At 38.7% G+C, this 67,566-nt stretch overlaps 1 long non-coding RNA gene across 1 annotated transcript; it reads right to left on the bottom strand.

Annotated features, from left to right (window-relative positions):
* Positions 1-19,102: 19,102 nt before the first annotated feature.
* Positions 19,103-27,339, bottom strand: LOC131925331 (uncharacterized). Its single transcript, XR_009383221.1, has 3 exons — positions 27,253-27,339; positions 19,673-19,767; positions 19,103-19,167 (listed from the first exon to the last, which is right to left on the bottom strand). It is a non-coding gene; the product is annotated as an uncharacterized LOC131925331 (long non-coding RNA).
* Positions 27,340-67,566: the final 40,227 nt, after the last annotated feature.

Raw genomic sequence — 67,566 nt, 5'->3', positions numbered from 1 at the left:
AGGACAAGCATTTGATTACCAGTCTCTATTTGGGTGGCTCACACTCTAGCTTCAGAAATCTGGTGCCCTCTTTAGGCCTCTGTAGGCAACTACATACACATACACATAACACACAAACTCAGACACATACATACACAGACCAGGAAGGATTTTTGAAGACCTAAATATAAACTATTAAGCTTCTATTCTTCATAGCATAAGTGATAAATCTGACCACACCAAAGAGAGTTCTACTTGCAGTTCCTCAAAGGATTGATCACTATTTCCATCATCACTCTTATAGATTGTTTGAAATTGCATTTTACATCTTTTATTGCCATAGTAATATCCCTATTAAGAGGCTTCAGTGCAATGATTCACTTTTGTCACAGACATTATAACTATAGTTAGGAACAGGATAATGATGGTTTTCCAACATGTCAGATATTGAAGATCACAGCAAGAAATCACTGAATACAAACTGAAATGTCAGAAGTTCCAGAAAATGGAACACGCACATTTGCATGACTCCAGGCTGACAAGGACTGGATGGAAAGAACCAGGAAGGAGATTAAAATGAACAGAGTTATTAAGAAAGATGTGGTGGCCTTAAATGTTAGGAAACTACATTAGAGAACTGTTCAATTTGGGCAAGTGTTACTCAAGATTTTTTGGAATAAGCTGACATTGAAAGTATGTATAAGCATCTCTCCATATACAATACAAAACTAAGCAGAAGTACCCAATCAGGGTGCTTCCACAGGGTAGTTCTCTGTACTGGAAAAAGTAAAGCATTAACTTTTTTGGTCAAATATACATTTTTATTATCTTTATATAATGTATTGAATCCGGGTACAGAGCCATCCCATGGAGGAGCATGGCTAACCTAACAGCGTCCACATTCCTGTAGAAAACAGACTCCCCCTTTCTAGAAGCCATCACCTGTCAAAAATTCCTTAGCTATTGCACACATGTGCCAAACACACACATACACACACACACACACACACACACACACACACACACAAAATCAATCAATCAATCAATCAATGTGAAATCTTTTAAAAAGAAACAGAAGCTGGAAAGACTATCAAAACACAAGCATGTTTTGATGTCAAATGTGGGCTCTTATTACTATTCTTTACATTTTGGCTTGCAGAAAAGCAACAGGCACAAAGTGAACAGAAAGGTTTCCTTCTACAGCTCTGGACAAGACCTGGATTTGTTTCCCGCAGTTACAAGTCTGCTTACCTGTAGGGAATGTAAAACTCAGATCTTGTGTTGCTTGTACTTTACTCCTCCCCTTCCTTCACTGCTCAGTTAATCAGGACAGAGTTTCCATTCCATTTCTTTGCACTATAACATTGTGTTTTACAAACATATTGATCTCTTTCTATTGTTTGTTTCTCCTTGGCACCTGACATTTTATGGATAGTGTAATCTTTTATAAAACAACACAATGCAGACATTTCCATGGTACAACAAGGTAATTCTGAATTATGATGTGTATGCATTTTTGTATGTTTGTGTGGGGGGTGGGGTGGGGAGTACACTGTGTAAATATGCAAGTGGAAGCAGCAAGTCAATCTCTGCTAATGTTCCTTAGTTACTTTCCACCTTTCTTTTTGATATAGGCTTTGTCATTGATTGGAACTTACAAGTAAGCTAGGCATGAACCATAAAGGACCATGGACATACTCCTGCCTCACACTCCCTGATACTGAGATTATAAGCACACACTATCATGGCCAGTTTTATTTTTTTAAAACATAGATTTAAAAAAATCACTTCACCAGCTCCATGGCTAGGTGTTCTGTTTTTCAGAATAGTAAATCTGTACCCAGTAACTCATGAGAGATATTTCACATAGATCTCCACTGCTCAATGAATGTAAATACTCATAATAATGTTCTATTGATTTAGATCATAGGCCATATACTATACTACACAATTTTTATTTTTAACAGAAGGTAAAACTTATTGGCCACTGAGCTCTATCAATAGCTTAAGGCAGGGTGACTTTGAAGGGAAATGTGCCAGCATTTGTCTACCAGAAAATGTTGACAAACTCCAGAGGCTCCGGTTGAAGAGAGACAGGAATAGTGTGACTTACATATTTATGTAAATTTATTTTTTTTGAAATTCAGTTTGTGCTGCTCTAATGACTTTTCAAATTATCTTAATGCTTAATATATTTCAAATATATTTCTCTCCTAAACTGCTCTGTTACATTCAAGTACAAGTACATTGGATAATAGAGTCCACAGAAAGAGAGTAAGGAGCTGGTTCAGTGGATAATGTGCCTACTGCACAAGAGCAAGACCCTGAGTTCAGATCACCAGTATCTATGTAAAAGCCAGGTTTTTTTGATGTACACTTGTGAGGAGAAAACAGGGGCATCAAAGGTTCAATGGCTAGTCAGTCTAGCTGAAGTGACTAGCTCCAGACTCTAGAGATGCTCTCTCAAAACCACAAAAGATGGCAGGCAATTGGGGAAGACACCAATGTTAAACTTTGGCTCCATGTCTACACGCCAAGTGCAGCTACATACATGAATGCATATACCATAGACACAGGGAAAATTGTGTGTGTGTGTGTGTGTGTGTGTGTGTGTGTGTGTATGTGTGTATGTGTGTGTGTGTGTGTGCGTGCATGTGTGTATGATTTTAGAGACAGTAAAAGTTTTGGGAATACTATAAATTCTGGATCTGTTTTTTTTTTTAACTACAAATGCTTTATAGCATTTCAGAAATGATGCTTAATAAATAAGATGTTTGGACCACTTGTCTAATATCAGATTACTGCAATTCTAGCATTCTGTAGAAATTTCTTTATTAAAAATATTTTAATTGAATTTGTTATATGACAATTTTATTAATGTATAAAGTGTATTATGAATACCTTATCCTCTCACCTTCACTAATCCCCCTCCTACCCTTCTTGACACCTCTCTTTCCTACTATTCTCTTTCAAATGTTCATTTTTTTAGATCCATTAAGATTAAACAGAATTATCTATGTGACCATGAGTTTTGAACTATCAATTGGAGACTGGTGGCATGCTGTAGGGTGCGCAACTGAAGACAATAATTGCTCTTCAGCCAGAATCCATTAGCAGCTAATGCTTTAGCAGGGAGGGATAAGACGACTCTATTTGTAATTCAATATTGATGGTCCCAGTTATGAGTTAGAAAAAAAATTGCACATATAGAGTGTGTGTGTGTGTGTGTGTGTGTGTGTGAGAGAGAGAGAGAGAGAGAGAGAGAGAGAGAGAGAGAGAGAGAGAGAGAGAGAGAAGAGAGGTGCTGATACCTATTACTTCAACTTGTTCCTACTAAGTTTGCAAAAGGTGCAGAGCTGAAAGGCATTTCTTCCTTTTCCCATATTGTCAGAAGGAAAGAATAGCTTTGCCATCTTATGAAATAGACAAATGATAAGATTAATCTCTGTCTTCCTGTTCTTAAATATCCTGGCTCAAATGAAGCCCAAGGTTTGAATAAGCTACTTAGCTTCTATGGTTTTAAATTTTATTATTTTTAAGTTTATTTTGTTAGCAAAGCTGAGGAAACATTTAAGGGTTGCATTGCCAAGTACTTCTCAGAGATGTACTTGAGTCTGACAGTGCCTTAGTTAGGGTTTCCTATTGCTGTGAAGAGTCATCATGACTATGGCAACTCTTATAAGAAAACATTTAATTGGATTGGCTTGCTTACAGTTTTAGAGGTTCATTCCAATATCATCATGTTGGGAAGCATGATGGCCTGCAGGCAGACACAGCACTGTCTACAACTTGGCTTGCAGGCAACAGGAAGTCAGCTAAGACACTGAGTGGTACCCTGAGCATAGGAGTCCTCAAAGTCTGTCTCCACAGTGAGACATTTCCTCCAACAAGGTTATACCCACTCCAGCAAAGCCGCACCTCCTAATAGTTCCATTTCCTATGATATCATGGGGGCCAATTACATTCAAACTACCACATTCCACTTCCTGGCCCCCATAAGCTTGTAACAATATCATATACAAAGTGCATTTAGTCCAACTTCAAAAGTTTCCATAGTCTGTCACAGTCTCAACAATGTTTAAAAGTCCAAAATTCAAAGTCTCTTCTGAGATTCATACTGTCTCTTAACTGTAATCCCCTATAAAATAAAAAGACAGATCACATACTTCCAACATATAATGGCACAGGACACGCATTTCCATCCCAAAATGTAGGGAAGGGAGTAGAGTGAGAAAATACTGGACCAAAGCAAGACCACACACAAGCTGGACAAACTCTTTATCTCCATATCTGATGTCAAAATGCTCTTCAGATTTCCAACTTCATTTATATCTGTTGACTGCAACATACTTCTTTATTTTGGGATGGTTCCGTTCCCTGTTAGCAGCTCTCCTTGGCAGCTATCCCAAAACTCAGGCATCTCTAACATCTTCAACTTAACAGTTTCATGCAATGGCCTGTCGACTTGGACTCCATTCAGGGACACCCCTGACTCCTGCCTGGCTTCAGCAGCTTTCTTTAGGCATGAAGGCAAAATCCATAACCCATTTATTCTTTCCTTAACTTAAATCAGAACCATGTGGCCAAAGCTGCCATGTTCTGCTGCTTAGTGGGGCTGAAACATGGCTCCCTCTTTCAATTACATCTTCACCAGCTTTCTGCCTTTCATTGCCCAAGCTTGGCTGTCCTAAAACTTGTTCTGTAGACCAGGGTGACTTCAAACTTAGAGATAAACCAGCGTCTGCCTTCCCAGTGCTGGGATCCAAGGTGTGCCCCACAATACCAGGCTCTAAAGTTTTATTTAGTTTCTTTCCACAAGTTGGAGACTTAGCTCACTGTGATCTTGGCCAAAGGTCACCACTCCCTATATTCCATTTCTTAATCTGTTTATCTCCTTGAACACAAAATTTAGCTCTACTCTACTTGCTGATGATCTTTTTCTCTCTAAAAATTTCATTTTGTAATTTATGCTGCTCAGTTTGCTCCTTTCCTTCCTTCCTTTCTTCTTTCTCTCTTTCTCTTTCTCTCCTTCTCTCTTCCTCTCTTCCTCTCTTTCTTTCTCCCTCCCTCTCTCTCTCTCTCTCTCTCTCTCTCTCTTTCTTTCTGTCTGTCTTCCTTTCTTCTTCAAGATAGGGTTTCTCTGTGTAGCTTTGGAGCCTGTACTGGAACTTGCTTTGTAGACCAGGCTGATCTCAAACTCACAGAGATCTGCCTGCCTCTACCTTCTAAGTGCTGTGATTAAAGGCATGCACCACTACCGCCCAGCCAAGTTTGCTCCTTTTCATTATAAACCTTCAATAGGGTTACCACTAGACACCGTATGACAGCACCTACACTAGGCTGTTTTGAGACTTCTTCTGCCATTGGAATTAATCCAAAACTGTTCACTTTAGCCTTAGTCAGACTCTTTGGAGAAGGGCAAAAGACAACCACTTTCTTCACCAAAATATCACAAGAATGATCTCTAGGCAACAAACTAAAATTCTTTTTCTCTGAAACTTCTTGAGGTAGCCCCCCTACACACACATTTCATCAAATCACACTCAGTACCACTGTCTTCCATGTTCCTACTAATATGCCCCATTAAGTGCTTAAAGCATTCCACTGCTTTCCTAAGCCAAAGCACTAAAGTCCAAATTCCTACAAACAAACACACACTCTGACCTATCACAGCAATATCCCACTCCTGGTACCTATCTTAAGGTTTCCCATTTCTGTGAAGAGACACCATGGCAACTCTTGGAAAACACAATATCACCACAGGCATCTTTGTTTATAATCAAATCCATCTCCTTACTCATTCTCCACTGCTTATAATTATACTTCTTTAGGTAAAAATGCTCTTCATAATTTCTTAAAATATAATGTAATGATTTATTTATTTAACTTGGGCATTTTTCTCCCTTGACGTTTTGCTTAAGTCAATTGTACATACCAGAGGCATATTTTCCCTCAAACACTTTTGTTTTCTTTTTATGCTTCTTAACGGAAAAAGAATGCAATCATCAGTGCACTAACAAAAACAGATTTAGGCCGTGACTGTAACAGTGCTAGAACATTTGCCTAGTATACCGGAGGCCATAGGTTCATTCCCCTGTACTGCCAAGATAAACAGATTTACAACATATGTGTTCTAAGAGGCATATTGAAACAGTAACACAAATTTTAAAAAATAATATGAAGATACTCCAGGAGCTTTAAAAATGACTATAAAAGATTTGGAACGTCATAGTGTGGAACTGATAGTAGGTGGGATTCTCCTCAGTTTCTCCTAACTCATGTCACTCACTGTCGGTTGATTTTCTGCAAAAGTGGTTGAGGAGGTTGCAATGAGTCAGTTAACTCAAGAGTCAATTCTAATTTCCTCGCTGCTGCTGTGATGAAACGCTCTGACCAACAGCAACTTAGAGGAGGAAAGCTTTTATTGCTCTTACACTTCCAGGTCACAGTCCATCACTGAACAAAGTCAGGGCAGGAATTTAAAGCAGGAAATCAAAACCAGGCATGTGTGTTATTACAGGCAGGACTGCATCTGACAAAATTCACTCATAGCCAAGTAAATAAATGAGAAACTGTGGAAGAAGGACGATGTTGCTGGCTCACCCACAGGCTTGCCTGTAACTTGCTTTCATCTACAGGATCACTTCCCTAGAAATAATACCACTCACACTGGGGTGGGCCTTCCTGCATCAATTAATAATCAAGACAAGTCCCCTCTCAGACATGCCTACCGTTCAACCCGAATTACGAAATTCCTCAATCAAGATTTTTCTCTCATATAACTTTAGGCTAGATAAAGTTGACAAAGCTAACTCAGACAGAGTAACTGGTAATGGTGATTGACGGTGATGATGATTATGAGAGAGCTAAGTGATAATGATAATGATGCTTGTAATGGTTGGAAAGAAAATGGCCACCAAAGGGAGTAGCAACATTAGGAGATATCACTTTGTTGGAGCAGGTGTGGTCTTGTTGGAGGAAGTGTGTCACTGTCGAGGCAGGCTTTAAGGTACCATATGTGCTCAAGCCATGCCCAGTGAGACAGTCTAATTCCTGTTGTCTGCATATCAACATGTAACTGTTTCTTCTCCAGCACATATCTTCCCGCATACTGCCATGCTCCCCACCATGATAATGGATTAAACCTCTGAACTATAAGCTGACACTGCAATTAAATTCTGTCCTTTATAAGAATTGCTATTGTCACAGTGTCTCTTCACAACCATAGAAACTTTAACTAAGACAACGATGATGATGATGATGATGATGATGATGATGATGATGATACAAAGTACTCAAGATGGCAATATCTAAGTTATTTTATTTCAGAATGGAAATGTGATTGTATTCATTATGGAGAAAACATCAAATATCATAAAGGATTATTGTATTGCGTTCTAGAGCTGAACAAATAAGCTTCAGTTTTATTAAAGAATATTATAGAGTATAAAATGGACTAAAAAGTCTTGAGAAAGAGATGAAAAAGAAAAAGGAACAAAAAGAAATTTCAAAAACTTGTGACAAGTATTTTCCCTTTAATGAACGTTCATTGTCCTCTTCAAGACCAATTCAGAATTGTTCAAAATAAAAAAAAATCCTAAAATAGACTGTGTGAAAGTCATATGAAAAAATCAAACAATCAGAAAGGTAATCATGAAAATAGGAAGAGAAAATGACATCACATATATGGAATCCCTGTAAGAGTCATCGACTAAGAAGCCATTTAGGCCCTACGGGAAATGCCCTACTTTGGTTAAGCATTGATGAAAAATACTATTTACAAAGAACTCTTCCCTGAGAAAAGCAGAGTGCAGGAATGGGGAAAGTAGGGATTTTCCAGATATGCATAGCATCAGAGTACCCATGGCCATCAGACCCTCCCAGGGAGAGACTCTGGGATAAAGGCAGAGGGGACACAGGACAGCAGCTTCAGCCATAGGAAGATGCAAAGTAAATTACAGAAGATGACTACATGGACTTATAAAAGGCAGAAAACACTTTTATATAAATCCCTACTATTGATTATAGATAACAGTTGCATAATCACTAATTATAAAGTAGTATTGGTTGTGTGTAGTATTATATATATTCATATATACATACATATATGTATATGTATATATATATATATATATATATATATATGATAGCGCTGGAAGCAAACATACAGAGGAGAGAGATGTGATGGAGGGATAGAGGGATTTTTGTGTGTGTGTGTACTACTGAAGTAGATATTTAATATATTTAATATAACACATATATTTTAGAAAATAATATAGAAATAGGATCTGGAGAGGTAATCTCAGCAGTTAAGAGCACTGACTGCTCTTCCGGAGGGACCGTGTTATTATTGGATTCCCGGCAATGACAAGTCTGTAACTCCTGTTTCAGGGGAGCTGCTGTTGTTCTCTTCTGACGCCATAAACACTGCACACAGGTGATACACAGACATACATGCAAGAGCAACACACACACACATATTCTTTTTTAATTAAACTACAGACATTAACAAATAAGAAATCTGAATTTCTAATACATAAAGAAACAATAAAAATATATATACACTAGTTTAAAATAGGCAAATAATTTGAACACAGAGATCTGCAAAAAAAGTGTGGAACCAGCTAACAGACATCTAAGATCTGCAAGTTTTTTAGTAAATTATAGAAATAGAAATTGAAATTTTTTTCATTTACCCATACTCAAGAAAATAAAAAAAAAAATCTTAAGTGGAAATTTCCAGAAATAGGAAAGTACTGAATTTAAAAGTCTGTTTTTTTCCATTTTACATAACAAGGAAACATCTCATACTACACTTTTCCATCCCATGAGAGATGTCACTCATCCTCTGTGAAATTTATCCATGCTGTGCATTTATCCATGCTGTGTACCCACTGTTACTCTTATCAGATATCTTGCTTATAAGACTGACTGTTCAAATGTCTAGATGCTTGGCATTGAGGTGTGAATGAGAAAGGTCCCTCATAGCCTTGTGTATTTGATTATCTGGTCTCTACTTATTGTGGCTGTTTGGGAAGGTTAGGGAAAGTAGAATCTTGTTGGGAAAAGTGGGTCACTTGTGGCAGATATTGAGGGAATGTAGAGTAGTCCCAATTTCTGTTCTCCTATTTCCTGGATGTGGTGGTTTGAAAGAAAATGGCCCCCAAAAGGAGTGGCACTATTAAGAGGTGTGGCCTTATTAGAGTGGGTGTGGTCTTGTTGGAGGAAGTGGGTCCCTATAGAGGTGGGTTTGAGGTCTCATATATGCTCAAGCCACGCCCAGTGAGACAGACCACTTCCTGTAGCCTGTGAGTCAAGATGTAGAACTCTCAGCTACCTCTCTAGCGCCATGTCCCTCTGTAAACTGCCATACTCCCCGCCACGATGATAATGGACTAAACCTCTGAACTGTAAGGGAGCCACCACAATGAAATGTTTACCTTTATAAGAGTTGCTGTGGTCATGGTGTCTTTTCACAGCAATAGAAACCCTAACTAAGACACTATGTAAGTATAAAATGCTACCAGCCAGCTTCTTTCTGTTGCCATGCTTCTCTGACTCTATGCGTTTGAAACCATAGCCCAAATAAACCTTTTCTTTCTGAAGTTGCTTTCCCCAAGGTATTTTATGACAACAATAGCAAAGTAATAATTATACCTGACTTCAGGTAACTCTAATTTTATCTAATAAAGGTCTCATTGCTGAACAGCCGTGATGCAGGCCACTGAATATATTTGAAGGTAGCTATAAAAGTGCTATTTTTAGACAAAAAGCAAGAATTTTCAGTTCATTAAGGGAAAGACTCACATGTTGAGTTGCTTAGAACTAAAGGAAGGATCAACTTTCTGTCTAAGATGCTATGATGCAGGAATGTGGGCTAATGTGCTGCCAAACCCTACATTGCAGAAGCCATAGGCAGAGCAGGGCAAATGTGTGGCATCTGTGGGCAGAAGATGTGAACTGAAAGTACATTCCATTGCTTCAAAGCAGAGACAACTCTGTAGCCTATACTGGCCAAAACCCCACTAAGCAGCCCAGGCTGAACACTCAGTGACAGGCATGGGCATCTGTACCAGGCTAAATCTCAATGTTAAACTAAATGATTTGTTTCAGATCAACACAGGGAAATGGGAAAGGGACATGGAGTGAAGATGAACAGTAATAAATATTACAGAGTGGTGGGAGAGGGGTAGTGTTCATGACTGTGTGTGTTTGTGTATATCTGTGGTTGTGAGAATGAAAGAGAGATAGAGAGAAAAAAGACAGAAAAAAGAGAAAAAAGAGACAGAGAGACAGACAGACAGAGTTAGATACAGAGAAATTGAGATAGAAAGAGATCACACACAAAACTCAATGTTATTTGGAAAGAAATACTCGTGGCATGGGTAGTAGAGATTGAGACATTTAAATTAGGATAAAAATGCAATTTGGTCAAATTAAGGCAACTGAAGTAATTACAACCACACATTGCTCTTTCTCTCTTAAATGTGTGTGGTCATATTTTCCTGATTAGATGGTGCTAAAACACATAGTTCTAATATTAACACCTGCAAGTAGATCTACATCTGTCTATCTATCAATTAATCCATCTATCTATCTATCTATCTATCTATCTATCTGTCTGTCTGTCTGTCTATCTATCTATCATCTATAGTCTGTCTGTCACCTATTGATCCTCTAGGTAGCTAATATTGATCTACCTAACCAATGTGGGCATGTGTATGTGCGTGTGCGTGTGCGTGTGCGTGTGCGTGTGCGTGTGTGTGTGTGTGTGTAATTCAAGCACATTTTCTGATGTTTTTAAAATTATTTATGGCAATTTAATTTTTAAAAACAACAACAACAAATAACCAATCAAACAAAAACTCACAACATTTCCTTGGCTGATGAAGAGATGACTCAGTGGCTAAGAGCACTGGCTGCTCTTTCAGAGGCCATGAGTTCAATTCCCAGCACCTACATGGTGGCTAACAATTGTATATAACTCCAGTTTCAGGGAGTTTGTCTTCCTCAGGTAATGCAGAGACATACTTCCTGACAAAATGCTTATACACATTAAACAAAAATTAAGTCTTAAAAACAAATTCTTTTCCTTATGTTATAAACTCTTAAAAGTGGGAACTAAGTGTGCTACAGTTCCCTCAGTGTTCTTGAATGATAGCGCTCAGTGCTAGGCATATAGAGGGCTTCATTCGTGTAATTGTGTATTAAAAAGAACAAAAACAATAATAAATAATAAAAACTAAAATACCAAAAAACATTTCTTTTATATCTTAGACTTTTTAAAAATGACTTTGAAAGCAGAGCAGTGGTGTCACACACCTTTAATCCCAGTACTTGGGAGGCAGAGGAGGTGGATGAGTCTAGCCTGGTCTACAAAGTGACAGTCAGAACTATACAAGAAAACTCTGTCTCCAAAAAACACAAACAAACAAACAAGACTTTGAAAGAGATTTGGGGTGTGTTAAAAATGACACTGGATAAGAAGTCAAGCTATTTTTTCCCTTCCTCTCAGAGCTGCTCTAGATGTCTGTTTTTCTAAGCCTCAATTTCTTTATAAACAGTAGCGGGAGCCGAGAAAGCTTTGTGACAGTATGATGGACTGCTATTATCAATCTGTTCTTGCCAAAATCCAGAGCCTCCTTGAACTCATGTGTCTCACAAGCAGAGTCAATATTAATTTACTATGTTTCCACTATGCTGTCAAAATGTATGTGTTTTTTGCACTAGGAGGTTTCAGAATCTACCCTCCCCGACCCCACACAGGGTTCTGCATCACTTAGCTGCAGAGGTTGAACATTCCCAAGGGCCAAAAGAGAGGGAGAGGTCACATGACCAGCTTCAGAACTCTCAATTGTCTCTTGAAAATGTATTTTGTTTGCCTAAATCACCATAAATGAATATAAAATTGGATATGTGACTGCATAATTAATATCAGCTTTTAATTTCATTTTATTAAAATTATTGTTTTTCATCTTTCTTTCGGAAACAGGATCTCATTCTGTATGTCAGGCTGACCTAGAACTTATTCTACTTTTCCTTTCTCAGGGTCTTGAGTCCTGGATTACAGGTGCAAGTGATCATGTTCATATATTACCATTATCTTACTTAGTAGAGGGACTACACATATATACTATTACACAATTATTCTACATGAATATTATGCAAAGACTAAATCAAGACACATAACATAATTTTAAGCCAACTTATCTGTTAGTCTTGGCAGTAAGACATTAGAAATATATTCTCCATACTTCCAAAATACACATTATCATTAACTGTGGTCACCCAACTGTGCAATAAATCTAAAAACTTACTTTCCTGTCTAACTCAAACTTCCTCCAATGAACATTCTTTAAAAGTTTTAATTAGCTTTCCATGACTTGGAGTTAGTCATATGTGAAATTATTCAGAAGTGAAATGAAAGGCTGAACCAGCCATCAGATGGCCAAAGGTGTCTAAATACAGCATCAAATTGCTCCAAATTGACTGGCTGTGGCTACATATTGGAATGCTGGCTTTTCAGGAGGTCAATATCCAAAGCAACGGCAGATTCTGACTCATGTCCGTCCAGCTCTTACCTGATGTACACCTTCAGCCTCAGATGGACCAAAGGAAGACCTACACAAAGGCAGTTGTTGGAAGTCTAAGTATTACTGCATGTCTCCAGGATGACATTGAGAAGAAGGAGTCCTAAGCTCTCATTTAAATGTTTAAGCAGGTCATGTCTAATAAAGGAAAATGACATTCATTCCAACCTCTTGTTTTGATCAAAGGAAGATGTTCAAATATATTTATTTGCTGGGTTTATTAGTAACAATGGACACTATTAATAATTCTTTCATTTAAAATGTATTTATTATTATTATTATTATTATTATTATCATTATTATTGTATGAGAGAGAGAGAGATGTACATTGGGGTGACTGTGACATAGCATCTGTGTCGAGGACAGAAGACAGTTCTGTGAAGTCAGTTCTCCTTTCCATTTTACACAGGTCCTAAGGACAGAACTCAGGTTTGCATTCTTGCATGCAAGTCTTTGCCAGATGACTCATCTTATCTGCCCTTGAGAATAACTCCAACTGCATTGTCCTGATGAGTGATACCTTCACAGAATCTACCCACTAGGTTATTCTTAATGATAATTTAGGGTGGAATATTTGGATATATTTTAGCCCCATTCTCCTCACAGGGAGACATTTGTGTATAACTCAGACCAAGCTATAACATACTGTCCTTGAAACACATGAAGTTTTAAAATAAAAATCAGTGTGTGCACAAGATGTGTACGGAGAGAAACAAAACTTCCAAAACTGATTTTTCCAATTTTATGTTCATCATTCTGAAAACTGTATCATAATTCATTTTGTATTCACAATGACACAGCAAAGAAAACAACAAAGAACATCATAACCATTATGAAATTTTATAAGCCAAGAGCCTTAATGTAGACTGATCTCATTTATATGCGCCAAAAAGATACACACTCACTAGATTTAGTTTGTGTTTCTATTTTTGTAATAGTCAATAGACAGTTGAACCAAGTCTGTCTAGCTACAATTTTTCTTGGAATACATTCTCTTCCAACATATGATGTTATTTCAGATTGAGATTAATTTTAATGAGTTTATTTAAACATGTATTTTAAGATTTATTTTCATTGTTTTAATTATGTACTCATATGTGTGTCTGTAGTTGGGTATTTATACACAAGTACTAGTATTCACAGAGGCCAGAGGTATTATATTCCCTGAAGCTGAAGTTACAGAGGGTTGTAAGCCACCAGATATGGGTGCTGGGAAATAAACCTGGGTCCTCTGGAAGAGCAGCAAGTGCTCTAAATCACTGATCTGTCCCTCTAGCCCCTTTAAAATATGTTTTGAAAGGTTAAAATGTATACACTCTTATCTTTTGGTTATTACTTTCTATAGTAGTACCCCTCTTCATACTTAGGTACATGAAACTTGGATATATATTTCCAAGCCCCTTTTAATTTCTGGAAATGATTTGACAGAATGACATACAGCTTTTGTTTGTTTGTTTGTTTGTCCAAGACTACTGCCAATGCTCACATTATCAATAATAAAAGGATCACAGCCAACACATAGGTGATGTTTGTGATGTGGCTCTTTGTGATCTTTTGTATGAATTAGTTCTGGCTCTAAAAATAACACTTATAAATGATTAGACTGGTTAGGAACAGTTTGGGAGCTAAAACTTTTTAATCCTAATATTTAGGGAATGGTAAGTTTTCAGGACTCTTCTTCCTTAGAAGTTCACCTACCTCAATTCACAAAGAATGTCGTGGGACCATTAATTTATGGAAATAATGTATTTTTGACAGCTATGCCCAATATTATTCTGACTCCGATTCTTCAACCCACCATTACACACCTTAAAATAACCAGTAATCATATTTAAGATATGTTTAAAGTATGGAAGGAAAAAGTGGTATCAAATTGTCTTAATTTTCAAAGAAAATCAAGAGCTAGACATGCTATGGGTGTGACGTACTCTTGCTGCTCTTGTTGGGTTCCCAACACAAACTTCTGGCAGCTCACAACCACCTATGACTCTAGCTCCAGGGGATCTAATGGTCTCTTCTGAGCTCCATGAACAATGAACACTCATGGCATGCACATAGACACAGGAATAAAAGTAAAGAAAAGCTTTCAAAAACTAGATAACTTGCCATATTTTATGTAACATGTTTTCTAAGCCTCAGACTATTCTGCTATACACTGAAAATAATATTTATCAATAAAGTTTCTCAAATGGTTTGCTACTGTTTTATTAGAAGCCTTTCCAGTTATAAATATTATCATGATTATTTACAACTACTAGTAAAATATTTCTCATTACACGAAGAAATTACCTCTTAGTTCTGATAAATTCTTTTTAATACAATGACTTTGCTAAATCAAAATATTAACCTAATAGAACTGCAAAAACAGAATTGTCCTTAACAATACTATCTTGGTGTTGGAAGGAAATGGTTTAAAAAAGTCTTTTGAAATTATGTCTAGGTACCTTGCTTTTTGTTTCTTCTCTCTCAAGTTTTGGTTAACTAGTTGCAGATAAACATCATTTTCCTTTCTCTTAACTTTTACTTTCTTTCTTCTCTCCATTGCATTCTAATCCTGCTGTGAATCATAAACTATTGAACTAGATTGTGTCACATATGAATTTAAGGAGCCTATGCATCATATACAAATAGTAATTACAACAGTTCCTAAATGTTGCTGTGCTAAGATTTACAGGTAAATGAGGAGAATACAAATAGACATAAGAATTTTAAAAGAAAAAGTCACAAGCATAGTTAAACTGCATTAATTAGCACATAGAGGATATATTAATGAGTTGAGATGGAATATTATGTACTAATTAACTAGCACATAAAATATAAATTAATGAGGTTAGACGGAATACTATGTACTAATTAGTTATCACATGGAGGATATAATAACAAAATGAGATGGAATACTATGCAGTAATTGATTAGCACATGTAGCAAATATTAATAAAGTGAGATGGAATAGGGTGCACTAATTAATTATCACATGAAGGATGTATTAATGAGGTGAGATGAAATATTATGCACTAACAACACAAGACTTGGATGATAGAATGATAAATTCAGCAGTTTTTTCTTGATATTTTAAGGATCCTAAAAAAATAACTGATAAATTATAAAGGAAATAAAAACAATTTGTGATCAAAATAAATATTTCATTTATCTAAACTAGGTAACACAACTAGCAGTAATCAGTCACACACAAGAATATTCCCACACTGGAGCTGGAAACCTAACCTTACAAATTTAACTGGGTGACAACAAGCTCCTTCCAAAGGTTACCTACAGGGAAAGAAAACCCTAAAATGTGTATGATCTTTGCTCCCTAGAGGAATGCTGCAGAAAATCAACCACACTGACTTCACTTTGGACTTCATGATCATACTCTTACCGTGACCAATCCCCTCTTTTTCTTACTATCTTATCCTATGGAGAGCTTTCTTTCCACTATTATACAATTTCTCAATGGTTCTTGTACCTTCTCTCATGTCCCTGTGGACCAGTGGTCCTTCACCTAGTGAAAAAATGCTAAAGCCTGCCCTATGTTGCTTTCTACAATCTTTCATGAAGGTTGACATTATCTTTCCAAAGGAGGTGCATTCTCTTAGACAGTAGGCAATCTCTCTTATATAATTTTTCTCCCCCTTGAGTACTATGAAGAGTGGGATCCACAGCAATTATTCATAGATAAGTAGGAACTGATTTATTATCTTAAAGCAAAGGTGTCATTATTCTCTCTTATTTACTAACTTTATTGTACTTTTATTATTTTTGTGTATAGGTTTGTGAGTGTTCATATATGTGTGGATGTTAGATATGTGGAGGTCAGAAGATCACTTGTATGAGTAAGTTCTCTCCTAACACCATGTGGGGCCCAGCAGGGATGAAACACAGGTCTTCATGCTCTGTGTGTGCTGCCAACCACTTCATTGTTCTTAATACTCAATTATTTACACACACACACACACACACACACACACACACATATTTATAATTGTTGGTTACTTAATGGCTTTCTCTTCATGGCTACTTCAGCCTCCTCTCCTTAAAAAAAAAAGTTTATCTTATATGTAGGTGTTTTGTCTACATGCATGTATGCTGAAGAATCAAGTACAGCCTAGTGCATACTACAAGGACATCAGATCCACTGTAACTGGAGTTACACAGTTGGAGTCACCACATAGATGATTGAAACAAAACCCAGTTCCTCTGGGAGATCACTCAATGCTCTTAACCACTAAGCCTCCTTTAGTATATAATCCAGTACCACCCTGTGGTAGTTTAAATGTAATCGACCCTCATAATCTCATAAGGAGTGACACTATTAGGAGGGGTGGCCTTGTTGGTAGGTGTGTTCTTTTTGGAGGAAGTGTGTCACTGGGAAGGCGAGCTTTGAGGTCTCATTTATGCACAAGATATCACCCAGTCTGTCAGTCCACTTGCTGTTGCCCTCTGATAAAGATGTAGCTAGCACTATGTCTGCCTGCGTGCCATGCTCCCCACCATGATGATAATGGACTATACCTCTGAAACTGTAAGCTGCCACCTCAATTAAATGTTTTCCTTTATAAGAATTGCTGGGGTCATGGTGTCTCTTCGCAGCAATGGAAACCCTAACTAAGCCACACCCATAATGGGCTGGCCCCTCCCACATCAAACATCAATCAAAATGTTTGACAAGCCCACAGGCCAATCTGATGGTGCTGGCAGTCCTTCACTAGATGTTCCCTCTTCCACAGTGACACTAGGATGTATCAAGATGACAATGAAACTAACTAGACAGACACCAACAATTACAAAAATAGCCATAGCAACCAATGAGATGCAAGCATAAATAATTGCCTTGCAGCAAAGCAAAGCCATGAAACAAGAAAGTTAACTATGGGATCTTAACAAAGATTTAAGAGGTAACACAGAGGAGATGTTTCATAAAACACAAAGAGATAGAGCATCCCTAAACTCATTCTATAAAGAGAAAATTACACGAAATTAGATAAGATGTAACATAAAAATATATAGTCCAATTTACCATATAAATATAGGTGAAATTTTCCCAATAAAACATCTGCAAAACAAATTCAAAAATGCATTTCAAAGATCATACATGTCCTGGTTGGTTTTAAGTGTCAACATTCATAACCTAGAAACACCTGAATGGTAAGCCTGAATTGAGAAATTACTTACATTAAGATAATATGTGGGCCAGGCTGTGAAAGACTGTCTTGATTGTTAATTGATATGTGGGTGGTTCCAGCCCACTCTGAGCATCACCATTCCATAGGAAGGCGGTCATGTACTGTGTATGTAAAATCTAGCTGAGCATATGTCTGCCTTCTAGCCAGCAAGCAGCACCCTCTGTGTTTTCTCGCTCACTTTGACTGTGAAGTGATTTCCTTGGGCAGTGATGTGTGGAGTAGCAATCAGTCCGAGCTTCAGTGCTTCCTTGAGCTCTTTCCTTAACTTTCCTCAACGACGGACTGTGACCTAGTATTGTAAGGAGAACGAACCCTGTCCTCCCTTAAGTTGCTTTAGGTCACGGTGCTTTGTCACAGCGATAGACAGAAAACTAGAACAATATACCACGACCAAGTAACTTTCATTCTAAGGCTTCAAGATTAGTTCAGCAATATGCGAATGCGTAAACGAAATGCCACACATCAGAGACAGAAATCACACAATCAACCCATGCAGACGAATATTTGACGAAGTTTTGGCAAGCTGTTTCATGATAACATCCCTGAAGAAGCCAGGAGTAGAAGGAATGTACTTCCACATAAAAAGGCCATGTATAAGATGATACCTAACCCTATGCCAAATGGGGAAACTGAAAGCATTTCCTCTAAAATCAAGAAAAAAAAAAACTATTTTCCCAGCCTCACTCAATGTTATGATCAAAAGTCAGTTATAGCAGTGACACAAGTGAATAAAATCAGAATAAATAAGGAAGAATTTTTAATTCTTATTCCTATTGCTATTCCTATTGCTGGTGACAAAATCTGATACTTAAAAGGCTTTAATATCTACGCCAGAAAATTCTTAGATTTGATGAACCTATTTAACAAGGTAGATTGCTTGGTTGCTAAAATGTTTCCCTTGCAAATGTGAGGCCCTGAATTTAGATTCCTAATATCCGTGTAAAAAGCTGCATGTGACAGTGCACAATTGTAATTCCAGGGCTAGAAGAAAGCAGATTGATTTCTGGAGCTTGCTGGCTATCCAGGCTAGCAAACTGGTGAGCTCCAGGTTCAGCTAAGGGAACTCATCTCAAATATAATGTGAAAAAAATTGAGAAAGAAGACAACAGATGTCAATCTCTGGCCTACACACACACACAAAACACACACACACACACACACACACACACACAGGAGGGTTGGGGAGAGAAATAGACTGACTTAACAAGAAGTAGAATGTATAATAAAGTAACTCAATTAAGGGGGTGAAGGACTGCTATAATAAACCTTCAAAATATGAAAGAAAGTAATAAAAAGACACTAAACCTATACTAATTGATAGTCAAGATTAATATTTTAAAAATGACTACATTACCCAAACAAATCTACCAATTTGATGCAATCAGCACAGGAATTCCAATGAATTCTTCAAAAGACTAGAAGAAAAAGCAAACCTAATGTTCATATAAGCACAAAGATCAGCAATAGCATGGCATATTAAACAGCAAGAAAAATGCTGGACGTATTGTGGTACCTGCTCTCAAATTATCCTATAGTGCTGTAACCAAACCAGCATGGTTATGATAAAAAAAAATGTCACACAGACCAATGAAAGAGGCCCCAGTAATAAACCCTAGAACCACTGTCAGCTATCCCTGACTACAGTATAAAAAAACAAACATTAAACAAGAAAAGACACCTCTACAACAAATGTGCTGGGGAAACGAGGCATTGCCATAGAAAACACTGAAACCACCTGTTAGAGGAGAAGATGGAACAGGCGAGAAAAGCAATTTATCCATATCTTATGATATCCCAGCCCCAACTCCCTACCTGAAATGCTGTACAGGTATTAGAGTTGAGTTAAAGATACTTAAGGACTAATAGAGAGGTTGTTGATGAGCACTGAAATGCATCACCAATTAATTATTCATTACTTACAAAAGTGGAGTTTTCCAATAACAATGTGGTAGCGTTTGTTTCTGTGTTCAATTTAATGACGTGTCCGCTGTCAGTTTTATATACCACATCTGTATCTGCAACAACAAAGACATTCATAATTGGCAAATGCATCAAGATAATGAAATATCCGTAAGGGAGAAAATGTGTATTATAAACACACATTGGAACCACCATTGTCAGCCTTCAATAACCCCAGCAGATTCCTGCACTTGGCTCACATTAATCCCACGGAAGTATCAGGAAACCCGCCTAACACATGCTTCACTGTACAATGAACGTAGGGTTAGTGAGAAGGCTACTCGTATTCACAGCTTAACAAACGGAAATTAATTAAAATATAGGCAATCTGCCACCCAGTTTGAAAGGAAGGAGGCAGAATCAACACCCCCCAGCTTCCAAAGGAAGCCATCCTTCTTTATCTACAATCGAGTGTTTAGATTACAAGAGCGGCTGATTTACCATCACTTTACAATGCTAAGTCAATCCATGCAGAACTACCCTCCTGCAGACACAGGCCTCTTTCCAGTCCTCTGTCTCCATATGATTCCCACTCAACTGCATCTCCCTTGGGTCAGAGAATCCTTTCTCTGGTATTTTACTAGTTTTGTATGAGCACAGATCAAAACCACCAAGGCGATTACCATGCCATCCAATCCATTTTGAGAACTTTATAAGATGGTTTTTATTTGAAATAATTGTTTTTCTTTTAGATGGCCAATTTTGTACATATTTGTTGGTTAATTTTTGTCAACCTGACACATAACTATGTGTAGCTGGGAAGAGGGGATTTCTATTGTGGAACTGCCTCTCTCAGATTTGCCTGTGAACAATCCCTAAAGTGGCACCACCTACAGTAGACTAGGTCCTCCCTATCCTACATCAATCACCAATCACAAAAAAAAAAAAAAAAAAAAATACCCCACAGGCCTCCTTAGTTTCTGCAATCAACTGCCAATAAACTGCTTCTTCATAGCATTCACTTTGCTTATAAACGTTGTATCCATGCAGAGCCAATGACATATTCACTTTAAGATTAAGCATTCGTGGTGTATTTTCTATTCTTTTCATCTCTTCCATTCCTTCTTCCCCCAAAGTGTAAAAGCAAGACAGGCTACGTGTGTTCCTTGTTTGGTCTTACTTACTAATCCAATCTCCTGTTTTCCTGTGCTCAGTGACTGTGGATTTGATTAAATAACTTTACTCCCCTCGCACTCAGTATTTTTCCCCTTGATAGACCGACTCCAGACTCCTTTATTTTCATGAGCAAATCACCATAGATTGGTAAGAAGAACTAAATAGCATGCCCTCAACAAACATGTCTCCATAGACTTTTACTGCACTGTTAGCCTTTCCTATACCCTTGCACACACTCCTCTTGAGTCATAGAGATAAATATAGCCCCCAAATCCTCAAAGTAGTTTACCTCTCAGAAAGCAAACACAAAGGAGAATCTTAAACATGGGTGATGTCTGAGGTCCTAGAGATAAAGCAGATCTGAGTGTGTGCTTTTATTATGAACAGTCCTAGGCCAATAGAAGGGAGAAAATAATCTATGCTATGTGGTTTCTCACAGAGAAAACGCTAAGTAAGTTACAAGATTTATTTTATTAAGGATACAGGTAGGAATATTAATCATTATTTCTCTTAAAACCAAAGTAGAAGGAAATGAAGCTTGAGAGGATAAGGACTACACTTAACATTGATAACTTTAAAGTCAATTTTGTTAGATAATTGGATTTGAGATTTGCGAATACTGTTAGCTCTCCATGCTGTGCCCACAAATTTTTACTCTTGGTCTTTCATTTCATTAGAGGAAAAACTTGCCATTTTTAATCCATGTGTAATTCTTTAGCTCAATATAGAACAAAGATTTCATGAAAAAATACAAAACCGTTTAATATCTTTCTGTATTCATTGGCTTTCAAGCCATTTTTTCTAAACTAGTTTTCTGATTCTTACATTCTTCCTCACTTACTGCTTGACTTATAACCACCAGAGAATCTGCCCGCTGCTTTCAGAGCTTCTCTTGCTAGATTAATAAGTAACACGGTAGCAAAAGCATCTCTAAACTGCCTTTTACCTTGTTTGATATTAGGCAATGAAATATGAGTGACTCATCAATGAGTGAAGTACCTTAACATGGGAAGATTACACTAGGTATGCTTCAAGCATCCTTAAAACACAGCTTTACACATGCCTCTACAGTACCTTGATTAAATAATCTTTCCTTCTTTTCAGCTCACTGAATTCTAAGAACCAATTATCCTAAACACATATTCAACTCAATCAGCTCCTGAAAAGGAAAATATTTGACAGGATAGCTTCGCTGTCTATCTCCCCCATCCTAAGTGCTTGCATTGGCAGTCTCTAACACTCAAACAAACATGACTGCCATATAGGCCCAATTCCTTTTCCCCTTATAATTTGAATAACAAAAGAAATACAAAACAGGAGTTGGAGAGATGGCAGTTAAAAGTTCTTGATTCCTTTTCAGAGGGCCCAGATCAATTCCCACCATCACATGGCACTCACAACTGTAACTCCATTTACGAAGGATCTATCTGGGTTCTATGGCCACTGCATGTGAATAGGGCACAGACATATACCCAAGTAAAACACCCATAGACACAAAACTAAAATATTTTTAAAAAGCAATTCATACCATTATATTCTAGTTTAAGATTTTTCAGATAAAAAGCTTGTAATTTGTACCTCTTCTACCCAAAGCTGAGAGCAAACACTTCACATAACTTGCCTCTCAATGTGGTAGAAGCATTATGGTCCCAGCAAAGGGACCTAGGAGATGACTCAATTGTAAAACTTCATAAAATGTGTCTCAAACAACCAGATTTTCACATTGAAACAGCTGCTCTGGCTATTTAAGCTCTATCCCCTGTGATGGCTGATATTGTTTGATAAGTTGACAGGATCTAGAAATGTCTTCAAGGTAAAACTCTGCAAGGGATCTTCCATGTTAGGTCAACTAAAGTTGTGAGGACTCACCACCCCAGGGGTTTAGAATTATATTAAAAGTTAAAAGCTAGCTGAGCACCGGAATTCATATCTCTTTGCTCTCTGACCAGGTGTCAGGAAGAGCTTCAGCTCCCACAACAACATCTTCTCAACATGATGGACTATATCCCCTGAAATACAGGTTGAAATAAACTCTTCATCCTGGAGATTGCTCTTTTCAGGCATTCTTGTGCAGCAAGGAGAAAAGTAATTAATACAGAAACCTGACCTAAGATGTGGGACTAGGTCCGTGATAAACGGATGATGTCATTTGCAGGCCTTTGAAGTGGGATTGCAGGAGGAAGGTGTAAGAGATTTGAACTTTAAACTAGAAAAGCCCTAGACTGTTTTAAGCAGATCCTAACAGGCCATCCTAGTAGGACTATGGAAGACCAGACTGCAAGAGGATTGTGGATAGTAGAGGCTTGGCTTGTGAGGGTTTGAAGGGGAACAAGGACTCTATGAGTAACTAGGCTAAGATCCATTTTTGCACATATGGGCAGAGGATCTGATTAAGTTCTGGCTATGCCCTAAGAACTTGTGTGAGGCTGAATTTCAAATAAGTGAACTAATTCTTTGACAGAGGAAATATTAAGACAACATCACATTCAGGCTATAGCATGGCTACTGATTGCTGTTTTTATTCATAGCTATAATGGGATAGAACAAAGAGAAATGAAAAAATGTATGTTTGTCTTCTAGGAAAGATGTCTGAGCAAATTAAAAACCATAGACAATAGGAATGCTATCCTAAGAGTCAGAGTGCACCAGTTAAAACTTCTAACTTAGAAGAAAACAAATCCATTTGAAAGGAGATTTTCTGAACTGAGATGTTACCTGCACCATAATAGCTACCTGGGCAGAGAGAAGCAACTTTGGTCCAATGGAGCCCAGGCTACATGTCAACCTGGCAGAAGAATACGGTATTACTGTCAATGGACTTGTGGTCTGATAGATGGGAAAGATGTAAGAATGAAGGGATCATGGAGGCAAACACACAAAGCTTCCAAAAGGCTGCTTAGACCATTTATGTATTAAACTATAGGTTCAGATTCTCTGAAAAGATGCACTGTGGGTAGAGAACACATTGTATGAAGCTAGGAAGACAAAGCCTATGTTAAAATATAGACACTAGTATGTCAGCAATACCACAATCACGGGAAGTCCACCAAGGAAAGCTGCAGGCATGGAAGGAAGCTGGAAGCTGGACCAAGAGAGATGCTATGTGTGATAGAGAAAGCAGGGCCAGATTGGAGAGGATACATAAGCTCTCTGGAGCATAGACAATGCCCCCACGTATCTGAAAGACTTCGAGTTTTCCCTGTTGAGTTTGGTTCTTGCTTTTGTCTGATCTTTCCTTGCTTTTTCTCTGTTCTGCCCTTTTGGAGTGGGAATATTCATCCTACACTGTTGCATTCGGAAACCCTATAACTTGTTCTTGATTTTTAGCTCAGACTTAAGAGATTGTCTTACATCTTAGAAGAGACTTCTACTGTTTATACAGTGTTGGACTATTAAAATCAAGGATGATTTTTAATGCATTTTGTATTATGGAAGTAGTTGTGAACATATGGAGACAGAGTGAGGAATATACTGGCTTAAAAGTGGTATGTTTGAATGTCAAATAGACAAGGATGGAATTGTCATGGCTTGTACCAATCATAAACCTGAGCAGAGCTAGAATCACCTGGAAGACAAATCTCTGACTTCATCTATGAGGGCCATTCCAGATTAGGCTAACTGAGAAGATACATCTTTAATGTTGGTAGCACCACCCCATGGGCTGGACCAAATAAAGAAGGAGAAACTATTTAATGTGAACATTCATTTCCCTCTGCTTCTTAACTGCAGATGCAAAATGACCAGCTGCCTAACACTCCTGACACTATGTTTCCCTCAGCATGGAGGACTGTACCCCGCAGCTGTGAACTGAACCAAACACTTTCTCCCTTAAGTTGCTTTGTTACAGATATATTTTGTCACAGCGATGTGTAAAATAACTAATACAGAATACAAATCCCCTCCTTCCAGTTGCCTTGAATTTTTAAATGTTCTCACAGACAGTATCAGGTAGCAAATTCCAATCCATTAACTTGTTATTATGGTGCTTTAATGGGAAGCTGACAGTTGAAAAAAAACCGGGCTCTGTGTACATTAGCATTATTACTTCATTATTTGAGGCTATTTTATTACTTACTGAAAATGCAAGTGTGCATTTAGTTTGGGCAAAATAATTTGCTTGTTTAATATTAAAGAATATTATTAAATCTGTCTATAAACAATTCTTTAAAAAAACTGAAAAAATTAAGAGAGCAGAATAAAATTGCAAGGTTTTCTGAAGCATTTGAATCCAACATGATCTTAACTTATAATAGTATATATATAATTTCATATATATATATATATGATAAGCTTTCTGTATTTTTCTGTATTATTAAAGAAAAGACTGAAGCAATATACTGGGAAAGCAAAGCTAAGAATTATAGGATGAGAAAATAGCCTGTTTTCACAGAAAAAGTCAAACTATTTCACAAATGATTCATTAAATATTGAGTTAAGATTTCATTCCTTAATTAAGCATCTCAAGGATCAATCAAGAATCCAGAGCCATTCATGACTGGAACACAGCAGGATGCTCATCCAACTAGTGGAAAACATTCGTGGCAGCAGAGCCAGAGTTCCTTACCATTTCAGGAGTCCCCCACCCACAGAAATAGTTTCATCTTTTTATCTACTTCAAAGTTTTGTTAAATCCTTCTCCCCCCACCCCAAACTTTTGGGAAGAGGAAAGCTGTTATGTTTGTTTACTTTTTTTAAAAAAAAAGCCTATTTAACCTAAATAAAACAATGCACTCTAGGTTCTAAAGTATCTTCAATTTCTGCTGGTTGTGACCAACCACTCATACTTTTCACAGTGAACATACTTCTCTATATTGGAAACTTTCATAAGCCTTTTTGTCTAGGTCTCCTCTGTACCCAGTTTTCCCACTTGTTTAAGAAATCTACACAAACTTCATCATGTAAAAGATTTCTATGTCACTGTGTCCATTACCCATGCTTGTCTCCCTACCTCCTGCAGTATAGCTGTGGCCTTCGCTCTCAAACCTGGAAAGTGCCTATATCACTATAGGCTTGCAATTACCGATTCCAACCTGTGCTCCCCGCCCCCACATTCAATTACCCCTAACTCAACTTCACAGAGTGACACAGAGATGAGCCAAAAGATATAAGGTCCTTGTTTCTTGCCTTTGAACCTCTGCCTTGTTTGGGTATTCTTCCTTCAAACATCTCTCCAGGACCCATCCTCCCAGGGGACACCTTCAAAGCTCAGCCCTGGGCTTTCATTTTTCCCTACCAGCTTTTCTCTGAGTATCCATTTTACTGACATCTTGCTGTATTGATTCTTGAGTCAATTTTGAAAAAAAAATTGTACACCAAATTCAGTAGATTGAAAGTGAATGCTTTGTAACTTTAGCTACACCCAGTCTCCAAATTTCACATGCATCAGTTTTGGTCTGAGTGTGAAAATTTCCTGTTCAAACTCCCATGTTCAAGCAGCCAGTGGTGCTGTTGGAGAAGGTTGAGGAATCTTTAGGACATGAGGCCTTGTTAGAGGAAGTAGATCACTGGAAATGGTCCTGAGGTTTTAGAGCCCAGCTCTTCTTCCTTTACCGCTTCCTGACTATGGATTCAATTTGATCAGCAAGCTTCCTGCTCCTTTTGGCATGCTTCCCTTTCAAGATGAACTCTGTCCCCCCAAAACTGTAAGCCAGAATAAACCCTCTCTCCTTAAATTGCTTTGTTAGATAATTTTCATTTACAGCAGCAAGAAAAGATAGGTACTGTAGTATATGCTCATTCCTGCTACTCTGCTTCTTTGGCTCCTATATTAATACTGTCCTTTATAATGTTACACTCGGATGGTTGTTAGCAACAAGGCAACTTCTTAGCCTCCAGTTATTCCCATTACATATGCCATCCCATTCTACATAACTATTTTTCTTGTCTGTCATGGACCAAAGTCTTATGGTGCCTAAAACTAAAGTGCAACATTCAAAACACATTTCCATGTTTACATTCACCCAATAACAGACAAGATGATCTTCATCATCTGTTTTTTGTTTTTGTTTTTTGCATTTCCCTACATCATATATTGCCTTTCCATTCTGATATACTTATCATGTCCACTCACACATGCCCCGGGTCCCCCTTGGACTTTCCCTCTATTTCAAATCATCCTTATGTTCCAGCTCTTCAGAAGTCCCTTCGTCCTCACTTAGTAATTCCATCATCTGACCTCTCATACTGGTCATTTAAGCCCTTTTAATATTTTACAATTTTAGTTAGATGGATGCCTTTATTTTGAGTTTTCAACAACTTCATTCCTTTAAGAAGAAGCCATTTTAAGATTCTTTTGAACAAACACAGTTTACTTTTAAGAGGCCCGCCTAATTTCAGAAGGAGGGAAGATATGGCCAGGTCTACTGCAAAGATGGAAATGATCTCAGTCAAAGATGACTCTCTTCCACTGAGACATAGGTCTCTACCTTAGTCATGGGCTAGTCTGGAGACTCTGGAAGCTCTGGAGTATGTGTGATGTCTTTAGCTGGTGATGGGTGATAGCTCTTGTTGAGGATGCACTTGGCTATGAGGTAACAATGGAAGCCTCATGCTTGCTTTCATGACCTGTTGTCCAGGCAGTGAAGATTGCCCTCACTAAGCCCACTAAGGGGTAGATGCTGCAGTCAGATGTCTTGCCTGCAACAGTTCTCAGAGTTCAACCTGTATAGATTGGCCTACTGTTAGGGGTCATAAGTCTTTGCTCAGTACTGAATTACAAGTAAAAGATATGGACTTAAATAATTTTTCTTCCTCCAAGCAAGAGACATCTCCCTCCAAACTGGCTGCTTGGAGTTGGGAAATAGGTGATATAGACAACTCTTTCCTTCTTTCTTCCTTCAATATCTTGTTTCTTTTTGTTACATCAAGAGTGAGTGTTATTGTCTCATGTTAATTTTTTATTACCTTTGATGGTACATTAAACTGTTCAATTTAGTATTTCTGTGGGGAAACAATTAACAGAGAAACTCATCAACCATCTTACTCCTTCTCTCTGAGAACTATTTATTTTTCCAAAGAAGTTCCTGGGGTAGAAAAAAAAATTAAAACCCTGATTAGAACTTTGAGATTATGCAGATCTTGAATCACCATCTTGTACTGTCTTTGATCCCCTTAATATCCTTTCATTGCTCATCTCTATGTCTGACCTAACAGTCTTCCAACATCAGGGAATAAAGCAAAAACAACACAAAACAAAAAACCCCACAACAATAACATAGCAGCTTTGAATTTATAAACTTAGCAGACCACTTAAAAATGAATTAAGAGTGACATTGACAGCCTCTGATACCTGTAGCAAAGAGTTTCCTATTTTGCTGTAACTCACTTTCCTAATTAGCTTGAACTGTCAAGTTAACAGAGCATAGAGACACCTGGGAAGGGATCATCTTACTTGATGTGTTGCCTAGATCAGATTGACTTGGAAGAATGTCTGGCAGGACTGTCTTGATTATTAACTGAGGTAGGACAGCCCATCCTACTATGGGTGGGACCATCAATTTTCACTACATCCCTCATAGACATGCCCATAGACCAAACTTCAATTCCTAAATTGAAGCTTCTTCTCTCAGATGGCCTGAGGCTGATCAGGACAGCATCCAGTGCCACAAAGTAGCAGTTGATTTGTGCTTGAAAAATATCTATGTACTCTGAAAGCGTTTTGGTGGTGTGTGGGGGGGGCAGGGGAGATGGAATTAGACATATGTTTACCTTCATGATTCAAATCCCTATAAAAAATAAAGTCAAGAACACAAATATATTTTACTAAAAAGTTATCACAAGAAATGTCATCTTCATTGTAAAGTCTTAATTGTAAGCAATTAATACTAATTCACGCAGAAGAGTCAACCTTATGAATGTGCCTTCCCGTGGTAAAGAACTCCTCCAGGGTACAGAATGGGCCTGTTGACAGCTACTCAACTGATGATGTCTTCCGATTTTGAACTAAAATGTGAATAGCAGCAATTTTCACATGATCATTTTATTCTTCTGATTATTTGCCAAACAAACAAACAAAAACAAAACAGAAGAAGAAAATCAACTCTCTGGAATTTTAAACATCTTTTCCTTACCCCAGAAGGTCTGTTTAAATAACAAGCAGCTTAAGCACAGCTTTAAGGGTTCTTACCTTTGTTTTTAGGCAACACCTGTGCCAAACGTTTTCTTAAGTTCAAACCCAGAGACTCAAAGGCCTCTGCCTAAGTACACAATCTGATTAGCAGGAAAAAGGACAACTTATGCAGTCTTGCCTTCTCTTAGTTAAACATCTCATATCAGATGAATATATTGTAAGAAATAAAAATCTGATGTCTTGTTTTCAAAATAAAATTATCTTGAGTCAATGTAGATCTAACTCCTGAGGAACCCCTACTGGTAGTATAACTACCCACCACCACCACTCAGCTTCTCCTACCACCCAAACTTGATGTTTAGAGTAGAAAATTACCAAGAGCCAAGCTTGCCTAGTGACCTATAGACCAGACAGGGTCGTGCATCTGGCAAGTTTTAAAATAAGCTATAAGAAGAGACAAACCCATGTGTGGTTGAGAAAATGACAAATGAGCAGCAGAGGGAGAGGGAAGGCTTAGCCGATGTGGAAGAATGCTCCCCACTGATTTCTCAGCCAAGGGGAAAGGGAGGGAGTGGCTTGCTTGCTGTAGAGTTCACACACATTTTATCCTCTGCCTCAATCAATATCCTACCCCGGCTTGGCTTTGCCGGGTTGTAAAATTAACTGCCTCACTTTGCCTACTTTTAGTTTCCAGTGCTATTATTATAAAGTGGGTCCACATTTCCCACAACAAAAAAGTTGCTTCTCGGGCTGAGGAGAGAATTCTTGGCAAAGGGCTTCAAGCGTAAACATGAAGACCTGAAAGTGGACCTCCATAGTCTGCGTGAAAACGTGGGTGTTGTTGAGCATGCCTGTAATCTCTGCTCTGGGGAGGTGTAAGAAGGCTGCTCTGTGGTAGGTGTTAGGCAGGAGCAGCCTAACAGACCAATGTGCTCTAGGTTCTGTGAGAAACCCTGTCTGGAAAAGTTATAAAAAGAGTGAATATGGAAGATATCTGGCATTGACTTTGGCTTCCATACACAAAGGCAAAGGCACCCACAAACATACATGCATGCTTGCACACATGTACACACACACATATACATATTCAAATTTGACATTTTTTTTAGATTCCTAAAGTCATGGAAATCAGCACCATCAAGACTTACACTGGATAGTTACTTTAAATTCACCTCCAAACTAAAAATTAGAGAATAAATGAAAATGTAAGAAAACCTAGGTAAATGTACAAAACACCTCTTTTTCTCTTCTGCTTTGTGTGTGTGTGTGTGTGTGTGTGTGTGTGTGTGTGTGTGTGTGTCCACCACTCTTTGCTTTGCTTTTTCTCATCTGAAAAGAGTAAATGGAGTGGTGGAGTGGATCCTATTTTCCAACTGCACAGAAGAACAGGCAGGTAACCATAAACACTATATGCTATACAATGTGAGAACTTTTTGGGCACAGGGGATGACTCAATGTGTAAAGATGCTTGCAGCCAAGCCTACTGAGCTGAATTTGATCTCTGGGATCCAGAGGGTAGAAGGAGAGAACCAACTCCCATGTGTCCAATAACCTCTACAGGTATACTGTAAATATACATATACACATACCTAAAAAACAAACAAAGTAATATTTTTAAAAGCTGGATTTTCAAATTTGGTAACTCCAATAGAGGTAACTCCAGTATTGCATCCCATTGTGTGTGCTGGTTCTATGTGGCACTCACAACATCTGGTGACTTCGAGGCAATATGGAAAGACATGGTAAATTAAGGGTAAATGGGGAAAACAGGAACTCCTCAATGTGTCAGGCTGTTATTAAAGAGAACTGCATATACTCAAGATGACCAACAACATTTACAGTCAAAACCTACGCTTTGGCTTCCTTATGACCTATGTGTAGTAATTATCCCACTGACGTTTCTAACATTTGCCTTAATTTCTTGTGTCTGTAATGTACAGTATACCTCAGATGTCATGATGTGGTCTCACCCCCCCCCCAAAAAAAAAGAAGCTTCTTAGATAAGAATAACTATAAAGTATTCAACTTAATTTTTTTTACATTGAAAAATATAACTTCAAAAAACATTAAAATAACTTATATACCTGCTGTTAAGATACTTGAGCACAAAGCTCTCTCTTGAGAACTCCATGCCTACATTTTATGGCTGGTACTACTGTTGTTCTCACTGAATAACTGACTGACTGAGAGATGGTTTCATGTATCCCAGGATGACCTCCTAGTCACTATGTAGCTGAGGATGACCTTGACCATCTGATTGCGTGGCCTCTAAATCCAAATCCTGGGTGCTGGGATTACAGTGGTGCACCACTGTGTCCACTCTACGTGGCTATGGACAATGGGCTCAGGCTTCATGCACACTGGAGTTCTCTATCAAATGATTTATGCCCCTAATAACACAGGTGAGTCCTGGGTTTGATGGAAGGACTCTGCCTCAAAGATAGTGTGGAGGCATTATTAAAGAGGATTCCTGACATCAACCTTGGTCACACACACACACACACACACACACACAAATAAAAATAAAAAAAAAAATAAAAACAACCTTACTCCTCCATTTCACCTGAGTAGAAGCCTAACGAAATAATTCTTTTGAAAAATAACTTGAGATTTATTTTATTTTATGAATATTTTGCCTGCATGTATGTGTGTACACCATGTATATGTCATGTGTTTGTGGAGTTTACAAGAGATCCCCTGGAACTGGGCTTATGGATTGTTGAGAGTCACCATATGGGTGCTAGGAACCAAAGCCAGGGCCTCTGAGAGAGTACTGAGTGTTACCAACAAGTAAGCTGCATCTGTAGCCCTGATAAGAATTCCTTAGGCTGCTAATGGCCACAGGTTAGGACAGCGGTACCCACTGCTGGTGATATGCTCTTTAAAAGTCTAATAAATGCTCTTCCCTACAAAATCCTCATTCCTGCACACACAAATTTTGTCAGTGTCACATGTTCCTTTGTAAATGGGAGGAAACTTCAAATCCATGTGTTCCAATTGCTCACTTAAAAAGTATCAACCCTTAGTCTTAACCATCCTTTTTCTCTCAAATCTTTTAATTTCGACAACACTAATTAAATGACCTCAAATTTCACAGTGATACTTCCTTAATCATAAATTAGATAATGCCTTTGTTGAACCTGGAAATTAGAGACATAATGAATTCTACATATTTAATCATGATCTGAGCCTTGGTTTTCATTAAAAATTCTGTGCTCTATTTTTGAAATGCCTATTGGTAGAGTTGAAACTATCCCTAGCTTAGCTGTTTTGATATCATTGATGAATCCTTCATGGATAATCTGTGAAGTTTAGTCACTGTAAAGTGACTTGATACTGTCCCAATAACAACTGTGTTTGCTGTTCAAATTCAGCAGCCTTCCACCATGATGCAGTATAATCAACTAGTCTATCAAATGAACAGAAAAAAAGGAGTGCTCTAACTTTGCCTATCCATTGGCAGCATGGTGAGAGAAGTGGGGTGGAGAATTATGTATATACACATGCATGTGAATGTCAGATGTCTTGCTCTATCACTTTCCATCATATTCTTTTGAGACAAATTGCCTCACTGAAACCATAATACTGGTGACCAGCAAGCCCCAATGACATTCCTGACTTCATTCCTCACCACAGCTCTGGGATTACAAGCACATGCAGCCATGCTTAGCATCTTATGTGTGAAGGATTCAAACTTAGACCTTCATGCATGAACAACATGTGCTCTTACCTACTACTCTACCTCCTTAGCTCCTTAAGCCTATTTTTCTTGCCTTCTATTCTATTTATAATATCAGCACACTCAAGATGACAAACAAAGAAGAGATATGGAATCAAAGACAGTATTTTCATTCTAGTTTGACTTCAAAGAAATATATAATCACTACAGAGAAAACTGCAGAATGCAAATGTATCAAGGCAAAATAAATGAAAATTCTAATGTGTTTCCTTTTAAAAACACACCTGTCTAGTCACAAGAGATATCATTATATTACAATAACTTATTCCCTTGAAATTATGCATTTGGGGTTTGGGGAGGAGCTCAGTAGTAAAGCATATTTTTAGCATGTCAAATTTCCTGTTTGATTCCTACAATGACAAAATGAAAAACTAAAATACAGTTTAGGAATCTGACTATGTCCTTACAATTCTCCAATGTCTATTTTGAAAGCCTAATACGATGTACCCATATGGGCCCAGTTTAAAGAAGAATATACAGAAATACTGAACGGGGAAGAGGCCTTAGTCAGTAAACTGCTTGTCCCACAAGCATGAAGACATGAGTTTGATTCTCAGAACCCGCATTCTTAGCTGGGCCATGTATCTGTAGGCCCAGTGCTGTTAAGACTCAGACAAGAGGGTCCCTAGAGCTTGCTGGCCAGTTAGCTTAGCAGAATCAGAGGGCTATAGGTTCAGTGAGAGACTCAGTCTCCAAAACATATTGAAGAAAACACCTGCTGTTAAACTCTGGCCTCCACAGCATGTGCCCATATGCTCATAGACATGAATACTTGCTCACACAATTTCCCATTGCCTATTTCTCACTCTTGGCATGACCAACCTACATGGGCCACTGACATTGCTTAAAGAAAAATACATTGAAACACATCATTGAATATAGAAGAGGAAAAAGTCGTGCTACAAAAAAAGACGAAAAAGAAAATACTGATGCTATAGTTGTGAACATAAGTATATAAAGTAGCTCTGAAGGTTTTGTTGTCTGACAAATTAATTCATGCTTTTAAACAACAGATGCTGTGACTCTTCAAATGCATAATGGTGTACGTTTGTCAATTTATGCATATTTCAATTAAATCTCTAAAGAGCAGAATTGATCACTGCACTCCAATAAGTATGTAATTAAATCATAAGGTAAGACGTAATTGAACAGAAAATTGATTTAGCTGAATAAATTGGAGGAAATGCTGCATTGATTAAAAAAAGAACATTGAAAGTAGTGACAACAAGAATGATTGAAATTTGAATTCTCAAAGATAATTGGACCATGAGATGAAGAGCAGACATACTTTTTGGAATGGTTATAGGATAGTTACCAATATCAGAAAACTATGAATAGGGACTGGAGTGGTATCTAGATCAATGATTAGGAGCACTTGTTTCACAAATATGAAGAAAGGAGTTTGGATCCTCATGCCCATGCATACCTTTAAACCCAGAACTAAGGAAGGCAGACACAGGAGGATTGCCTAGTATTGCTGGCTATACAAGGGTAGGTAGAGAATACTAGCTCTAGTTTCCTTGAAAGACCCTACCTCAAAGGAACAAAGTCAAGAATGATAGAGTGGGACAAATGATGTTCTCCATTGGCTTCCTCATGTGCACCTGCATGCATGGGTACTCTTACACAAATATGGATATATATCTCCCATGCATATATATATATATATATATATATATATATATATATATATACTCAAAAAATAATAAAAATAAATAAGTAAACTATAGCTAAGTTTAAGGCTAAGTTCAGAGAAAATGAGAGAGTAATTTTAGACAGTAATATTTTTTTTTCTTTTGGGGGAGGGTGAATTATCTCTTAAGCATCCTTTTACTTCTTAAATTTTGAATCTTATCAAAGTTCATGAGAAAAACTCTGTTGATTAAAAAAAGAGTTGATGATTCCACAGTCACATTGTAGTTAAGTTGGGCTCTGAGTACTATCTGGGATGTCATGTAAGTAACTACAAGCAGTCATGAAGAAAGGTTCTGCTTTTAGAAGGAAGTTGGTCAGATAGAAAGCATGGCTAAGTCACTAACACTGTGTTCTCTTTCTGGGTAGGAAGTAAGGGAAAAACAGATGAGTGTTTTGTAAGTATCAGCTGCTGCAAGATGGAAAGACAACTCCACCCCAATGAATGTACTATATATCAGTAAAATGTAGGCATGTATGACTTGAGGCTGGTGTTGAAATAAGACTATGGTACAATCTTACTGAAATCTTTTTGTAAGTACTCAGCCTTTCACTTGATTCAAACATGCCTCTAGAATGTGGAGACACTGTAGTCTTTTATTTATTTTTCACTTTTAATCTGTCTGTTTTGTGCAGGGGGCATATATGCATGTGTGGCATGCATGTACATTTGTGAGTGGGTGTACTCTCCTGGACATGTGTGTGGTAACTTGAGTTGACCAATGCTGGATGTCTTCCTTAACTGTTGTGTTCTAGTTTCGTTTCTGTTATTGTGATAAAACATTCTGCCACAAAATAGCAGATGGAAGAAAAGGGTTTATTTGGCTCACAATTCCAAAGGTGACAGTCCATTATTTCATGGATAACAGGGTAGATAATCCAGAAACAGTCATACCACATCTGTTCTGGCCAAGAGCTGAATATGTGGTCAGTATGTTCCAGGTCCTGATTCACAGAAAAACTATTTTCTGGATGCCAAAAAAAACATGAATTTTGGGTAGGGGACATAGACAATCAATCTACAGTATGTGTACTACCGGTGATTATTTTTCCTTAAGGGTGTTGTTTATAACCAAAACAGTTCCTCTACTCTTCTACATGCCTGTCATAAATTATTATTCTCTCATGTGAGAAACTTTGTCACAACTGATTATAAGTTTGTTAGTGTCTAGGTCAGGGTCCTTGATGAAAAACATGACAACAGAAAACTGTAACCGTTTTAGAAAATGTTATCTTCTAAGCAGGTTGCTGCAGTGCATCTGGGGTCCTCCCATCTGCCATCTACTCAAGTTATGTTTCCTTGGAGAAGTGGATTTTGCATGAAACTTCGGGACTTAGGCTGCAGACAAGAGATGCTTGCCAGGAAAAATACATATGTGCTTTTGCCAGGATATATGATAGGAACTCTTTCTACTGAGGGCGAGAGATGTACACTGAGCAAGAGATGTGAGTTGCCAGCAGAGCAGTCTGAGATGACAGAGAAGAATAATTTGTAAGCATTAGAAGAACAATGGATCTCCAGTGGATCCTCAAGTCCTACATTGGGATACACTTATCAGACTTGACATGGACCAACTCATGTTATGAGAGAGTCTTGTCAACATGAACAAGCTTTGAGTCTTCTCTTTCCAATCCATCACTCCATGTGAAAATTCAAATGTGTTAAGTATAATTTTTTAAAGTACTAGAAAGCACATTTATTATTTAGGAGCACATGGTATAGTGGTACAGTCCGTGCAGAAGAAAGGGGACAACTTGAATATTGAAAACTGTGGTGAGAACTGAGTCCTCTCCTTATACTCTGTAGGTTCCCAGGTCTTAACTTGGGTCATCAGGCTTGGCAGCAAATATCTTTACTCCCTGAGCCCTTTGGCCAGCCTGAAAGTACAGGTTAAAGAAGCCATGGTTGTTTTCCTTAAACTGCTGGCATCAGCCCACATTTGATCATGGTTAACTGAATATTTCTTGCCAAATGTTTGGGCTAGTTACATCAGCTGTTTGGAATTTTCAGTTTTCATTTGAAACCTGAAAAAAAGTACAAGCTCCAAATATGTAAACGATCAAATGCTACAATGCACATTGAACTTACAGAATCTTGCTTTGAATAACCACCCACCCAGTATGTGATCCTGGAGATAAGAAAATTGGGCTCTTAGGATTGACCAAAGCAGCGGACTTTCCAGAGAACTATTAGTCCTTAGTCCTTTTAGGTTCCATTACAGGAACAGTAGTTAATAACCTTGGGTTAGAATACCAAATCAGTCAGTCTCTGCAATACTGATAACTGCGTGATGCTAACATTAATTCCTTCTACTCATGCACCAGTGGCCTTTCTACAGAACTTCAAGCGTGAGTGTGTGTGTGTGTGTGTGTGTGTGTGTGTGTGTGTGTGTGTGTGTATACAATACATCTGGGCAGATGCATACACACACAACACATGTATGTGGATAGTGGATAGCATGTGTATCATTCCTTTTACTGTCTACCATTTTTTGAGAGTCTTTGTTTCACCTGGAACTCACCAGCAAGCCCCAGTGTCCACTTGTCTCATCCTCCCCAGTTCTAAAGTAGAAGGTACACATCACCACATCCAGCTTTTGTATATGGATTCTGTAGATCTGAAAGATACTCATCTGTACAAAGTAGACACAGACAAATGATCTGTCTCCCAGCCTAGCTTCTAGTGTTTCTATATTTCTTATATCTTTCCTTTCTCTATCCACTGATCTCATGTATCTGTATATATGTGTGTATAACTGGACAGACCAGTGCATTCATGTGATGTAGAGAAGACAACTTTTAGGTCACGGTTCCCTCCTTCCATGATGTCAGACCCAGAAATATAATTCAATTAATGAGGCTTAACATAAACTCCTTTACTCACTGATCTCTTTTTAGCTCTTTTTAATGAAAACCATTTATGAAGCTAGAGTCACTGTTAAATTACAAGACCTAACATAGTGAGTAAATGATTGTGTTATGATACAATGGATCAGAGTGGCCTCAGCTGACCTTCAGTAATCCATCATGGGGGCACAAGAGAAACAGTGCTCTCTCTGTCACTAGGGTTGAATCTGCTGCTGACAGTTATCAGTCATGTGTGAAGCATGGAGATGATTAGAGTTGTTGAAACACACATTTCTGTCCTCACCTCAGGTTGCATCTTTCCTTTTTTTAACTGCTTGCTGACTTTTTCCTAATTTTGCATTCTGTTTACTTAGTCTTCTGCATCCCACTTAATTCTAGCCACCTGTCTGCACAGACGGTGGCTTGCTCACTTCTGTGTGAGAGTCACAGACCCGGACCTGACAGATCATCCCAGCTAAACTGTTGCTGTGTTCTTACTTCTCTGGGTTGAATGCAGGTCAAAGAAACCGAGAGAACAGATGTTACTCTTGAAGCATTTTATTTCTGTTTCTTTCCTCTCATCATTCCTTAGAAAACATGATATGACTCACATTCTCCTGAACATTATGTTTCTGCCTCAGAAAGACAAGCCCTCTGGTTCCAGAAATATGGAATTTGCTATCCAAATCATCAGGTAGAGAAGAGGTTCAGGCCTTGTGCCCTGCCTTGCCTCTCCTGTGCGCTAACTTCCTCATTTCCTCCCTGGGACACAGCTGGAAGCCGTGATAAAATGGGAGGTAAATGTCTATGCAGACACAGAATGATGTCAAAACTATTCACAGGGGCTTTGTTCTAATCCACCTGTTCGAATAAAACAAAGAAGTAGCAAGCTAATGCACTGGATGAGCCTCAATGTTAATCAACTAACTACTGAATGATTTCCATGGGTCAAGGAAATACAGGAAGAACGAGTCATGTGAAAATCTAATCTGGAAGAAAACAATAATGGGACACATTTGTGTGAGAGTGAGTGGCATTTGTTATTGCCTATCACAGGAAAAACATCCACCTAATCATTTGTGTTTATTTTGTTTTATTAGCACAATATTGACTGTGATTGGCTACTCAGAGACCCCTGGGGAACATCCTGCCTTTGCCTTCCTAAACTGGGATTGCAAATGTGTTTCTTTTGTCTGGCTTTTTGTTTGTGTGTTAGGGATCTGAACTTGAAACCTCATGCTTGCATACCAAGTACTTATTGACTTAAATATCTTTTACCTATTGAAAAAATAATCTCACATAATTTAACCTTTCTGGTATCATATGGTGAAGAGAAAGGTAGAGACATTATTCTTCTGGGAGAAAGGGATTCAGTGCAAGCTACCAATAAAATAGACTCTAGGGGACTCCTTGTGCCCTTCCAACATTCATCCCATCTAGCCTTGATTGGCAACATGCAGAAGTAGCAGTAGAGGGGTAGCTTCTGCCTATTCTTACAGTCTTAACATTTGCTGCATTGTAGAAAATAGCTAAGGCCTGAACAGGGTAAGCTTAAGAGTATCCAGTTCTTTCTGTCTTGTTAAGCTCAGCTCTGGGGTTCTCAGTAACTCTGGAAGCTGGAGGAGGACACAGAGGGATGAGAGCCATGTCTGTCCCTGATAGGCTAGAACAGACACCTCTGAAGCTCAATGAAAATAGGTTGACACCCTTCATGGGGCTAAATAACGTCAGGAGATTGGAGACATTCAACCAAGGCCCTTTGGTTTTATATTTGATCAAGGGTTACTTATGTGTTCATTTTAAGGAATTATGTACATTTCAGGCCATCTTATGCTTTGATAGTTTCATGAATATATAGCATGAATTTTGCTAACCTTCACCCCCATTACTCTCTCTCTCTCTCTCTCTCTCTCTCTCTCTCTCTCTCTCTCTCTCTCTCTCTCTCCCTCCCTCTTTCCTCTCATTCTCCCTCCCTCTCCCATTAACTCCCCTCTTCTCAATATGTCCCACTTTTTATGGTAAAAGATAAGTGTAAAAACTTAAAAAAGAAATCCATGATAGTAAGTAGATTTACACTGCTTAATAAATATCATCACAATCCACCTGCAAAACTATTTTCATCGTGAGAACTTGAGTCTATCAGACAAGTCCAACATTTTCATTGTGAGCTGCCATATGGGTGCTGGGAATTGAACCTGGGTCCTCTGGAAGAGCCACCAGTGTTCTTTATTGATGAACCATCTCTCCAGCTCCCTGAATAATATTTGCGTATTAACAGATTAAATCTCTTAATATACACAATGTCTTCCTGTGGTTTATCTTATTATTCTGTTAATGTGCTTTTTAAAGAAATTAATTTTAGTTTTATTTATGTCTCTGTGGGTATGATATGCACACATTAGAAGGCAAATACCTTCAGAGGCCAAAAGACTGAGTCAGATCCCCTGGAACTGGAGCTATAGGTACCTCTGAGCTGCCTAACATACTGAGGAACTAAACTCTAGTATTCTATAAGACTCTTAATTGCTAAGCCATCTCTTCAGCACCTGCTAGTTATGTTTTATCACATATTTGAAATTGTTTTCATAAGTCAATATGTCCATTTTTTTCTGATGACTTTGTCACTATACCTAATTAATAAAATTGCCAGTTCCATAACTTAAGGCTTTGCTTTTGTGTTTTCTTCTAGTAATCTGACAGGCATTAGACTTACATTCAGGTCACAGACTTCTTCTTTTTTTTTTTTTTTGGTTTTTCGAGACAGGGTTTCTCTGTGTAGCTTTGTGCCTCTCCTGGAACTCACTTGGTAGCCCAGGCTGGCCTCGAACTCGCAGAGATCCGCCTGGCTCTGCCTCCCGAGTGCTGGGATTAAAGGCGTGAGCCACCACAGCCCGGCGACTTCTTCTTTTTAGCTTTTAATACAGGGTGTTAGATGAGGATTCATCTTAGTTCATGCAAATCATCACGTTTCCTAGTACCGTTTGCTGGGAAGACTTCCCTGTTCGGTGGAGATCTTTAGTATCTTTGCGAGTCTCCATCCTATACCATTGGCTTCTGTATCTCAGCATCTCACTGTCTCAATTACTCAAGCTTTATAACCAGATTTTTAAGTATTTTTAAATTCATTCTTAGAAAATTTCATAGGTGTATACAATGTACCACAATCATTTTCATCCATCACTCCCTCCCTCCAACTCTTGGCCTTCTCCCAATATATCTTCTTCTCACTTTTATGTCTTCGGTTTTCTTTCTTTTTCTTAAACAATCCACTGAGTCCAATTAGTGCTACTCATATGCACATGGGTGTGGGGTTATCCACTGGATCCTGGGCAGCCTGCCAGTGGCCACATCCTAAAGAAAACTCACTCTCTCTCTTCCCAGAAACCTTCAGATGTCAGTAGCTCTACACGCAGGATTAGGACTTTGGGAACCTCTCCCAGCTCCATGATGGAATTTTCATAGGCTTTATCTCCTACAGAGTTTTTTGTTCTGTTTTGTTTTTGTTTTTTGAGACAGAGTTTCTCCGTGTAGTTTTGGTTCCTGTCCTGGATCTTGCTTTGTAGATCAGGCTGGCTTCAAACTCACAGAGATCCACCTGGCTCTGCCTCCAGAGTGCTGGGATTAAAGGTGTGTGCCACCGACGCCCGGCTCCTACAGATCTTATGTAGGAAATCTCTGTTGTCCTGATATCATGTGTGCCACAGCCATGTCATGTTCAGAGGACAGCACTTTACAGTTTTTCTGAGCTTTAAAATATGTAAGGAGGAGTCCTCTCATCTTGTTCCCATTTTCAGCATTATTTTGACTGTTTGGGTTTTTGAAAGTCAATATGCATTTTTAGGGCAAGCTTGCTTATGCAAAAAAAAAAAAATACCCATTATTTATATTTGACAGATTGTACTAATGTATGCATTACTTTGGAAATAATTTATATTTTAAAGCATTGTCTTCTGATACATTAAATGACATGTTTTTCCTTTACTTACATTGTTCTTGGTTTCTCTCAGAAAAGTTTTGTACCTTTCAAGCCACAAGATTTTTGTTTTCTTTTTTTTTCTTTTTTTTTTTTTTTTTTTTGGTTTTTCGAGACAGGGTTTCTCTGTGTAGCTTTGCGCCTTTTCCTGGAACTCACTTGGTAGCCCAGGCTGGCCTCGAACTCACAGAGATCCGCCTGGCTCTGCCTCCCGAGTGCTGGGATTAAAGGCGTGCACCACCACCGCCCGGCGATTTTTGTTTTCTTGATTAAGTATTTGAATCTTTTGGTGGGCTGGAGAAGTAGATCTATGAAAAGCTGAATTTAAATGCCTAGCACCCATGGAAAAAGAGATACAGGGCTGCACGTTTCTGTAAGCTTAGCATTGTGGACAAAGAGAAAGGTGCATCTTGGGAACTCCTTGACTGCTAGTTTGGTTGAAATGGCAAGCTGTCTAGTTCAACATGAGACCCTGTCTCAAAAAAATGTGGTAGAAAGCCTCCTCCTCAGGCCCCAGTGTGCATGCACCCACACTTACTGCATGCATACTGCATACTCCTCTGGCCTCAGCATGCATGCATCAGAGGCATACTTCCATACTCATGTGCATGTACTCGACACACACCATGCACATGTAAAACATGTATTCCACATACACATAAAGAAAAATGTGTTTTCACTTTTTGATTCTATTATTAGCTGAATTATTGTCTTGTTTTCATTTTACACTTGTTCATTGATGATTAGAAATGTTTCCTCCAACTTTACTCATTTTTTAAAAAAATTAGTTCCAACAAAATTCTGTCCTATCCTGTCCAGAGTTTTTAATATATAAGTCCCTATCATTTGTGAACACAGATAATTTTTGTAGACTCTGATTGAATAGCTTTAATTTATTTGCCAGGCCTGCTCTCCTTGGTCAGAAACTCACAAAGCCATGATGAACAGAAGTAGCAAAATTGAGCATTCCTGCCTCACTCTCATACAAGCAGAGAAGTCTTCAGTCTTTTACTACTGGGTCTATTTTCCGCGGATTTTCATGGTTGACGTTGTCAGTGCTGGGAATGGAATCTAAAGTATCACACATGCTTTGAAAATGTTCCCTCACTAGGCCGGTTTTTACATTTATGACAATATTTTACTGAGTTGCTCAGGCTGACCCTGTACACGGAAGCCTCCTGAGTAATTGGAACCTCAGGCCTGTGCCCCCCAGGTGTATGTGTGCATGTGTGCCTGTGTGTGTGCCCTAAATTATGTTAAGGTGGTGTGGTTGTTACTCTTCACTCTCAATTTGATTGAATTGAATGACCAGAAGGCTATCAAACCTCACCTCTGGGACTGAAAGTTTGCTGAGGAATTTCCAAAAACAGATCACGTGGACTCTGATGTGGCCAGTGCATTTAGAGATTTGCATTATGATGGCATTGCTAGGAAGCAGGAAAAAATAGGATATGGAGACCAGCTTGTGGAAAAATATCCTTTTGGGTGTGTCCTTAGGGGAATTATTTTGCTGTGCCCTCTTTCTATGTTCTACTTCTGTCTACTCCCTGTCCAGGTGACACAAACTTCCCTGTTCCTGTGTTGCCTCTTTCTTAGGAGGGACTGACATCTCTGTAGCCATGAGTCAAAGCAAAGATCTTTCCCTTTGCTACTCTTGTTAGTGGAGTTCTAGAGCAACAGCCAAGGCTCAGCAGCTCTAAAAAGAGAGGTTCAACCACTCTCTTAATATACCAGTGAAGGAGACAGGGAGTGGTGGGAAGCAAAGATGTCAGTCTACGTTGCACCCCATCACACAAACAACAGCAACGTTAGTGACTTGGAAGAAATATTGGAGGGACTTCCAGTAATATCTGGAGGAATACCACAATCATCAGTTTAGTTCTCAGAAACAACCAGCAATGATCAGAGTACCCAAACCTGGAATTTGAAATGAATATATGTGTTCAAGTATATAAGTATATATACTTGTCCACCATGAGCAGGCAGTCTTCTTAGGCTGGCTAGAGGTTGAGAAGACTAAGCTGCTGCTTCGTTGGAGCTTAATTCCACTGATATAACCACAATTCTCCTTTTATATCATCTTTCTGAAATAGCAAGCTCCCCATAGCTTCCAGAATTCCAAAATGGTTTCCCAGACACACTGTAACTGCAATTTTTGTCTGAGTAGAGAGGCATTCCTGGTAGTTCCTGCTCTGCTATCTCCTTAAAATACTTTCTCTGGCTATAAAGACTTAAGTGATATCACCACTCATTTTTACAAACTACAGATAGTTTTTCATTAAAAAAATGAATTAAGATGTTATCTGCTTTTATCCAAAGATACTGTCATTAATGCTTTTATATTATTAGGCCCCAAGTTTACACCATACTTGTGGGCTTTGTTATAGTTAAATTCCATAGAATAATAAACCTCATGCAGATTGTTAAACATTCATTTATATTTTTCTTACTGGCTGAGCATACTCTAGTATGCAACATGTACAGGAATAATTCAGCATTTCTTAATTTATTAACTGATGACTGGACTCTGCAAGAGTAGGATATGACAGATCAGTAAATACTTCTATAATTAATGAATATTGTATAGTCATTGGATATAATCAAAAAAATTACAAGTAGAATTCTATGAGACTTATATTTCCTTTGAAGCATGTTTTTAAGTTGAAAGTGTGATTAATGACTAGGCAGGCTAACATTTTCTAAAAGAGGCAAGTCTCTCTTTAGTGCAGTTGGGGTTATTAGTGAATCTGGGGTGGAAGGTGGGTCTGCTCTATCAGCAAGTGCTCAGAACCATTAAATGAAACATCTCTCCAGACCCTTGTCTGTTTTACCAGTGATAAATTATTTTAGAAATTATAGTTATAATTCTTGGACAACTTTCCAAGTATAACTTTTATTCAGGGAGTTAGCTTTCTGGAAGACAATCCATATTTATTGACTAATTTTACAAAACAAATCAATTCCAAATGTGAAGGATCACTGTGTTGAAGGTTGTGGTTAGACCATGACTGTTTCTTCTGGCCTCAGAATCTCTGGCTGGAGAGGCTCAAGTCCTTGCAACCCTGGTGTCTTCCAAACCTATTTTAAATGGCAAAGTGCAGTAGAAGCTGTCTACAAGATGGGAAGGCTCTTGGTAACTCTTGGCCTCTTTTCTCATATCCACTCTGTCTCCATTTTAGCTTTTAAAGAAATCTTGTACTATGTTTTAGAATTTGAGAAAAAAAAAAACCTTTTAAATTTGATCTAAAGAAAAATATCTAGTTGCCCTCTGACAACTTAGGAGAATTCCCCTTTTGCATTACAGACACTCTGTGGATGATAGGGTAAAATATGTTTGTAATCGGTATTTCCCTTGCAAACTGATTCACCTGAGGTCACAAATTGTAAAAATTGCTAGATAATGATAAGATTTGACATTTCTATGTTCAAGGACACAGTATTACCACATAGCACCATAAATTTCAACTCTACTCCCTACAGAATCTTCAGACCCCAACACACACACACACACACACACACACACACACATCAAATCATAAGTCAACCAGCCATTCTAGATTTACACTGAGCTAGCAGCTCATCACCATGATGCTCTTTTTCTTCACCAAGAGTTTTTCTTTAAGATTTATTTTATTTTAAATTATTTGTACGTGTGTTCTGTTTGTGTTTAACACACATGAATGTGGGTGTCCAGCAGGCCAGAAAAAGGCATTAGATCCCCCTGGAGCTGGGGTTACAGGCAGCTGTAAGCAGCCACATTGTGGATGTGGGAAACTGAACTTGGTCCTCTGTAAGAACAATATACACTCTTAATCACTGACCTATCTCTTCAGTCTTCCATCAACAGTTTTATTTTAGAGAAGCAGAAAACAGGCCAACACATAAGCCTTTCTAGAAAATGTGCATAGAGACCCACATGTAGCTCTTATGCACAGACATTCATATGGGGATTCTGCATGGGAAATGAAATATCACATGGAAAATAAGTGTCCACATATCACTAAAACAGTATCCTATTCTAATATTCCACAATGCATCTACAATGATAAACTCTGGAACAACCAATGTGGAAGTAAAATTAGTGGATTTTCAGGGTTACATAAAACTTCAGCCTTTACTCCTGCATATTATTCATGGCAGTCAGCCAGAGAGTCTTTGGAAGACAGAAGACTCATGCTGGAGCCATTGGTGTTTATTCCTGCCCATTCTGAGAAATTGGCTGATACTGATAATTGTTATAAAAAAGTTTGCCCCGTGAGCCTCACAGGCTGCCAAGACTGTAATTGGTCTGCAGCACAAGGCTGCAGTAGAGCCTGCATCTGGTCCTGAGTCAAGGAGCCCTTCTCTGACTAGCAGCAAGGGAGGCTTCTTTCATTCAGGGAAAACAGATGGAACAATTTGACTATAATGGAGTTCATCTGAAGGAGCTGTCCCAGCTTGTCCCAGTTGAAGGCAAAGTTGGCTCAGTTTCGACATAAATAATCAACACCTGTATGAGTTGAGATTACCAACTCTGGCTTGAGTAAATTGGTGAGTGACTTTCCAGGTATCTATTCTGCATAAGGTATAAAGGCACTTGGACTAAACATGGCATTGCACTGCTAACTATGACCTCCTATTTCTATCAAACAATTATTAATAAAAGAGATGATACTGTAATTTGGGACAATTTGGGAACAGTTCTACACCATGTTTTCAGCTATGCTAAAATGTGGTATTAGTTAATGTGATGATATTCACAGAATTTACATATATTCTTTTTGTTTTGTTTCTTTTTACTTTTTTTTGGATGGGGAGAGGCAAAGTCTTGCTACATAAACCTAGATTGCTTATTGTCTATGACCCCTCTGCCTCAAAATCTCAGTGCTGAGTAACAAATATGTTTCAGCATGCTAGTTCTCAACTATAGATTATTATTCAAGTAGAAACTCAAGCACCCTCTGGAAGAACTACAAGCAACTTCCTGGTATCTTCTGTGTTCTTAGGACCTGCTCAGGAATACAAACAGATGCCTTTTAGAAATGTGTCTAGGAACTTTGATTCACTCAATGTGAATCAACTCAATGCTGCTGAAGAACATGTATCCATAAATCTATGTGCTCTGAGAAGGGATGGCAACTTTTCAGCAGTTCACCAAACTCTTAATGTTAATTCTTATATGTCAGTCATTAGTCTATGTGCTATGGATAGAGGTACGAGTTAGCAAACTTTCTGCAAAATAAACAAGTTACCTCTTAATAGGAGAGGTAAACAAGTAAAAATCATTTTTTTTCATAGGTGAATGCTGTGATTAAGAGTGAAAGCAGACTTTGTAAGTTCTATATGCTAATCCTTATTCAGATCTGTTCTCTGAAAAATGCCTTTGCTTTGGGGCTTGGGAATGTGGCTCAGTAGTAAAATGTTTGCCTAAAATGCATGATACCCTAGGTTTTAATTCCCAGTACCCTATCTTAAAACATATTTGGTATTTTTAACATACCAATGTTAACAAGTCATTATTCTACATTTTTATACTGGGTATGTTTTTCAATATGCAAAATTTTATTAAAATATATCAACATCACTTATTTAACCTAATTCATTTTTGTGAGGTATGTATTTGAAAAGTGATTTGAATTTTTAGTTCAACGATTTTAGTTGGAAAGTATTAGAGATTCTGATGTTACTCTTTCAGTCTCTAAAATTCTTTTCATCATTTAACAATTTTGACACTTGAGGCAAGTTATAGTTCATGGCCTCGGTTCCCACATATATAGAGTACAGTTGTTGACAAACAAAACCAAAAAACAAAACTTATTTTCTGAATAAAGTTGTCATAGACATGATAGAAACCATGTCACAAAATTAGTAAACACTTACATCATTACTACTTTATGTAGAATAAATGATGTGTGTTATATAAATAATGCTACATATTCAATTTATGTATATGTTTATTATATAAAGAGCAAGTATGCATATGGAAATATGCCCTGGTCTATGAGAAGGAAAAGGGACCCAGTGGCTCTAGTTTCACAGTCTAACTAAGATGGCAAGCCTCACAGAAGCAGCGGTAGAAAGAGAAAACAGAGAATTGGGCCCATTTTGTAAGCAAGAAGCAAAATTGGGCATCCCCTATTCATTTTCTTTCTGTTTCTTCATTCTGCTTTAGTCTTCTTCTGAGACAGGAGCTCAAATTTACTATGTGGGCAACAATGACCTTGAACTTTTGATCCTTCTGCCTCTATCTCCAGAGTGCTGGGATTGCAGATATGCATCACCACAGCTGATTTTTTTGGTGTTGCAGATTAGATCCATGGCCTTGTGGATGTGGAACAAGTATTCTACCAACTCAAGTATGTCTCCAACCCTATTTAAAATTAACTACACTATGCTAGAAGGGGACATAGACATTTACAAAGAGAATAAATTAATTGAGACTAGGCACGATGTGTAGGAGGTTGTTCAAGCATGAATACAGAGTTTCAGAAGGACAAATGTATTTGCCCTGTCCTGTTTAGCTGACTCTCAAGGCAAGTGCTTTGGTGAATGAACCTTTGTTTCTCCTCCTGTAGAATGAGCCTCAGAAATTAACCAGCCTCTAGATTTTGTATCTATAGCATTTGCTACCATAAGCTATGTCGTGAAATTACATTTTAGAAATGGAGCATACAGCCCTATGCTCAGATTCTATTATGATCATGATGAAGCAAAAATACTCAAAAGCTATTGACAAGTGCTGTGGAAACTTTTCCTGGGGAGATGTGAACACACATCCTCTCACTACATTGGGCACTAAGGACAGACCAAAATAAATACTGCGTTTAAGTCTACTTTGGAGAATCAATAAGTTAATTGAGATTATTTAAAGAGGTATGGCTGAGGAGATACTTAGGTGAGTGTACGTGACCCCAAAACAGTTGCACTATTGAAAATTCTCACGACAGCATGGATGATGAATTCCCCAGTTGCATAGATGGAATCTATCCTTCAGGTAACCTTCCCCCGCCTCCCTTTATATACTCCAGCTTCTGAGACCACATGTATGGGACAGAATTACATGCAGTTGAGGAAAAGTTGTAGGAGGGAGTGGCTAGAATCTCAGATGAGGGATTAATGGCCTTCCCCAGCTCCCCGGCTAGTCAGCAGCTCAGATCCTGAGGACCTCTTGTGGGTGATTTTAGCTATTCTGATTAAGATTCAAATGGCTATTATACTCAGAGGACAACATCCCAAAATAATGTAAGCATGGAATAGAATCAAAGAGAGATGATGGTAGGCGGGGGAAGAAAGGTGGCAAGATTTATTGAAGTTTCCCTTTGTCTCAGAACCGTGGGCCATTACAGTGTTCTATCAGGAGGACAAGAAGTAACAAAGGTAATGTTAGAAAGAAATGTGATAAATTAAGTTATAAAAGCAAGACGATGTTATAAAAATGAAAGACAAGGGGTGAGAGATGGCTTGGTAGTTAAGAGAGCTTGCTGCTCTTGCAGAAGACCCCTGTTTGGTTTCTAGCACCCACATGAGATGGTTTACAGTCACCTGTAACTCTTGCTCCAGGAGATTCAGTGACTTCTTCAGGTCTTTGCACACACCTCTAGTTATGTGCACATACCTCTTCTATACACATATGCACAATCAAAAAGTATTTAAAGTAAATTTTTTAGTATCTTAAATTTATGAGAAGAGCCTCACCCTCCAAGCAAAAGCAGTAATATATGGAAGAGCTTCAACTCTGGTGAGTCTTTTTGCCATTCGGTCTTTTCTACAACATTCAAAATACAGAAGACATACCAGCAGGTGTATGCTACTGTGGTTTGGATGCACAATGTCCCCCAGAGGCTCATGTGTTTGAACACTTTGTCTCCAGGTGGTAGAACTTTTGGGGAAGGTTGTGGAACCTCCAGATAGTGGAACCTTGTTAGGGAAAGTGGTCACTTTGTTCTATGATCCCTTCTCACTTTCTGCTCACCCTCTGCTTCTGACTTCAGAGGCTTCTAGCTCCCGCCACCCTCACTCCCCAGCCATGGTGAACTAAAAGCTCTGGATCTGGAGACTGAAATCGACCCTTCCCTTAAGTTGCATCTTCTCAGTTATCTTTTGTCAGAGCAAAAAGGACAGTATCTAACACGTATGTCAACCTCTCTGAGGATGGCAGACTGCACATTTCCTGGGGATGATATCACAATGGGTATTTACATATTGACTGCAGTATGCTATTAGAATACTTCTCTGGCTAGCCAGGTTGCTCAGTAGATGAAGGCACTTGCCTGCAAGCCTGAGAGCCTGAATTTAGTCCCTGGAACCCACATATTGGAAGGAGAGAACTGATTTACTGAAAATTGTGTTCTAACCCTTACCTATGCACCATGGCATGCATGAACTATGAATGCTCATAAGTATATAACCAAAATAATTAATTAAACAAATGTTTGCAGGGTTCATTTGTGTCCATTCATTTAGTGCATCCTACGTCACTGTTGACTACAACACTGAAAGCCAGTGGCTTTGAAAAAGAAGTAAAAATTAATTTTAAAAAAATCTACAAGTGTTGTTATTCTAAAGTATTTTCAGACATTAAATAATCAAGAAAGAAAAACATAAAAAATGCATGTTATACTAAGTCATTTCTTATAGTATTTTCTCCCCTAACTTACAAGCTTAGTTTTACTGACCATTTGTGATGGTTAATATTGATTGTAAACTTGAAGAATCTAGAAACATCTAGCAGAGATGATTATGCCTGTGAGGGATTATCTAGATTAGATTACCTCTGCTCATGCATGGGAGAGATAACATATATTGGGCTAATTGAGGTGGGGAGATCTAGCATAAATGTGGACATGACTACTCACATGGCCTGTTGTCCTGGACTTAATAAAAAAAAAAAAAAAAGAAATCTAGCCAAGGGCCAACATTTAGCACCCCTCCCACCCCAGTCTCTGTGATTCCTGTCTACAAACAAAAAGTAAGCAGCCATCTCATGCTCCTGCCATCATACCTCTCCTGCCATGATGAAATGTGCCCTTGAACTGTGAGCCAAAATAAGCCCTTCCTTCCTTAAATTACTTTTGTTGGGTACTCTCCAACTGCAGCCAGAAAAGGAACTAACATACCATATATTATATTACAAACCCAAGTGAAACTGTTCTGGAAGGAGACGAGACAGACAATTTGTGGACCACACATTACAGGGAAAAATCATGCAGTTGTGGCTTTGATGTTGGGATAGCAGACCATAAAATGCTCATGTAAACAGCAATGGAATGCGACAGACAGTATCCAAATACTAAGTCACAAAGCACTTCCAACCATGTCTCATCTGGGCAGTTTTCTTCTCCTGGTCTGAATTGCAATTACAAATAATGAAACCTCAACCTCTCATATGCTCCCAGAGTGTTAAGTCTATTTATGCTTTCCAGAATCTCAGCTCGCCATTTGTTTGTGTGCTGTGTTTGGATGCCCAGGTTTCTCTCTGTGCCATGAAGCCCTGATCCATGATAAAACTGGACAAAGACAGAATAGAGACAGTATGATGAATGAGAGTCCCTGTACTGAAAGGCTGGATTGGCCCCTGTTCTTGGCAGTCCTTCTCACACGCATGCTCTGAAATGCATTCTTTAATCTTTCAGAGTTCAAGCCACTGAAACCCACAATAGCTAAGACAAAAGCAAGGGACAGTCTTTTAAATTTAAATAGATGTCTAAATTCAAAAGTCTTCAATAGACCAGTACACTTTTGGTGATAACACATTGTGACTGAGCTAAGGAGATGGCTCAGTGGGTAAAATACTTGCCACACAGCACTAGGACCAAAGTCAGGTCCTCAGAATTCATGTAAATCCAGGCATCTATGCACACGTCTGTTGTTAAAATGTTCCCATGGCTATATGGGAGGCAAAGACAGAATTCCTGGAGCTTGGGGACCAGACAGCTTAGAATAAACAATGGTGAACAACAGAGAGACCACAACCCTTCTCCAACAAGGTAAAAGATGAGGACCAGCACATAGGCTATCCTCTAATTCCTATACTCATGCCTTGGTATACATATACCTGCACACAAAAACACACATGGGGGGGTTGTTTAATCTAATTAACTAAATTTGTATCTTGAAAATACTGAAGTCCAGAGACATACGAGGATGCAAAGATTCTTTTCCATTAGAGTTCCTCACCTTGAAACATTTTTAAAAACCTTGCTTCAATGAATGTAAAATGCACCTAGCAGCAGAGACCTTAAGTGAAGCCCACTTTCTATAGAAAGCAGTTTTTTAAGTAGGAGCCAGGCAAGGTAATCTTTTCTTCAAAAGTAATTTCATTCTGCAATTGTAGAACTTCTGAAAGGGTATTGATTCCTTAAACAGAGATAAAATTAAAGTAAAATAGGTTTTAGTTGTAATGGTAAAGAGCCAATACCATCTAAATAACAGACCTTTAAAATTGACCAGAGGCTAAAATCACACTGTATAGAATGACAAATAGCAAGTATTCTCACATAATTTTATCCCTGAGTTTCATACATTATCATCCATCACTGAATGAGCTACATGGCATTAGATTTAATTTTGGAACTTTATGGTGTCATTACCTTCGTTTTCTAGACAGAGTCTCAATTTGTCCAAACTGGCTTTGAACACTTTATTAACCCTGGGAGGTTCTAAAACTCATCTTCCCAAATGCTGGGGATACAGATGTGTGCCTCCATATCTGGGGTTGGATATTAAAAATAATTATTTTGTGTATGTTTCATGTTGCGCATGTGTATGTACATGTATATTTTTACAGTAAATGAAGTTGAATATAAATTTTTAATAACTGGAATAATTTATGTTATCATTGATGAATCAAATGACAATAGGCTTTTAGTTTTGTTTGGGGGAATGTTAGTAAATCTAGAAATTCCCTATTTATAGGACATACATCTAGCAAAGTGGATCTCAATCTGTGTTCTTAGGCCAGGCACAGTGGCACATGCCTGTGATCTCAGCATTCAAGAGGCAGAGGCTGGAAGAACAAAAGTGTGAGCCAGCCTGGGCTACATAGTAAGATCCTATTTTTTTTTAAAAAAAAGCAAATAAACCAACTGACAAAAAAAAACCCTAATTTTTTTTTTTTTTTTTTTTTTTTTTGGTTTTTTGAGACAAGGTTTCTCTGTGTAGCTTTGCGCCTTTCCGGGAGCTCACTTGGTAGCCCAGGCTGGCCTCGAACTCACAGAGATCCACCTGGCTCTCCCTCCCCAGTGCTGGGATTAAAGGCGTGCGCCACCACCGCCCAGCAACCCTAATTCTTAAAGATGTTATGTGTCTCCATGTTATAGAGGCTACAGTTTCAGAACAAGCATTGTTATCTCACTATAGATATTTAAAAAATATATTAAAGATTCTGAGGAGTCTCTAGAGGCAGGAAGATGAGGTTCTAGGGTCTTGTTTGTTTGTTTAGATCCAGGAGGGTAGTGAGTGTCGTTATGGAAGGTGACTTTTATACTGATGAAATACAACTTTTATCTATTGGTAATTACTTATTGGAAATCCATTGACACTTGTCTAGGATTCCAGCAGTTCTTAATAGACACCTTCTTGAACCTTCAGGGATTCTTATCTGGATTTTTTTACCTTATAATGGGTGGAATGACCTCTGTTGATCCCTGCTTCCTGAGTTTTCACTTGATGTCGGGATATGTACATCAGTTTTCTGGAGGAGGTTCAAGACTCTCAAAGAAGTAGGGTATAGAAATCAAAGAATGACTGGCCACAGGATCAAATGCCGGTTCTTCAGTGACATTCATTTTTAGTGTAGTTCTCTACAGTGAGGTAATCTTCATTTCAAACCCGGCTTTCCAGTTAAGTAAAGTGATACATTTTTCAAGATAAAATGATAGAACACATTTTATAAATAGTTGGTCAGCATGATTAATGAGTGAAATACCTGATGGAACAGTTGTCTGTATTTACGTTTATGTTTACGTTTATATGTGGTGTGTGTGTGTGTGTGTGTGTGTGTGTGTGTGTGCATGTGTGTGTATTTGCATCCATGCAGAGGCCAGAGGACAACTTCAAGTACCATTACTCTGGGATTTCACAGCTTATTTTATAAAACAGAGTCTATCCCTATCGTGAAACTTGACAACTAGTCTAGGTTTGGTGGCCAGTGAGCCCCAGGATTTTCTCCTTCTTCACCTCCCTATCCCTGGGATTACACTACACCTGGCTCTTTTTATTTTTATTTTTTTCATGAGTTCTCTGGGGAAAAACCTCAGGCCCTTATAGTTGTGCTACATGCACTTTTTAAATTTAGCCATCTCTATAGCTCAAATTATGTTAGTCCTCTGGTCTGAAGGACATTATTACTGGCCCAGCTCTGATCCCAGCTCCCTCTATTCACAGCAATAGGCATATAGCACCTGAATCTTTTCAGGGCAATCTTGAGTATAGATGGATAACTAATGTAGCCCAGAAGATAAAGAATCAGACTCAATAAAAATTAAAGATGTGTTGGGCCCAGAGGGTGGAGGCATATGCTTTTAATCACATCACTTGGGAGGCAGATCTCTGTGAGTTCAAGGCCAGCCTGATCTACAAAGCAAGTTCCAGAATTAAAAGAGGTGTTTCTGGGAGTCCTCAGTAACAGTCCTGAAATAAAAGGAGTTTACTCGAGACAGACAGGGTATTCTACTCTGGAGACAGTTTAGAAACTCAGGTCAAGGAACAGAAGAAGGAACCAGGGATGCAGGGATACAAGATTCTAAAAGAAAGGAATATACAACAACAACAACAGAAAACGCCTCACAGGCTGAAGATTATTGTCATGCATGTATATTCTTTTATACTTTGAAGTCTGGACATCAAACCCTTCTCATATTCATGCTAGAGTAGAGCAAAGACACAACACAGACAGATAGAAGCACCTAAAGATATAGCTGAATTTATAGGGTTTATGTTTTAACACACAAGATCAGAATAAAATGAGCCAAAATAAAGAACTCTCCATTTGGTGGTTTGAAAGAAAATGGCCCCCAAAGGGAGTGATACTATTAGCAGGTGTGGCCTTATTGGAGCAGGTGTGGTCTTATTGGAGGAAGTGTGCCACTGTGAAGGTAGTTTTGAGGTCTCATATATACTTAAGCCATGCCCTGTGGGACTGACTACTTCCGATTGCTTGTGAGTCAAGATATAAGAACTCCCAGCTCCTTCTCTAGTACCATGTCTGCCCGCATTTTGCCTTGCTTCCTGCCGTGACAATAATGGACAAAACCTCTGAACTGTAAGTGAGCCACCACAGTGAAATGTTTTCCTTTATAAGAGTTGCCATGGTCGTACTGTCTCTTCACAGCAATAGAAACCCTAACTAAGATACTCAGCAATAATAAGCTCATGGGAAAAAAATAACTAATCAGTTTGCAGCTTTCTCTATATGTTGGAGAGGAAATATAAGCAGTGTACATGAATAAATATGTTTATATACCAAGTCTGTGTGTATGTGCATATGTATAAATGAAAGGATTGCTCATAGTTTCATGATCCTTCACATATAGTTGCTTTAACTTCCAAATAAAAGGAACCCTCATAGACCCAAGAGAATCCTCATGTTTGAAATGGGCATCATCTGACCATGGAGAGCTACACTAAAAATGGGTGTCCCTGGAGAGAAACCTGAATTTCTGTCTTTGAGATGCATTGATATTTGTAATAAAAAATATTTATTTTCATGTGTGTATGTGTGTGCTTGTGTGTGGCCATGTGTACCACATGTGTACAGCAGCCCACAGAAGCCAGAAGAGGGTGTCACTTCCCCTAGAACTAGAGTTACAAGAAGCTGTAATCCACCAAGTGGGTGCTGGGAATTGATCCGAGGTCCTCTGCCAGACCAGAGTGCTCTTACACTGAAGCATCTCTCTAGACCTTTGTGCCTGGATCTTAAAGCCCTAGCCTTCAAAACTCTGAAGCATGAAAATCCCATCAACTTGAATCACATCAAGCAGTAATAACTATTGGTCATTTTCCAAGGATATGTTAGGTGGCAGGCTGGCTGCCGAATAATCAAAGATGAATTAGCACTGGAAAGAACTTCTGAAAGGACACAACCAGAACAAGAGGACACTGTGTAGCATATGGAAAGCTTGGTCAATTATCCTCCAGAGGAAGATGAATGACTTTTTAATTATTTTGGAAGGCCAAAGAAGTGCCCCAGCAGTTAAGAATATTTTCTGTTCTTCCAGTGGATCTAAGTTTGACTTCTAGCACCCACTTTGGGTGCCTCATTACCACCTGTACCTTCAGCTACAGGGGATCTGATGCCCTTTTTAGGGCACCTAAAACACTGTTCACATGTGGTAGACATTCACACAAACATACACATTAATTAAGGTAAATCTTTACTTTAAAGAAGAAACAAAGTACAAGGAAATATGACAATTATATTTTAGAATCCAAATTATTAAATATGAATAGATTAAGTTCATTTTCATGGAAAATTTGTTAAGTTTCATATCTTAGAAGACTTTAAGCATACTATTATCTGATAAATTACCTCTTCTTAATAAAACCATATATTTGGCTTGTGTGGTTCAAAGACAAAGAGGAAAAGAAATAAAGAGAATAAAGCAGATAAATGGGATTGAGGATGGGACTTGGTGGGTAAATTGCTTACCAATTAAGTATGAAAAACTGAGTATGGATCTCCAACATTAAAAAAAACAAAACAAACAAACAAAAAAAAAACACCAAACAAAAAATACTAGTCTACTTGAATAGGTGAGCTCCAGGTTCAGGTAGTGATACTGTCTGAAGAATTACAGTGTTGAATCAAAGAATGAAACCAATGTCTATTTCTAGCCTGTATTCACATGTGTGTCCAACACACACACACATACATGGGGGATGGGGGAGAGAAGGAAGGAGTGGGTGAGGAGAGGGGAAGAGGGAAGAGAGGAAGATTGGGAGAAGGATCAAGGGAGAAAGAGAGATTTGACTACATTCAGAGAATCACATTAAGAAAGAAAATAATCTATAAATGCAAAAATGGGTAAATATTTTATCATAATACTTTACACTTTCATTTTTTAACACAATATGACTCACCATTGTTTATCATACCAATGATAAATGTAAGCCACTATTTTGTTGATGTTTTTTCATCTTCATTGGAAATATTTGCCAAATGATATTGTTTGTTTACTTACCATGTGCAATATGAAAGATATTTTGGGATGTATGTGGAGTTGAATTGTTATCATAAACTAGATAACTGATATCAACTCATGCTGTTACTATTTTTGTTCTTTGTGTGGTGTGAATATCTGGGATCTATTCTAAATGAATGTTAAATATGCTCTATGGTATTACTGTCTAGATTCACCCTGCTATCCTTTAGACAAAAATTTGTTTTTCTGCACAATTCAAACTCCTAACTTTTGAACAACAACAGTTTTCTTTTATAATTCACAGATAACATAACTTAACCATTTTAAAAGACATATTAAGGATAGCAAGACAGTTCAATGGGTAAAGGCATCTGCTGTCATGCCTCAGAACCTGAGTTTGTTCCCTGGAACCCACAGGGTGGGATAAGAGTACTGACTCCTATAAGTGGTCCTCTGACCATCACATGAACCTTGGCACATAGGCACACACACACACACACACACACACACACACACACACACATAAAACAAATAAATAAAATGTAATTAAAAGTAAAAGTAATATTAATGAATTTTAACAAATATATATATATAATTTAACAATTATATATATATATATCAGCATATAAGAACCATTACAATGAAATTGCAGAAACTCTCTACCACTCCAAAGTCTCTGAGAGTTTTAAGTTTTATTGAAAATGGGAAAAATTGAATGTTAGTACCTTTAAGTGTATATTGGGCTTTGAAGATGAGAAGTTAGGAAAGTATACTTTTTTTATTCAGCATTTTGTCTCTTAATGTGGATTCCACAGGGGAGCTAATCAATAATAATTGGTTAAATAATAAAGTTATGAACACGTGTCCACTGCATTTACTTCACCTTTTTCACAATGTATCTACAGAACACACACTACAACCAACCCTTCACAATTCTGAATTTTTATCTGAAATACACACATTCCCAAGCTCATTGTGAAAGAGATTCCTGGTCATGTAAAAATCACATGTATAAACTGGCTTTGGCAGAATGGATCATCCACACTCATCAGATTCATTTTATGGTTTTGTAATCATCATGAGATAAGTCGACTTTTCTCAATGCAGGACTCAGCCTGAATGTGCTGGTTACTTTCTGTCAACTACACAAACTAAAGTCACTTGGGGAAAAGAAACCTCAAAAGAGGAATTGCTTCTACCAGATTACTCTGTGTGTACTGTCCTGATTAATGTTTGATGAGGGGAGGGACCAGCCAGCCCACCATGGAAGGTGCCACCTTAGGGTAAGTGTTCCTGAGCTGTATAAGAAAGCAGGCTGAGTAAGTGACTGAGAGCAAGTCAGTGGGCAGCTTTACTCCATGGTCTTAGTTCCTGTTTCCAGATCCCCCCCCCCCCAGTGGCTTCCTTCAATGCAACTACACATACATCCCAAAATATCATTGATGGACTGTGTTGTGGAAGTGTAAGCTAAAATAATCCCTTTCCTCTCCAAGTTGTTTTTAGTCATGTTGCTTATCAAAGCAACAGAAAGCAAAGTAGCTTGACTTGGTCAGAAACTCTGACCCTCCATAGACCCTTCTTTGCTGTTTCCCAAAATGTATGAGATAGACTCAGAATTAAGCAGTAGAAGCATCTTTGTTTAGCACTTATCCAGTAACACATGATACAAGATTCCTATAGAATTGTACAGGCAAGTGGCCTAAAGATTAGAAAATTAAAGAATTTCAGAGGTCAAAATATATTTGTAAACTGTAATGAACAACATCAAAGTATTTTTTATAATCTGCATGTCTGTATGGTGTGTTGATTCATGTTCACATGTATGCACTTACATATGTATGCACGTACATATGGAGGGTCAAAGTGACTCTGTCTTATACACTGAGTCTCTTGGATCCAGAAATAACCAATTCAGCCAGGCTGGCTGTGCCTGGACTCTTAGGTTACAGGGGGGCTACCACACCCTCTGGGCTTTACATAGGTGCTGAGGTAGAAATCCAATCCTCGTATTGTGCAGCAAGTGCTTTACCTGCAGACCCATCTGCCTGGCACATCATCAGACTTGTTAAGTGTTGCTACATCCCTACAAGAAAATCTCCATCTAAATAAGTGTTGTAAAACACCAAGCCAAGACCCACTGCAGATCTTAACATGGGAATGTCACCTTGGGAGGCATTACTTGAGTTCAGATAGATAAACCTCCTGAAGCTTCATTATGTCTTTTGCACTCATGTGCCCAGAGAGAATAACTAATAGGGAGAGAAAGGAACGTTTTATATTTGCAGGTCTTTATGAAAAATGTAATCCATTCATACAATGGAGAGCATGATTACTTATGTGGACACCAAGTAGAGTTAATGGGCCTCTGAAATCTATACTATCAGTCACTAAGAAAGGCCTATAAAGCTAAAAATTGAAGTTCCCATCGCCACTCAATATTCAAGTGAACATGATGGTTACTAATTCTTAAAAAGAAAATTACTGCCTTTATTGCTATTGCTGCAGAGAAAGAACAAAATTAAATGCAGCTCTGATCCTTGAGGACAAATTTCTTATTCTACTCTCTGTAGCTCGAGCATCTAGCATAATTCTATGAACAAGCTGTATGTCTCTCGAGGAACACTGAGAATAATTCTACTGGATGATGATCTGATTCGTTAGTCCCTTCCTACTTGTTCTTGCTCTACTTACAGGACTGAAATTAAGTTTCTGAAACTAAAACAGGTGGAAGGTATTCAATTAGTGGCAGTTTGACATATTTTATGTGTAAATATATATTATATTTAAAATTGTATTTGGTTACCTTTTCTTTCATTCTTGTTTTGTTTTGTGGGACCAGATCTCCTACAGTGTAGGCTGGCCTTGATCTTGCCATGTACCGGAGGATGACGTGTCCTCCTAATGTCCCACCTCTACACGGAAAGTCCTGGAGTTACAGATGTTTATCACGATACCTAGCATGCACACCCATACAAATATCAATTATGGTCATGACGCTAAATCACAAAATATAGTATTTATAAACATAGAGCATAGGGCTAGGAGTAGCTGATTTAAAATGCCCATGGGAGGCTTTACCCTCTCTGAGGTATAGATGGGGTGGTGGGGTGAGGGGAAGGTCAGGGTGGGGGGTGAGCAGGAGGAGGGGGGGGGAGGGGAACCGTGGCTGGCATGTAAAATGAAAAAAGCTTTTAAATAAAAAATGTGAAAAAAGGAAAACTTAATAAATAAAATCTCCAAGGCAAATTAAATACAAATACATGAAAGAGTTTGCATTAAAATCAATAAAGTTGCACTTAGAAAAATAAATTTATCCTAAACATAGGAAATTGAAAGTCACATGTCTACCCAAATTCTAACTGAGTTTTCAACAAGTCTAAAACAAAAAGGCTAAACGACGCTAGTTCCTCTCAAGGTATTTGCCAATTGTAATCCTCCAATCACACAGGAATCATGCTGCTGGACTGTCTCTCCTTCTGCAGCTAAAATATAGGTAAAATGAAAAGGCTGTTTTCATCAGGTTAATAATCCCTGTGGTTGGAGGAGAGCCTAGAAAAATATAAACAAAGCATATTATATTACTAGTGAATGACGGGTAGTAAGTTAGTGTTCATTATCAGCTTGCCAGAATCTACAGTTAGCTGGGATATGAGCCTCCGAGCATGCCAATGGGGATTGTCTTGATAAGTGATATGAGAAGACCCATCTTAATTATAGGCAAGGCTCTGGCTGAGATCCTGGACTATGTAAGTGGAGAAAGGCAGCTTGAGCAAAGGCATCCTTCTCTGATTCCTGAATGAGGATGTGTGGGTGAAGTGTGACCAGCCAGCTCTTGCTCCAGCTGAAGTGGGTTCCCTGACTGCTGCCATGTCTTCCCCATCACAGTGAAACGGCTCCGGTTCTGTGAGCCCAAGCCAAGTATCCCTTTCTCCCTTGACTTACTTTGCCAGGGTATTTCATCACAGCAATAGGAAGGTAACTAAGAGAGTGTGTATGTTTTCTATACCTCCTTTGAATGTGATCTTCCTGCTATATATTCAATGAAAATACATGCCTGTGTAATGTCCAGGCAACTTGTGACCATGACTGTGCTGGGTTATGAATGCATTCATAGTGGAAACACACCTTTTTAACTAAAAATGTATTACCTTTTTCTGATTATTTACATGATGATTTCTTTAAATCGAGTTGATTTTTCTAGAATTGTCGCTATGCTAACAACACAATGTTCACTTAAATTAAGGGATCATTCACAAGTTTAGTTATGCGCCTACAGTAAAGTCTTGAGTACTTGATTAGTGTTTAGGCAATTTGTCATTTGAAAATCCGTTCTTCTACCATAATATTTTTCTATTTACTACTTTGTTAGACATAGAAAGATGGGGCAGGTGAGGTGTTTCAGCTCCGAAGGACACTTGCTGCCAAACCTGATGTCCTGCCTGATGTCCTGAGTTAATCCCAGGTGAGAGAAAGAGACAACCAACTCCTAAAAGTTGCCTGTGTGTGGGCTCGACACACATGCTGCTGCACCATGCAACACCACACACACACACACACACACACACACACACACAGAGAGAGAGAGAGAGAGAGAGAGAGAGAGAGAGAGAGAGAGGCACATGACCTCAATATAAGTGCGTTACATTTTAAGTACTAAGAAAAGAATCTGTTGGGAACTTTTCCCCCACTAAATAGAAATTTATACATGTTTCTTATCTTCAGTTCAAAAAGACAGTTTGGCTACATTGTCTTAAGTAAACATGATTTTTTTTTAAAGTAGCTGTCTATGGATTTAAATCAAATAGAACCAAAGCATAATCCTAAAATGCTTTATTCTTTAAAATTCTATCTCTCTCTTCCTCCCCCCCTCTCTCTTTTGTGTGTGTGTGTGTGTGTGTGTGTGTGTAAGCTGGACATTGGGTGTTTTCCTAAATCACTCAATCTTATTTTTGAGACAAGGGCTCTCAGTGAACCTGGAACCCCCTGGTTTGGTAGACTTGATGGCCAGTAAGCCCCAGGGATGCTCATGTTTCTTCCTCCTAAGCACTGGGATTTCAGGCATGTGCCACCATGCCAATCATTTTAAGTTATTGTTAGGAATCAGAACTTGGATTCTCATGTGTGCACAGCAGGCATCTTACCAACTGAACCATCTCCTCAGCTTCCCAACTGCTTTCTTTTGTCATGATATAAATAATCATGTTATTGAGACGTTGTTCAACCACACTGAGAGAGTAAGACCGCATCTGGACAGGGTTTTGCTTCTTCCTTCTTCTCTATCTGTGGCTACATTGCACATACCCTAAAATTCACTGATCACATCTGTGAAATTCAATTATTGCTAATAAGCTCAGAGTCAGGCCATCATGAGAGTAATCCACTTTCAAGTAATTTAAATCAACCTTGCAAATAGTCTTATGTCCCTTTAATCTCTGCTCAGCTCTCAATGCAAATCTTCTCATTTTCTCAAGAATGTTTTCCTTTCATAGGACGTTTCAAATGAAAGGAAATCATATTGCTTCTTTTACTCAGCAAAAAGTTTTGGAGGTATTCATATTACATAACTATATCTGTTGTTCATCCCTTCTATTCATAATATATACTATGTGTACACATATATATGCACACAAACACATATATAATATATGAGAGAGAATGTATACACACATATATACACACAAACAAACACATATACACACACACATATATACATATACATGTGTATATATGTATATATATACATATACATGTGTTATATATGTGTATATATATATATATATGAGAGAGAGAGAAAGATCTATAGGATGTAGATGTAACCAACCGTCTTATTAAATAAGAAACACAGAACCAATGCGAAGAAGAAAGCCAAGAGATCAGAGCTAAGACCCTTACAAATCTGCTGCAGCTAGCCTCTTCAGCCAAGAGACCTCTCTGAAAGAGTCCTACTTCCTGTCTGTTTGTCTTTATATAGACTTTCTGTTCTGCCTTCTCATTGGTTGTAAAAACCAACCACATGACTACCTCATCACTGCCTGTCTGCACAGACCTCCAGATCTTCTATGGTTAGTATTGAGATTAAAGGTGTGTGTCTCCAATGTTAGCTGTATCCTTGACCATACAGAGATCTACCTAATTGTGCCTACCAAGTGCTGGGATTAAAGGCATGCACCACGAACGCCCAGCTCTGCTATGGCTTGTTATTAGCTCTGACCCTCAGGCAACTTTATTTATTAACATACAAATAAAATCACATTTCAGTACAAATAAAATATCACCATAATAGGATGTCAGGTATGCATATTTTGTCCATTCCCCAAATGAGAGAATTTGGGATTATCCATACACTTTTGGTCATGTAACTAAGACTACAATGAAAACTGTTGCCTGAGTTTTTTCATAATTGTATATTACATTTTACATTGACACTTACCTAGCAGTAGAAATAGGAGATCAATTGATAAATGTATATGTAGTTTATAGGAACCTGTCAATTTTGGGAGTGATGGTGTCTCAAGAGAAGGGTTCTCTGTATAATGGCATAGCTTTCTTGGAGCTTGCTCTGTAGACCAAGCTGGTCCAGAACTCATAGAGCTCCACCTGCCTCTGCCTCCTAAATGCTTTGATTAAAGGCTCTTGGGAGGAAGAGGCAGGTGGATCTCTGTGAGTTCCAGGCCAGCCTGGTCTACAAAGCAAGGTCAAGGACAGCCAAAGATGTTACACAGAGACATAGAGAAACGCTGTTTCCAAAAACCAAAAACAGAAAACCTTGAAAATTAATAAAAGCACCACACACCAAAATTAACTAAACCCCAAATCTACACAACTCAGTGAACTTCTATACAGTTAAAACAGGCATTTGGAATGGAAGCTGTGGAGCTTCACATGAAATTTTACACTTTAAATGTACAATATTTTTTTTAAAATCTATTCTATGAGAATTTTATACATACACACAGAATGCATTGGATCATATCTACTCCCTAATTCCCCATCTTCTCCCAGGTCCTTCCCTAATTGTCCCTTTCTAAAATTCATGTTCTCTTCTTTCTTTTGTTTTTGTTTGATTGTTTGAAAGTGGGAAAATGAGTGTGGTGGCCTGAATAAGAATGGCTGCCATAAGTCCATATATTTGAATGTTTGGTCCTCAGGAAGTAGCCCCATTTGAGAAAAATTCAGAGGTGTGGCCTTGTTAGAATAGGTGTTGCCTTGTTGGAGGAAGTATGTCACTGGGGGTGGGTTTAGAAATTTCAAAAATCTCAGACCAGATCCAGCTTCTCTCTCTCTCTCTCTCTCTCTCTCTCTCTCTCTCTCTCTCTCTCTCTCTCTTTCTCTCTCTCTCTCTTTCTTTCTGCCCACATATCAAGATATAAAGCCCCCATTTACTTCTCTATCATCAAGCATGCCACCATGGATTCTGCCATGAAGACAATGGACTAAACTCAGGAATTGTAAGCAAGACCCAAATTAAATGCTTTCTTTTATAAGAGTTGCCTTGGTCACGGTGTCTCTTCACAGTAATAGAACAGTGACTAAGACTTAGAAGTGGGTACTCAGGAGCTGGGTAATACTGACCTGACCATGTTCCTTGTTAGAGAATGTGAGGTTTGGATTAGAAAATGAGTTTAAAACTTTAAGCAGGAACTTAAAACCTAGTAGCGGGAGCATGAAAGACAGTGCTGCTGAGAGTCTTGTAGATTATGACAGCCAAGCTCAAGAGATTTCAGAGGGCAAGAATATTAGGAAGTGGTCTAGAGATAATTCTTGTAATATTTTGACAAAAAGAGAATGTGACTGCTTTTTGCCCTTGTTCTAAAAATCTGCCTGAGGCTAAATTTAAGAATTTTGGATTAATGGCATTGGGAGAGGGATTTCCAGACAGCCTAGTATTGAGTGTATCATATGGTTATTAGTAACCACTTTTAAGCAGGTCTACACTGAAAAGGAACAAACTGAGCACAGAGAAATAAAAATGTACAGTTTTTGGAGAAAAGGAGCACCAAGAATAAAGGGATTGTTGACCTCAGGGTAGACCCCATTCAGATAAGACTCTCATTTCTGAAAAGGAATTAAAGGAAAGCTTAAGTACTAAAGGAAACCATTAATAATAGAAAGCTGATGCAAATGTAATTGAAAGAGGGGGGAAAGTTCCAGTCTCATCAAGCAATAGAAATTGGCAGCTTGAGCCATTAGCCAGGTGGTGGTGGTGCACGCCTTTATTGCCAGCACTTAGGAGGCAGAGCCAGGCAGATCTTTGTCAGTTCCAGGCCAGTCACCAAAACTACACAGAGAAACACTCTGGAAAAACTGCACACACACACACACACACACACACACACACACACACACACACACACACAGAAAGAAATTGGCAGCTTTGGCCATATCGTTCTGGCTTTAGAGTCAAGGATCCAAGAAAGGGGTAATTGATTCTCCCTCTGTGGCTAAGGCATGCCACTGAGGCCAGGCATGTGTCAGGGATGCCCCTTCATGGAGGTCCAGAGAGGCCATTTCATGAAGCTGTGAACGTGAACCCTGGGGTGTGTTAAAGATACCATACCTGCCAAGGAGAGCTACAAACTGGGTATGGAACAAGCTCAAGGGAGAGAAGTGTGTTGCGGTGACTAAAGATAAAATGACTTAGGGATCTGAAGAGTGCTTTGACATCAGACATGGAGATGCAGAATGTGAAGTTTGCCCTTCCTTTGGTTCAGTATTTCCTCAATATGCTCCCTTTCCTCTGTTTTGGAATCACAATGTATATTCTGTGCCATTGTCTGTTGTAATTATGTGATCTGCTTTTTTTATTGTGATTTTATAGGGGGTTACCATTAAGAGGCTGCCATGCTGGCAGTATCTCTCCTCTCTCTCATCAACTGTATTCCCGGATCTCAGCCTGGTGCCTTGCTGTGGATCTCTGTATCTGCCTCCATCAGTCACTGGACAAAGGCTCTAGGATGATGGTTAGGGTATTTGCTAGCCTGGTCACCAGAGTAGACCAGTCCAGGCACCCTCTGGATCACTGCCAGCAGACCAAGGTGGGGTCATCCTTGTGGATTCCTGAGAGCCTCCCCAGCACCCTGCCTCTTCCTATTCCCATGATGTCCTCATCTGTCACGGTATCTTCCTCCCTGCCCTCCCACTCTGTCCCTGTTCCAGCTCGACCCTCCCATTTCCCTATGTTCTCATCCCCCACCCCTTGCCCTCTGCCATCCTCCCTCCGACACTCAGTCCACTCATGTAGATATCATCGACTTCTCCTTCACAGGGTCATCCATGTGCCCTCCTAGGGTCTTTCCCTGTTAGCTAGCCTCTCTGGAGTTGTAGGGAGGACATGCAGAGATGACCAGCCACACTAGTGGAAGCCCATGAACTGTGGACTGGTGGCTATGGAGCCCCCATGGGACTGGTCTAGGCCCTCTGGATACAGAAGAAGGTTGTTTGGCTTGAACTATTTGGGAGGCACTCAGGCAGGGGGATCGGGATCTGTCCCTGGTCTATGGGCAGGCTTCTGGAACCTAGTGTCTGTGGTGTGACACTTTGCACAGCCTTGGTGCAGTGGGAAGGGGCTTGGACCTGCCTAGGCTCAGTGTGTTGGGCTTTGCTGACTCCCCATGGGAGACCTCAATTTGGGGGATGTGGGCATGCAGGGTGGCTTGGGAAAGAGGGCTGGGGGGGTGGGAGGAGGTAGGAGGGGGTATCTGTGGATAGTTTGTGGAATGAGTAGAAAATTTCTTAATAAAGAAAACTGAAAGAAAAAAAAGGAGATTGCCATGAATCTCAGAAGAGACTTTGAACTATAGACTTTGAAAGAGCTCTATTTTAGTTAGGGTTTCTATTGCTGTGAAAAAGAAACTATGATCACAGCAACTCTTTTTTTTTTTTGGTTTTTCGAGACAGGGTTTCTCTGTGTAGCTTTGCGCTTTTCCTGGAACTCACTTGGTAGCCCAGGCTGGCCTCGAACTCACAGAGATCCACCTGGCTCTGCCTCCCAAGTGCTGGGATTAAAGGCGTGCACCACCACCACCCGGCCTTAACACAGCAACTCTTATAAAGGAAAAAAGTTAATTGGGTGGCTTACAGTCCAAAGGTTCAGTCTACTATCATCATGGTGGGACATGGTGGCATGCGGGCAGACATGGTACTGGAGAAGGAGCTATGTATTCTAAGTCTTTGATCTTCAGGCAACAGGAAGTAAACTGAGACACTGAACTGTATCTTCAGCATTGGAGACCTCAAAGCCACCCCCACAGTGACAAGTTTCCTCCAACAAGGCCATTTTCTTGTTGTTCTAGAAAGCCATACATACCTCTTAATAGTGCCATTCCCTATGAGCTTATGGGGTCCAATCACATTCAAACTACCACATTCCCCTCCTTGGCCCCTATACATTTATAACAGTATTATGATGCAAATGCATTTACTCCAATTTCAAACGTCCCTATAGTCGATCACAATCTCAACAATGTTTTAAAGTCCAAAGTTCAAAGTCTCTTCTGAGATTCATGCAATCTCTTAACTATAATCCCTTATAAATTAAAAAAAAAAAAGATCACATACTTCTAACATAAAATGGCACAGGATATACATTACCATTCCAAAATGTAGAGAAGGGAGCATAGTGAGGAAATACTCAACCAAAGCAACACTAAAATCATCTGGGAGAACTCCAAACTCTGCATCTCCATGTCTGATGTCAAAATGCTCTTCTGATCTCCATCTCTTTTCAGCTTTTTTTACATCAACACACTTCTCTCTCTTGTACTTGTTCCACTCCCTGTTAGCAGCCTTCCTTGCCAGGTATCCCATGGCTCTGGCATCTCCAACATCTTGGGGTCCATAAGGCAATCCAGGCCTCACCATCACAGTTTCCACAGTGGCCTCTCTAGGTTGCCATTCAGGGATACCCCTGACACATGTCTGGCCCCAGTGGCTTTCCTTCATCACAGATGAAGCTTCCATAACTCTTTCCTCCTGTCTTTGACTCTAAAGCCAGAACCATGTGGCCAAAGCTGTCAAGTCCTGCTGCTTGCTGGGGCTGGAACATGGCCCCTCATGCAATTATATCTTCACCAGCTTTCAGTTTTCCATGTTTTCCTTCACTGCTTCAAAGTTTTTTTGTTTTGTTTTGTTTTGTGACAGGTTTTCTCTGTGATACAGCTGTCCAGGAACTAACTCTGTAGATGAAGCTAGCCCGGAATTCACAGAGATCCACCTGCCTCTGCCTCCAGAGTACTGGGATCAAAGGCGTGTGCCATCACTGCCACCTTCACTGCTTAATTACATTCAAACTACCACAAGCGT

The sequence above is a fragment of the Peromyscus eremicus genome, chromosome 15 (assembly GCF_949786415.1).
Source record: "Peromyscus eremicus chromosome 15, PerEre_H2_v1, whole genome shotgun sequence".
NCBI lineage: Eukaryota > Metazoa > Chordata > Mammalia > Rodentia > Cricetidae > Peromyscus > Peromyscus eremicus.
The sequence above is the reverse complement of the archived record's forward strand: the minus strand, read 5'-3'. Positions and strand labels throughout refer to the sequence as shown.